This window comes from Mauremys reevesii, unplaced genomic scaffold (genome assembly GCF_016161935.1).
Source record: "Mauremys reevesii isolate NIE-2019 unplaced genomic scaffold, ASM1616193v1 Contig47, whole genome shotgun sequence".
Lineage (NCBI taxonomy): Eukaryota > Metazoa > Chordata > Testudines > Geoemydidae > Mauremys > Mauremys reevesii.
The window spans coordinates 302,984-374,826 of NW_024100859.1; the positions used below are offsets into that span (position 1 = coordinate 302,984).

Here is a 71,843-nt window from a genome sequence, read left to right on the forward strand (position 1 = left end):
CTGGCTCTGGGGTCCCATTTGCTGTACCTACAAGCTCTGGTTTAGACCCTGTTCCTGTCATCGAATAAACCTCTGTGTTACCGGCTGGCTGAGAGTCACGTCTGACTGCAAAGTGGGGGTGCAGGACCCTGTGGCCCCCCCAGGACCCCTCCTGGGTGGACTCCCTGTGGGAAGCGCACGGAGGGGCAGAGGATGCTGAATGCTTCAAGGAGAGACTCAGGAGGTGAAGCCGTGTGAGCTTCTTGCCCTGCAGACAGTCAGCTCCGAGGGAGAGGAGGCTCCCCAAAGTCCTGCCTGGCTTGGTGGGGAGCAGTTCCAAAGCATCTCCCGGGGACTCCGTGACACCCAGCACCCACCATAGGGGAGGCGAGTGGGCTTTCTGGACCTGAGAGAGTCCCTAGGAGCATGTGCAGTGACTGTGGTGCAGAGTGAGTGTGCGGGGGGGGGTGAAGAGGAGGTGTCCCTCCCCTGGAGCTTGCTGCTGCTGGTAATGGGGTTGGGGGGAGTCCTCTCTGGTCCTAGCCCTGGGGCAGCCTGTCTGCATCCCAAGTTCCTTATCCCCAGCCCTGCCCCACCCCAGAGCCTGTGCCCCCAGCACCCCAACCCTGAGCACCCTCCTGCATTGTGAACCCCTCATCCCCAGCCCCACCCCAGAGCCCTCACCTGAGGGGGAAAACCTGCAACTTAAATTTGGTGGTCAGTTTGGTGGTCAGTTTGGAGTATCATTGTGTTTAGCACAATACTTGATTATTTTACACTCCTTTAAAGTATATAACTAGTCATATACAGGTGTTACAAAGTGGGAATGTTCTTAATGTTCTTCTCTGAATACTGTGTGGGTGCCTCAGTTTCCCCTATGCATTTCTCTGGGATGAGGGGGTGTGATTGTTGTAGAGCCCTAGAGGGCCAGTGTGATGGTATCTGCACAGAGAATGGCTGCAACCCTGTCTCCAGGCAACTGATGGCCTGGGCCGCTCTCCTGCAAGCTGCCAACTGAAGGTGTTGGAAAACAGAGAGATCAGGTGACCTCCTAATGCCTGGAAAAGAGACAAAGGCCAGAGGAGGGAGTGTCAGTGCCTGTGCGGACTTCCGGGAAGCGCATGGTGTGGAAGGGAATGCTGGGATGCTTTGGAACTACTCCATACAAAGCCAGTCAGGACTCTGGGGGAGCTTCCTCTCTCTGAGCAGACTGTCTCCAGGGCAAGAAGCTTACACCTTCCTGGGTCTGACCTCGGAGCATTCAGCCCTTCCACACCATGCACTTTCCACAGCGAGTCTGCCCAGGCAGGTCCTGGGGCAACCAGAGGTCCCTGCGCCCCAACTCTGCAGTCAGATGTGACTCTCAGCCAGCTGGTAAAACAGAAGATTTATTAGACGACAGGAACACAGTCTAAAACAGAGCTTGTAGGTACAGAAAACAGGACCCTTCAGTCAGGTCTATCTTGGAGGGTGCGGAGCCTAGACCCAAGTTCTGGGCCTCTCCCCATTTCCCCAGCCAGCTCCAAACTGACACTCCCTCCTCTAGCCTTTGTGTCTCTTCCGGACAAGGAGGCCACCTGATCTCTTTGTCCCCAACACCTTCAGTTGGCACCTTGCAGGGGAAACTGAGGCACCCACACAGTATTCAGAGAAAACATTAAGAACGTTCCCACTTTGTCACAACAGGTGCAACAAAATTTAATACCATATATTGAAGTAGGCAAGTGCTGCTTCTGACTTTCCACCTTTAATTCACCCTTGTAATCTTGTGGTGCCGACGCGTTGTAGCTTCATTTTATATCGGCTTACAGGACGAGAGCGGGGGGTGGGGGGACCACCATTTTGGGTACCACCAAAAATTATAGAATATAATTCAATGTCCATATTCAGGGTGGCTCCAGTCAGTGACTGGGGATCTCAATCCTTGTGGCTTAAGGTTTCCCCCTCTTGAAACCCAAAGCAGATCTGAGATGAAGCAGGATCATGTTCCAGGTTCTTATACATTTTCAGCAGCCTTTGGGCCTGAGAAAACAGTAGGCTTAACTCCTTCTCCCAGACATCCTGGCAATTAGCACAGGGTAATTTATCCATTAAACAGTTCAGATACAGGTTACCACAACCTTCAGAGAGACACACAGACAATAATCCTATTTCAGTCAAGTATCATCCTAAATGTTAATATTCCTTTTTTGATCTATAGCAATAGACAAAACATGTTTGCTTACATCACAAGACCTGAGCAAACATCTACCCTTCTACCTCTAACAATGCCGACTTGCATTTCAAAGCTCTAGTCATTTACAGATCTTCCTAACCAGTCCTCAAGGTTCACCCATGGGTCAGGTCAGTTTGTGAGTTAATTAACTCTTTCTGGCCCTGTCACCTTTTAATGAAATATTATATCACACTTATAATGTCACACCCCCAACACAAAATTGATGCAGGAAGGGATGACACAAACATCACTGACTTCATCCCAAGAGCTCCCCATCCTGAGTTCTGTCTCATTACAGCTTGTACTGGGTTAGAAGCCATATCAAAGTATAACAGAAATGGTTTACCCAACTCATGTTCAATAACATGATTGAATCTCTTTACACACTCAAGGTAAAACTTGGTTAGCACCATAGTGGATTGGATCTGCTTTTGCAGCATGGTTCCTGTATGTTTTATGTGCTCTTGCCAAGAGCTAAAGAAAACAGCTGCTTTATCCATACAGGCTCTGGCAAATGTTTGGAACCCAATTAACATCAAGTCAATGTAGCTATTAATGTTGTCCATATTACAGGAATCTTGGCATTTAGCCATGCAAGCCATATGGCAGTGTGCCTCAGCTTCCCTTTTCAAACAGCACATTGGGTCTGGAATGTCTTTTCTCCTATGAAAAGTTCCAAGACTGTTTACAGGCACTAACAGTGAAACATCAGTATAACAAGGCCTTTTAACATAAAGTATGTTTTTATGCATTACTCTTAACATGTTCAAGGGATTTCCCATAAGATTAGGCACATTGCACATTTTTACCGTTCTTGGTAATAGCAACACATTAGTTACAAACATTACCATCAGCAATAACAAATCCATTGCAAGTGTCCATCTACAATCATTTTTGCTATGCCACACCTTTGGCTCAATACCATTGGAGTTTGGGCCTTTTAGGGTTACCCTGTAGTTTCCCAATACAAAATTAAGTTTTCTTCCTCCTTGTCCTGCAGGATTAAACCCTGATTTCTCTTGCTCAACAGAATTCACTGGCTGATGGGGTGGGCTCTCTTTGCTAACAGCTATTAGCAAGTCTTTCTTCTCCCTGCCAGCCAGGTAATTTGCATTAACACAGACACTAGCTTTTAGAAGCAGCAAAGAATCCTGTGGCACCTTATAGACTAACAGACGTTTTGCAGCATGAGCTTTCGTGGGTGAATACCCATTTCTTCGGATGCAAGTAGTGGAAATTTCCAGGGGCAGATTTATATAGGCAAGCAAGAAGCAAGCTAGAGATAACGAGGTTAGTTCAATCAGGGAGGATGAGGCCCTGTTCTAGGTGTGGCCAGGGAGGTTGAAGTGTTCTCCTACAGGTTTTTGTATATTGCCATTCCTAATATCTGATTTGTGTCCATTTATCCTTTTCCTCAGAGACTGTCCAGTTTGGCCGATGTACATAGCAGAGGGGCATTGCTGGCATATGATGGCGTATATTACATTGGTGGACGTGCAGGTGAATCAGCCACACCATCACCGGTTCATTCACCTGCACGTCCACCAATGTAATATACGCCATCATATGCCAGCAATGCCCCTCTGCTATGTACATCGGCCAAACTGGACAGTCTCTGAGGAAAAGGATAAATGGACACAAATCAGATATTAGGAATGGCAATATACAAAAACCTGTAGGAGAACACTTCAACCTCCCTGGCCACACAATAGCAGATCTTAAGGTGGCCATCCCGCAGCAAAAAAACTTCAGGACCAGACTTCAAAGAGAAACTGCTGAGCTCCAGTTCATCTGCAAATTTGACACCATCAGCTCAGGATTAAACAAAGACTGTGAATGGTTTGCCAACTACAGAACCAGTTTCTCCTCCCTTGGTTTTCACTCAACTGCTAGAACAGGGCCTCATCCTCCCTGATTGAACTAACCTCGTTATCTCTAGCTTGCTTCTTCCTTGCCTATATAAACCTGCCCCTGGAAATTTCCACTACTTGCATCCGACGAAGTGGGTATTCACCCACGAAAGCTCATGCTGCAAAACATCTGTTAGTCTATAAGGTGCCACAGGATTCTTTGCTGCTTCTACAGAACCAGACTAACACGGCTACCCCTCTGATACTAGCTTTTAGATTTTCAGTTGCTACCAATTCCAAGGCTGGACTCTGTTTTACAGAGATACCACACAAATCCAAAGGGTCTGAGGGTGAGAGTCTGCTTGCTCTCCTCTGCATCCTCAAGCATTTAGCAATAAAACTGTTTTGCTTTGAAACACCAGTAACCAAATCTGTCCTCAGACCCTGAAGCACAAACTGCTCACTCACAGAATCAGCATGGAAACATTCCTGTTCCAACACCATTGTCTTCCCAACAAGCTGGCCAAACCCAGCCACTTGGTTATGGGGCTGCTCAACTTTCTTAACAGTTCTTACTCCATCGGAGACCTTTTCAAAGCTACCCACACTGGATCTTTCAAAAGGAAAGTCAGTGGATCCATTCACAAGAGAACATTTCTGGCTGTTAGGAACTGAAACTTCCTTGATTAAATCACTTTCACACCCTTGAGTTGTACCAAACTGCTTGCACAGATTACCTTGAGGATTTCTCTTCTTAACAGCTTCTTTAAGCAACAATTCAGCCCTCACAGAAATTCTGCTCGTACCCTCTTTACCCAGGGCTTGCTCTAAAGAAGCATTTCCCTGAGCCACAACAGACTCTTTCTGGGTTTTACTCACATCCATTATCACCTTTGGCCCATCAGGCGGATTCCTACACAATCTCCTTTTAGGCAAACTCATAGACTTAAAAGTTTATTAAAGAATATTTAAAAATAAACTATACAAAGCGTTTGAAGCGTCAGTTATTGTGTCATTGGGGGTAGGATACAGGTTGTAGGGGGATATTAGCATTTGGGTATTGGACGGCATATACATATACACATACACAGTCTGTCATGTCCCCAATGCGGGATATACGGTGGGTGAGTTCAAGGTACAGCCAGCAAACAGTGAGGGTACATCACTCATACAAACAGGTTATAGGTAATCGTGGGCACGAATAAATGAGCGGACTGGGTAATGATGATAGGATGACCCTCACAGGGCAGAGTTCAGTTTGGTTGGTTCAGGGCTCAGGGGATAAAGTCCAACAGGGGAAGTTTGCAGGTCTCTTCTCCCTTATGGATGCGCGAAGTCACGCCGGCTCACTCTTGGTATTGACGGTGGCCAGTGATGTGCTCTGTGTAAATGTCTCTGGACCACCGAATAGTGTCCGAGACCATTAGGCATCTCATGAGCCGCGCGTAGCGACGGCCCACCCCACAGGTCCGCAGTACGTGTTCATTAAGGGGGTCCCAGGCGCCCAGGGCCCCAACGATCAGGGCGTCGGTGTGGACCTCGTAGCCCTTTGCTCCCAGGGTGTCAGCCAGGGGAGCGTACTTTTCGAGCTTGCGGGCTCGGGCTTGGCGGAAGGCCATGGTCCTATTCTCGAACGGGATCGTCACGTCGACGAGGATGATCCTTTTCCTGTCCTCGTCCGTGACGACGATGTCCGGACGCAGCAGGCTGTCGGTGCCGGGGATGGCGCGGTTGACGGCGATCTCTCCCAGGTGCGGGGCGATGGCCTTCACCAGGCGGTTCTGGATGGCGTTGTGGCGCAGCTGCCAGGCTCTGGCGTGGGGCTTGCAGCTGCACAGGACATGGGGCAAGGTCTCCATGGCGTACCCACACTTCCAGCAGCGTTTGTCCGGGTTCCCGTGGCGGACGGCTCCGTTGAGGGCATTCTTCTTCCCTTTGCCACACACAAGCTCAGGAATCTTTTCCTTCTTGCTACAAGTTGTCAAACTGTTAGTGGGCAACACAATTAAATCACCTTCATGCTCTTCTTGTGCTCTGGCTAGGTTGCTGCATCCTTTTCCAACCACACATTAGCAACAGGCAAAATACAAGCACCAGAATTGTTTGGTCTCTGGGATTTTCCTAAGACACTAACTGGATGTAACTTAGTCACAGGGCCATTCTTCCTAGCAGACGCAAACTTAGGACCGTTCCCTTCCTGGGCTTTAGTTGAATCCAGAACCGACTCTGAGACAACTGCACTATTCTGAACCCTCCCAGGCTGAAAGGCACCTTCTGTCTGCTCCACAGACACAGAAGAGCCGGAGGCACATTCTCCTTGACCAGACACACAGCTTGGGATCTCATTTCCCTTGTCCCAGCACACAGGGCTGTTCATGGACAACTGCTCGGAGACTGGGGTAGCTCCCTCCATAGGCAAGTCAATATCCCTGACAGACACAGACACAGGCACGTTCCCTTCACTGTCACATTTCTCCACACAGGAAACAGGTAAGGGACAGGGACACTCATTTTCCACTATCCCTGTCTTCCCACACTGCTGACTAGACAAAGCCATCAGCTCACACGGCTGCCTAGGCTCCTCCAAACTTTTCTCACCAGGCACATTGCCACTCCCAATGGATAAAACTTCTGCTCTTTTCACTACACTGAGCTACTTCCAGCAAATCAGAGTTACCCATTTCAGGTTCACTTTTACAAGCTGTACTAGCCACCAATCCATCACCCATCACAAATCTATGCTTTTTTTCCCTCAGTTAGGGCTTCAACTTGACCATTTACTTTAATCTGCTCCTGAGAAACATTTTCCTGACCAATGAGATCTTTCTGCTCTTGATCTAACTCCAGATTCACTCCTGAGACATTAGACAGACATTTAGAAACTTCATTTACAGGCAAACAGCTCTTCTCCTCAGACAAACCTTTGGAGCAACCCTCCCCAGGCAAATCATTGCCCACAATAGACACAGGTTTAAGATCATTCCTCTCCTGTGACTGGTTACCTGGACTGAACAAAGCTTTAACATTTTCCCCAATCAAAAGATCCTTAGGCAATAACTTCCTTACCCCAGGAAGTTACCCCAGTTAATTAACTCTTTCTGGCCCTGTCACCTTTTAATGAAATATTATATTACACTCATAACGTCACAGAGACATGCAAACAGCTGGCCTTCAGTGTGACCCAGGGTCCTGTGACTGAGGTCAGGAGCTTTCAAGCAAGTAAGATCTATAGATTGGATAAGGCCAGGCTGTTGTCCATTAGCAGCACCCCATCTCATTTGCACGTACAATGCTCAGTGCAGAGACATGCCCCTGGGGTTTCAGGTTGTGATGTATCCCACAGCATGGCAGCTGGTTTGTCTGACACCTCACAAAGCTAGAGAGATGAAAAGCAAAAGGGTCTCAACTCAAGGCTTTGCTCTGCACAGGTTATTAGCAACTGTAAAACATACCATAGCTACTAGTGGGGGGTTGTGTTACTAGAGGTATGTTCAGATTTTGACAAACAGAGGCGAGCAACACAGACAATCACAAGAACAAGCTCCTTTTTGCTGTTGGAAGGGGGTGCGAACTGGCTTGTTTGCACTGATTGTGCAAACTGAAACTAAAACCATGGCTACACTTACAGGGCCGCTGGAGCCTTTTGAGGAGAATATAGTGCAATGGCAGGTATATACTGAGCATTTTGAGCTTTTTGTTATTGCAAATGACATTACAGAAGTGAAGAAGGTGCCAATATTCTTAAGTGTTGTAGGGGCTAAGACCTACTCCCTGCTACGCAGCTTACTACACCCTGTTAAGCCTGAGACTAAAATTTACAGTGACATTGTGGAAATCCTGGGGTCCCATTTTTCTCCAAAACCACTGGTAATTGCTGAAAGATCTAGGTTCCATAAAAGAGACCAGAAAGAAGATGAAACAGTTGTACAATTTGTAGCAACTTTGAGAAAGCTAGCAGAACACTGTGAATTTAAGGAGATGTTAAATGATGCCCTGCGTGTCAGGTTAGTGTGTGGCCTGCACAGTGAAGCTATACGGAAGCGCCTACTGACAGAGGCTCAGCTTACATTACAGAAGGCTGTTGATATTGCTGTCTCCCTGGAACTGGCTACAAGGGAGGTGCAATACATCGGTGCATCCCTTAGGGTGCATAAGGTGTCACGAGAACCTACCCATAAATCTGTGGGGAGTCAGGAATGTTACCGCTGTGGTAAGCCGGGTCACCATGCAGCAGAATGCTGGTGTAAGGACCTGGTGTGTCGACACTGTGGCAAAAAGGGACACATTGAGTGTGCCTATAAACAAAAGAAAAAGAGGCATGTGGTCTGGCCGACAAAAAGAGGAACCCTGCATACCCTAGAGCAGACCCAGGATGATCAAGGTGACACCTCATCACAAGAGGAAGTGCCACTGCATGTTTTGTCTTTGGCAGCGGGCTCACATGAATACTGGATAACCCCATTGTTGGACAGCAAAGCTGTAAGCATGGAGCTGGACACTGGTGCAGCCATTTCACTGGTTTCCAAGACTGTGTTTAAAGAAAAGCTACAGCATCTTCCACTTAAGGCAACGAAAACTGTTCTGAAGACGTATATGGGAGAAGCTGTGCCCATGTTGGGCACTATTGATGTTAAGGTTGTTGCCGGCCCAAAGGGCCCGAGGCAGCAACAGTGGTTCGTTGCCCGGTGTGCTTCGCTCCAATAAACACACCAAGGTGGCGAAGCAGACAAAGTTTATTTGAGATCTCAAAGCTGTGCAAGGAGACAGAGGTGTCTCAAATCAAGCACACAGCTACAAGCCGCTTTTTCTTTCTTTATACATAACTTCAGCTAAGCATTCCCATTACCCCCCCACTACCCTCCCTCCCTCTACTCCCCCTCCCTCCTATTTCCCATATAGCAGATACATTATGCAGTGGCAATTATATTAAGCAGGTTAAATCATACTTGGCAGCAAACAATTCATCTCGTTAGTGACTTTTCAAGACTGTTATCTTGTCTTACTCCCTTTGATTTGTTATCCTGCCCCCATTAGCCAGGTGCAAGCAGGCCTCATTATTACCTCCTGGTACCAGTGTTGCACTGATAACTAGCTGCTACACATTCCATTCTCGGTTGCTGGCCTGTAAGGTCGATTAGAGTATAAACATGGAGGTGCTCTGGGCAAGCATAAAATAACTTTGGTTCATTCAGGCCTAGTACAGATGCCTGATGACACCAACAAGGTGGAGCTCAATGGACAGGCTGCTAAATTGCCACAGTTTGTGGTGAGAGGTAACTACCCAGCTTTAATGGGTAGGTCTTGGCTTGGGAAGATTCAGCTGAACTGGGCAGAAGTGCACCGAGTGACTAAAGAAGAAACCAGTCTAACCCCTATACTAAGGAAACATGCTGCTGTTTTTGGAGAGGATTTGGGAAGTATGAAGGGAATCATTGTGACATTGAACATTAAACCTGACAGTCAACCAAAATATCTGAAAGCCAGAACTGTGCCATATGCCATCAGGCCGAAAGTCGAAGCGGACCTGGAGTGCCTGGTCACCAGTGGAGTCCTAATACCAGTTACCCATAGCCCATGGGCTACTCCTATGGTTCCAATAGTGAAGAAAGATGGCTCTCTCCGGATCTGCGGTGATTTTAAAGTCGCTGTCAACCCGGTGTTGTGTGCAGAGCAATACCCGCTTCCCCGCATCAGTGACCTCTTCGCGTGCCTGGCTGGGAGACAAAAGTTCAGTAAAATCAATCTGAGTCAAGCATATTTACAGAAACTCCACCAGAGAGGTCCTTTGGGGCCATCTGCCTGTCCCAAGTCAGGGTAAAGGAGGAGGGTTGGGCGTGGGGCTAGCAACTCCACCCTGTAAAAATCAGCTTGCTACAGAAACTCCAACAATAGAGTTAACAGAGACTTTTAGCCTAGAAAAAGAAGGGTCTTCAACTCGAAGATGCATGACGCTGGGTGGTGAAAGCCGCGAGGAAGCCACTAAGCCGATCACCCTTCTTGCAGCCAGGAGGATTACCATCGGCACATGGAACGTGAGGACCATGTACGAGTCAGGAAAGACGGCGCAGGTTGCAGCAGAGATGAGGAGCAACAACCTGACCCTACTAGGCATTAGCGAGACAAGATGGACGCAAGCTGGACAGAGACGACTGTTGACAGGCCAGACACCATCAGTAACATCAACCTCTTGGAGAGGACCCATCAACTCCCAGCAGAGGAAGAAATTAGAAAGAGAAGGTGGGGCTGGATAGGCAAGCAGCCAACCAACATCACCAGACAGGCACTGCAGTGGAACCCCCAAGGCAAGCGGAAAAGAGGCCGCCCAAGAAATACCTGGCGACGCGACCTTCAGGTTGATAGCAAAAAAATGGGCTATACCTGGAACCAGCTAGAGCGAATGGCCCAGGATAGAAGACTATGGAGATCTGTGGTTGGCGGCCCATACCCCGGTTGGGGTGACGGGCATGAATGATGAATGATATTTACAGATGAACGTTGATGAAAAGTCCCAAGAACTGTTGACTATTGTGACTCATCAGGGGCTTTATCGATACTGTCACCTACCCTTCATAGAATCATAGAATCTCAGGGTTGGAAGGGACCTCAGGAGGTCATCTAGTCCAACCCCCTGCTCAAAGCAGGACCAAACCCAACTAAATCATCCCAGCCAGGGCTTTGTCAAGCCTGACCTTAAAAACCTCTAAGGAAGGAGATTCCACCACCTCCATAGGTAACCCATTCCAGTGCTTCACCACCCTCCTAATGAAAATGTTTTTCCTAATGTCCAACCTAAACCTCCCCCTCTGCAACTTGAGACCATTACTCCTTATTCTGTCATCTGCCACCACTGAGAACAGTCTAGATCCATCCTCTTTGGAACCCCCTTTCAGGTAGTTGAAAGCAGCTATCAAATCCCCCCTCATTCTTCTCTTCTGCAAGCTAAACAATCTCAGTTCCCTCAGCCTCTCCTCATAAGTCATGTGCTCCAGCCCCCTAATCATTTTTGTTGCCCTCCGCTGGACTCTCTCCAATTTATCCACATCCTTCTTGTAGTGTGGGGCCCAAAACTGGACACAGTACTCCAAATGAGGCCTCACCAGTGCTGAATAGAGGGGAATGATCACATCCCTCGATCTGCTGGAAATGCCCCTACTTATACAACCCAAAATGCCATTAGCCTTCTTGGCAACAAGGGCACACTGTTGACTCATATTCAGCTTTTCGTCCACCGTAACCCCTAGGTCCTTTTCTGCAGAACTGCTGCCCAGCCATTCAGTCCCTAGTCTGTAGCAGTGCATGGGATTCTGCCGTCCTAAGTGCAGGACTCTGCACTTGTCCTTGTTGAACCTCATCATATTTCTTTTGGCCCAAACCTCTAATTTGTCTAGGTCCCTCTGTATCCTATCCCTACCCTCCAGCGTATCAACCACTCCTCCCAGTTTAGTGTCATCTGCAAACTTGCTAAGGGTGCAGTCCACACCATCCTCCAGATCGTTAATGAAGATATTGAACAAAACCGGCCCCAGCACCGACCCTTGGGGCACTCCACTTGATACCGGCTGCCAACTAGACATGGAACCATTGATTACTACCCATTGAGCCCAACCATCTAGCCAGTTTTCTATCCACCTTACCGTCCATTCAGTCTGCTTCCGCCCTGTTCCAGAGAGCTATGGACCAGATCTTGTGTGGCTTGCCAGGAGTCCAGTGCTATCTGGATTACATCCTGGTCACTGGAAGGAATGAGGAAGATCACTTAAAGAATTTAGAGGCTACCCTACAAAGACTGGAAGAGTATGGCCTACGAGTTCGCAAAGACAAGTATGAATTCTTCCAGCCCTCTGTTGAATATTTGGGACACATCATTGATGTTACAGGTCTTCATAAGGCCCCTGCAAAAGTTAAGGCTATTGTGGAGGCTCCCCCTCCTCGAAATGTAAGCCAGCTGCGCTCGTTTCTAGGACTACTGAACTATTATGGAAAGTTCATCTCACAGTTAGCCACACTGCTAAAACCACTTCATGAGCTCCTTGGGCGGAACAAGGCCTGGAAGTGGACTGAAGCCTGTGATGTTGCATTTAACAAAGCTAAGGATGCATTGCTAAATTCTGAAGTTCTAACGCACTTTGATCCATGCTTACCCCTACAGTTGGCCTGCAATGCCTACCCTTATTGAGTGGGAGCAGTCGTGTCACACATTATGCCTTCGGGAGAAGAGAGAGACCTATTGCTTTTGCTTCACGCACTCTAAGCAAATCAGAAACTAACTATGCCCAAATCGAACGTGAGGCATTGGGAATCATTTTCGGAATTTGGAATTTTCATCAGTACCTGTTTGGATGGAAGTTTACTCTGCTCACAGACCTCTGACTTCAATTTTTGGACCCCACACAGGCATTCCCCACAGCTGCTAGTCGTATGTAACATTGGGCATAGTTGCTTTCTGCGCACACATATGAAATCAAATATCGGAAATCCCCTCTGCACGGCAATGCAGATGGTATCTCAAGGCTGCCTTTGCCAGTCAAACATCAAGATATTGCCCAGAAGGAAATCTTTTACTTTGAACAGGTAGAGAATACACCCATCACCACTACTCAGGTAAAGAAGGCAACTCACGTTGACCCGGTATTGTCCCAAGTTATGGATCTGATGATGCATGTAACATCTCAACAAACCTCTCCGGTCTCACCCGACCTTGCTACCTACATGTTCAGGAGGAGGGAGTTATCAATCCAGTCTGGTTGTCTGTTGTGGGGGAGACGTGTCATTATCCCACCACCACTGAGATCACAGATGTTAGAACAGCTCCATTCCGGTCACCGTGAAATAGTGTGCATGAAGGAAATTGCACAAAGCTATTTTTGGTGCCTGGATTGGACAGTGCTATTGAAGAGAAGGCAAGAGCTTGTATGTCATGTCAGGGTGTGAGGAATACACCCAGTGGGCACCCCTAAATCCATTGGACTGGCCTGAAAAACCATGGCAGAGTATTCACATTGACTTCGCTGGCCCCCTTGAAGGAATTATGTTCTTGGTGGTGGTAGATGCCCATTCTAAATGTCCAGAAGTCTCTATAATGCAGTCCACTACTGCAGAGAGTACTATCCAAAAACTATAGAATCATAGAATATCAGGGTTGGAAGGGACCTCAGGAGGTCATCTAGTCCCACCCCCTGCTCAAAGCAGGACCAATTCCCAACTCTTTAGTCATTTTGGTCTGCCAGAACAACTTGTGAGCGACAATGGACTGCAGTTTGTCTCTCAGGAGTATGGAAATTTTATGAAGGCAAATGGGAAACACCACATCACTTCAGCACCATATCATCCATCCACCAACGGATTAGCTGAAAGATTTGTGCAGACAATGAAACAAGCCTTGAAATCGGCAAAGGGACAACACTCCATTCAAATGTGTCTGGACACCTTCTTACTATCCTACAGAAACACACCTCATGCTATGACCAAGGCATCCCCGGCCTTTCTACCCGACAAATTGTGCAACATCAGCAGCAAGAACAAGTCATCAGGTGTGCAGCCAGAGCAAAAGACCGAACCTTTAGCCTGGGACAGCCGGTTTTGGCTTAGAATTATACTTCTGGAGCTAAATGGGTCCCTGCCACTGTCATCGCTCAAACAGGACCTGTTTCCTACACAGTCCAGACTGCAGAGGATCTCACCTGGCAGCGACATGTAGATCAGCTGTTGCCAGGTCAGACCAGTCCTCAGGACACATCATCAGTTGAGTTGCCTGACTTCTGGCAAGACACCAAATCAAGAATCACCTGTTCCTGACTTTTCCCATCCATTACTGCCGGTGGCTGAGATACCCCCTGCCCAGAATGAGTTGATACCACCTCCTCACCCATTCGCCCTACGAACCCTGAGCCCGTGCCCAAGATACTTTCGGGTGCAACAACACCAGAACTCCGCCATAATCCACCCAGAGACAGAAGGCCTCCTCGTCGGCTGGATCTTTAGCTAGGGCGAACCCATGGTTATGGGGCAAAATAATCCCCGGGGTTTAGCTTGGAATGGAGCCAGTCTACCCTCCTTCTCTAATCTAGTGTGTGTTTTATTTAGGAGACGTTCTCATTAAGGGGGGAGGAATATGTTGTGTATTTGGTTGTTGTAGAAATAGAATCTTGTGGCTATGGCAGTTGATGTAGATTATTAGGGGATAGCCCAGCCAGTTTGGCTGGCTGTGGGTTAGTTCTGTGTGTGGCAATAAATGGCTGCTTTCAAGGTTTACAGATCTCTGTGGCTCCAGTGATTTCTTCCTAAAACTGCTGCCTGCCCCCCCAAGGATGCAAGACAGAGTCTCACCAGCTTTAGCCAACACTGTAAAATCTTCTCCTTCAGAAAGCCCCTTGCACCATAAGAACAGCACCCACAGCACTAACCCCCCATCCTGCCCCCAAACCCCCCACACAGAAAAGGAAATTAATAAAAATCTAACCCACTCCCTCCCCCACACCCGGGCAGATGTTTTACCCCAAAAAGAGAGAAATGTCACAGACACCATGAAACCCAGCAGGGACTTTGCTATTGCTCATGTGTGGAAGGCGCTCAGATCCTGGGGTGATGGGCAGCAGCACAGAACCATGACATCAATACACAGAGTAACACTCGCAACCTCCGGCCCTTTTTTATGCTACTGTGGCTTTAAAAATTAAAAATATTTTAAAGGGAGGCCTGTGAATGTTCCAATTTCAGCCACATGATGGCGCCGCCCCCTCCCAGCTGATGTCTAGCGGCACAGCGCTCATAAGGGAGGGGACTAACTAGGTTCCGGTTTGGGCAGCGCTCAGACAGAAGGTCTGTGAGCGTCAGTCCCTGTAAATACAGCATGTGACTGACAGGACACGGCATCAGGCCAGGGATAAGGCAGGTGCAGGGCACGTTCAGCCCCTATCCCTGGCTCGGAGCAGAGCGGAGCCGCTTCTCATCCAGCTGAAGCCGGTCGCTGCTCTGTGGGGCGTGGCGGCTGCCTGAGAGAGCCTGGCTGGAGTAGCTGCGATGGCGGCCCACTCCCTGCCCAGGCTTGGCTGCCAGGGACAGGTGCAGAGCATGCCGGGGCGAGTCCAGCTCGCTCAGCCCCTGTCCCAGGCAGCCGGACCCGGTGGGGGTGGCCTGCTGCTGCAGCTTCCCTGCCCAGGCTCTCTCAGGTACCTGCCGCACTGCGCAGAGCAGCAATCTGCAGCATCCCGTGTGAGCAGTGACCAGATGTCCCGATTTTATAGGGACAGTCCCAGGATTTGAGGCTCTCTGTATGGGTGCCTATTACCCCTCACCCCCCTCCCGATTTTTCACACTTGCTATCTGGTCACCCTAGGCGTGAGAAGTGGCTGGTCCCACCCCTTCTGCTCCCTGCCCTGGCCGGCTGCTAGGGACAGGGGCCGAGCATGCTGGGGGGCAGGCACAGCGGGAGGACAGAAGCCCTCCCCCTCCCCCCCCCCGACAGACCAAGCAGTAATCTGGGGGAGAGGGGCACTTGAACCCACATGTCCCCTGTATGTGTCCCCTCTGGGTGGTCAGTCAGATATCAGGGCCTAGGGTCAGGACTGGGATACAGGCAGCGAAGGGAGGCAGGATACGTCTGGGAAGAAGCAGGAACTATCACAGCCGTGGGCAAAGGCTCTGAACAGCCCCCACACTGCTGCTGGGCTGAAGATCCAGTCTGCTGCCTCTTCCAGCCAATCAGGTGGCGTCGCCCATCAAGCAGCTTACTGCAGCCCAGCTGTGCTCCTTAAGTTGGCAGAAGACTGGCTCCCCTGCAGGCCCTGATTCCTGCCAGTGTGAAGACCTCTGCAGCGGGGGTAGCAATGCTGGGAGGATGGGAGTGGGGGAAGAGGGGGTTGTTATGAATTGCTGGGTAGGTGATAGTGGTAGCAAAGCCTAAACTCTTGAATGCAGATAAAGCAAAGGAGAAGAGGAGTGAGGGGCTGGGGAATCTGTTTGTTTGTTTTCGTACTTAAACAATAATCGTCTCTCCCCACTATAACCAAAGACACAGGCTGCACACTCGACAAAGAATTCTGTTAAGCTGCATGTCTGTTGGAGATATTTATAGCTTGTTCTGGAAACACATGCTGATCATGTTACTGGCATAGCCCAGAGTTGACATGCAGCTCTGTGGAAGGGGGAGCAGGGGATGAGAACATTGCAGGGGAGCTTAGCGAAGTCACGACTCACTGGTGAGGCGCCTCCTGCTGGTCATCCTGGAAATTAGCTCTTTCTAGCATATGGCGTGCCGCTGGCTCCGTGTCCCTCCTGGACCCCAGAGCCTCTTTACTTTGAGGGTCTGCCCCCTAGCAGTACCCCCTCACTCTGGGTCTCCCTTCCCAGGGGAACCCCCAACCCTCTATCCCCACCTTGCCTCAGTGGCTACTGCCAGTCATTGTCTAGCCCCCGCTCCCTCAGCCAGATGCAGCCTGTAATGGCCACTCATCATCGGCGGGGGGCGGGGGTTGGACCAGCTGCCTCTGCCTGACCTTGGGCTACACCTTTGCAACCCCAGTACCTGCTTTAGGCCCTGCAGCCGGGGGGTTTACCAGGCTGGAGCTCCCCAGCACCTCTGGCCTTCCCCCAGCCCTGCTCTACTTTAGGTACCTTGGTCTCAGGCAGCTGGGCCCTCTCTCTCTACAGCGAGAGAGAGACTCCTCCTAGCTCCTGGCTGACAGCCCTTTTATAGGGCCAGATGTGGCCCGACTGGGGTGTGGCCTCAGCTGTGGCTGCTTCCCCAGTCAGCCTTTGCCAGCCACAACCCTCTCTAGGGCTGCTTCTAACCCCTTCAGGGTCGGAGTGGGGTGACCACTCTGCTACAGGGAGACTGGGGATATCTTCCCCTAGGAAGTGGCATGAAAATATCTGTTAGCTGGAGCAAACGATCCATTCCAAAAAGCCAAAAAAGAGTGGGGGGCTCTTTACAAGCATTTTATGAGCCCTAGTGACAAGTCAGATGTGGGAGAGAGGATTTAGTAAGAGAGGAGATGGTTCAATCTGAGCCAGGGAAATAATTCCTGCACACGCACCCTTCAATGTGGTGCCCCCACAAGAGACACTTCAAGCCTAAAGGAACAGAGAGAAGAGGGGAAAAGGGAACACTAGGTGGGTGGGTGAAAAAGGTGCTCCTTGCCTGGGGCTGTGGTAAATGAGCAAGCGTTGATTATTGTCAGATTCGGGTTAGAATTATGGCTCTTTCCTCCAGCAGGTAGTTCTTGAACTAGCTGAGATCTGGCTAGAAAAACGGATCACAGACAGAGTCCAGTTGTCAGATGAAGTTTCCTCTTCTCTCCAGCAGAGACAGTGTCCCTAGAACGGACTATGATACTTTGTTAAATTCTAAGGAACACCATGACTTGAGGTTCTTCAGACTTAGGCCTGGTCTACACTAGGACCTTAAATCGAATTTAGCAGCGTTAATTCGAACTAACCGCTCAACCGTCCACACCAGGAAGCCATTTAATTCGAACTAGGGGGCTCCTTAGTTTGAATTTGGTACTCCACCCCGACAGGTGGAGTAACGCTAAATTCGCACTTGCTAGCTCGAATTAGGCTAGGTGTGGATGCAAATCGACCTTAGTAGCTCCGGGAGCTATCCCACACTGCACCACTCTGTTGACCCTCTGGACAGCAGTCCGAGCTTGGATTCTCTGAGCAGCCACACAGGAAATGACCCGGGAAAATTTGAATTCCTTTTCCTGTCTGGACAGTTAGAATCTCATTTCTTGCTTTGACATCGGGGCGAGCTCCGCGGCACCTGCAACGATGCAGAGCTCTCCAGCAGAGGAGTCAGCCCAATGGAAGAATAGAAAGAGATCCCCAGCATGGACAGACCGGGAAGTCCAGGATCTGATCGCTGTGTGGGGCGAGGAGTCTGTGCTGTCGGAGCTGCGCTCCAACAAGCGTAATGCAAAGACCTTCGAGAAGGTCTCCCAAGCCATGACACAGAAAGGATACAGCCGGGATGCAATGCAGTGCCGCGTGAAAGTCAAGGACCTGAGGCAAGGCTATCAAAAAGTCAGAGCGGCAAACGGACGCTCGGGCACAACCCCAGACATGCCGCTTCTACGAGGCACTGCATGCCATTCTCGGTGGGTCTGCCACCACTGTCCCACCAGTGACCGTGGACTCAGTGGATGGCATAGTGAACCAGGACAGTTCCTACTCGATATTCGCCGATGGGGAAGACGAGGAAGGGTCCGTGGAGGAAGGCGCAGGCGACAGCGAACACAATGCCGCTTTCCCTGACAGCCAGGATCTCTTCCTCACCCTCACAGAGATCACCTACCAACCTTCCCCGGCCGTTAACCCGGACTCTGAGTCAGGGGAAGGATCAGGCGGTAAGTTGTATAAACAAGAAAACATTTATTTGTACGAAAACATGTATACAAAAAATAGAAATTCTATATCTAAATACTATATCTAAAAGTTTTTAACGGGAAACTATACGAACAGTAGGTCCACACAGATTGGGATGGAACAATAGTCCTCCAGGGACAATTCCACAAATGCGTCATAAAGTTCCTCAAATACCCTCCGCAGGAGGTTTCTAGGAAGAGGTGCCTTATTTGGTCCTCCGGTGAAGCACACTCTTCCACGCCACGACATCCGTAGGTACAGGGGAACCATCGCCTCAATCAGCATGGCCACGTAGGGTCCCGGTCGGTGAAGTGCTTCCCTTAACATCCTGTCTTTCTGTAGTTGAGAGACCCGCCTCAGGGTAATCTCGTTCATGAAGTGCTGCATCTAATTAGGGCAATTAGCGAATAGTTACTGTTCTTAATGGTTTACTTATACTTTGCATAACAAAGCCCCTCGCTTAGCAGCCACGTGCTGTAGGCCACAGAGGAAAAGCATACATTGATCTTTCCCCTGCAGTGTCGGGAGTGGCTGGAAAAGGGTCATAGTATCTGATTTCCAGATTGCCTTTAGCAGGAGGGCACAGCTATCCGTTAACTGATAAGCATAATCTACTGTAAGGCTTACCAGGACTGTCTGCTAGACGGATTCAGCTATCTCTCCCGACTTGTCCGCTCTCCTGTGCAATGCCGCAGCCAATCAGAGCGTAGCCCAAAATGTCGTGCTTGTCTTGAGACCACGTGAGACTTGTTGCCCGGTACGGTCTTGTTCATAGAAATTGACTAGACGGTGTTCACTGTTCGCAAAAATGTATCTGTTCAAGGAAATCACTAACTTTCCCCATCACACAGCTTCGGCTCTTTCCCGGACTGCCCCGGCATCCCCCTCGCAGAGACTGGCAATGATTAGACGGCGAAAGAAGAAGACTAGGGACGAGATGTTCGCTGAACTGATGGCCTGCTCCCGAGCAGAGGCTGCAGAGCAGAAACACTGGAGGGAGACCCTATGTGAGCAGCATCGCACACTCATGGAACGTGAGGATAGGTGGCGGCAGGAAGACCAGCAGACCACCCAAACGCTGCTTGGTCTCATGAGGGAGCAAACGGACACACTCCGTCGCCTTGTTGATGTCCTGCAGGACCGCAGGCTGGAGGACAGAGCCCCCCTGCAGTGTATCTGCAATCGCCCTCCCCCGCCAAGAAGTCCTGCCCCCCCCTCACCCAAAATTACAAGACGGAGGGGCGGTAGGGGCTGTGAGAACTGTCACTGAACCAGAACAGAGCGACCATGTACCCCGCACTTCTCACGGTAGAAATTTGTAGAAGTGCTTCCCTTATAGGCTCAGCCAGTCCCAAATCCAAGTTTCATCCCCCCACTGTTTATTAGATTAATAAAAGATGTTTGCTGTTAATCACTGTTTCGGTCATGTCTTTCCTGTCAGAGGATTTTTCGGTGTATGGGGTGGACAGGGGTTTCATACTTGCACGGTATAGCCTACAGTACCAGGGTACAGACTTGGGGAAAGGATCAACTGCAGGGCACACACACACTGCAGTCAGTAGGCACCAGGGTCATTCTGTGTTGTGTATGCTGCCCCTGGTCATTCCGTAATGTGTATGCTTGTCCAGGGTCCTAGCGCCTGCCACGCCATTAATGTAAAGGCAGGCTGCCCTTTCCATGCACTTCCAACGGATCAACGAGCCTATCCGCTGCCCTGAGCCCCAACAAGAGCCCTCATCCACGGACAGATACTCACCCTTCTCCCACACCCATCACCCCTTCCTACGCACAAACCCGCAGCCCACTGCCGTCATCCAAACCCCTATGCAAAGAAGGCACCACTCGCCCCTTCCTGCAAACCCTCCCCTTCATGCAGAACCACTTTCAGCCGTCCCCCACCCCAGAGACCTATGTAGGAGCAGGAGGATGTCAGTCCTCTATGGAGGAAGCGGTCTGTACGTCAGTGCACACCGTGCCAGGCACAGTATGCGTCCATGTTTCAACACCAGAACAGAAATGCAAAGTAAAACAAAGATTTATTAATAATGAGTGTAACAATTACTTTGCTTTAAAACGTGCTTTGGAAGTGGGGGAAACTTGGAGAACGCGGCATGTAGCCGCAGATCGAAATCGACACAAACAGACACAGGCCCAGGGTCAGTTTCTCTTGAAAGCAAGTGGAGAGTCATAGGTTACCCTGATCTCCGAGGAAACTTGCTTTCAAAGCCTCCCGGATACACAGCGCTTCCCGCTGGGATATTCTCTCGGCACGGGTGTCTGGCTGAGCGTAAACTGCAGCCAGGCGATTTGCCTCAACCTCCCATCCGGACAAAAAGGTCTCGCCCTTGCTCTCACACAGATTGTGCAGCACACAGCAAGCAGCAATAACTACGGGGATATTCTTTTCGCTGATGTCCGAGCGAGTCAGTAAGCTCCTCCATCTCCCCTTGAGACGTCTGAAAGCACACTCCACCACCATTCTGCACTTGCTCAGCCGGTAGTTGAAGAGTGCCTCTCTGTCCAAGGCACCTGTATAGGGCTTCATGAGCCAGGGCATTAGCAGGTAGGCTGGGTCCCCGAGGATCACTGTAGGCATCTGCACATCCCCAACCGTTATTTTGTGGTCCGGGAAGAAAATACCTGCCTGGAGGAGTTTAAAGAGACCAGAGTTCCTGAACACACGCGCGTCATGAACCTTGCCCGCCCACCCGACGTTGATGTTGGTAAAACGTCCCCTATGGTCCACCAGTCCTTGCAGCACCATGGAAAAGTAGCCCTTTCTGTTAATGTACTCGCTGGTCTGGTGGGCTGGTGCCAGGATAGGGATGTGAGTCCCATCTATAGCCCCACCGCAGTTTGGGAATCCCATCGCGGCGAAGCCGTCTATGATGACCTGAACGTTTCCCAGGTTCACTACCTTTGAGAGCAGTTGCTCAACGATTGCGTGGGCTACTTGAATCACAGCAACCCCCACGGTAGATTTGCCCACGCCAAAGTGGTTCGCTACTGACCGGTAGCTGTCTGGCGTTGCAAGTTTCCAGAGGGCTATGGCCACTCGCTTCTGCACAGTCAGGGCTGCTCGCATCCGGGTGTCCTGGCGCTTCAGGGCAGGGGACAGCAAGTCACAGAGTTCAAGGAAAGTGCCCTTACGCATCCTGAAGTTTCGCAGCCACTGTGATTCGTCCCAGACCTGCAGCACTATGCGGTCCCACCACTCCGTGCTGGTTTCCCGGGCCCAGAATTGCCGTTCCACACCATGAACTTGACCCATTGCCACCATGATCTCCACGGCGTGGCGTACCCTGCTTTCTGAGAGGTCTGCGCCACTCTGTGACTTCCTGTCCCCACCGTGCTGCCGGAGCCTCCTCGCCCGATTTCTCAGCAGCTGGCTGTTGCAGAGGTGGACGATAAGGTGCGAGGAGTTGACAACGGCCATAAGTGCAGCGATGATCGCAGCGGGCTCCATGCTCGCAGTGCTGTGGCGTACGCGCTGAAACTGACAAGAGAAGGGCGCGAACAGATTTCCCGCCGGCGCTTTCAGGGAGGGAGGGCGGCTGTGAGTGACGGTTGAATGATGACAGTTACCCAAAACCACCCTCGACACATTTTTCCCCCAGCAGGCATTGGGGGCTCTACCCAGCATTCCAATGGGCAGCGGGGACTGCGGGAACTGTGGGATAGGTTCCCACAGTGCCCCGCTTCCAAAGTCTACGCTGGCCCCGTTACTGTGGACTCAGAAATTCGAATTAGTGTATTTACTGTGGATACACAAATTCGACTTTGTAAGGTCGAATCCACAAATTCGACTTAATTGGATTCGAAATAGTCTTGTAGTGTAGACAAGGCCCCAGATAGGGTGGAGATTAAGAAAAGCAAAGAAAAGAGAATGGACAACAAAGCACAGGTGACAAAAATCCCACCTCCCTCCCTCTGGATTTTATATATGTACAGTTCATAGAAATTAACGAGCCTTCCAGAGTTTACTAGTTTTACCTTGTAACCCAAATAATCCTCATTTATAAACTAACCAACCTTGAGCAACACTTTCTACTTTCAACGGTCTCAGAACATAACAAGAGTTAATTTCCAGACAAGGTTCCCAGAATGCATTGGGTTTTCCTTAGCATCATTTTGGCTAAAATAGTTTAGCCTTTCCCAGTCTTACAAGGTGATAGGCCTTGAATCTGTGGCAGCCTCTCTGTTGGAAGAAGATCATGTTGGTTGTTCCTAGTGTCATGACACCAATTTCCTGGCCTTACTCCTGTATCTCAAGTGCCCACTCAACAGGCCCAGCCACTGTGCTTGCCTCACACACAGGAAAAGAGAACAAAGGAGGCAGGAATGTGGTGCATAAGGAAGAGAATAAGCTTCAAATGCAAGATCGCTGTGGGTCTTTATAGCCTCAGATACTGTCACTTCACTGTGTCCCGAGCACACCTCTCCCCCACGTACAGCAGACGTACGTCAGGCTATGACAAGGCACTGCCCTGAGCTCAACGTTCCTCCCAGAGGGTCACTTGAGGGACAGGGGAAGCTGGGTACCAGAGAGCCCCTAGTACTGCAGCTCACCCCACACACCCAGGCAGGGAGTAACCAGGAACAGGCTGCGCTTGCCAGGTTGTCTCCTGGGTTCTCATTTTCTGAGAGCTGATCTGAGAAACCAACTCTGGCAAACAAGGTGTTTTCCCGTAAAAGGAGTTCACTGACCAAGCAACTCCTAAAGCCCATGGGCGTGACCCCATATAGAACGTTAAATAAAAACAGTTTGTGTCAGATCGAATCCGAAACTGGATTATAAATAGATGAAACCATATAAAAGTTCAGCTTTTCTGTGAAAGCCCCACAGCTCCGGTGGACGGCGTCCAGGCTGCAGGGACCAGCAGACTCTGCAGGAAGATACACGTTGGGTCTCTGAGCTGAATTAGCAGCCCTAAGGTACAGTGTTGTGTGTGTGTGTGTGTGTGTTTGAAACTTGGGTACATTTGAAAGGGGTTTGTAATAGCAATTACTGCCCTGAAAATTCTCATCGGTTGTTTGTTAATAGCAATTGGTGTTTTTACAGCCCCAAAGTTCTGGGCACTTCACACTGTGGCCAAGATTGTCAAAAGTGACTCGTGGGGCTGGGGGCCCAGCTCGACCCAGCTCAGGGGAGCCCGACTCTCACCATGTGCTGAGCTCCCACCCCTGGAAATCAGGCCCCTTTGAGTGTCTCCAGTTGGGCACCTGAAAACTGAGGCACCCGCAGTCACTAGCCACTTCTGAAAATCTTGGGCTACAAATAGAAGAACTTGGTCCCCACCTCAGATAGATCCAGTTTAGAACGATGTGAGAAATACGGGTACCCACCGTAGGGAGGGAGGGGGCAGGGAAGGAGGAAGGTTACAGCCTTAGGGTCAGTTGGTGACTCAGTAACAGACACCTGCACATCCTGGGGACTTGATCTGAACTTTTTATTATTTATCTTTTATCAGAATTGAGGCCTCACAGTGTTTACATGCTGCACAGACACATTGGGAGCACACACACACACACACACACACACACACACACACACACACACACACAGAGTCCCTGCCACAAGCAGCTTAGTCTTATTTAAAAAAAAAAAAATTAAGCCCCAAGTCAGGGATGCAGGCAGGGCTGGCGTTATGCAGGGCTGTGATGGTGAGGACAAGAAGTTAGAACCAATGCAGTGAAGCAGGGAAGAGCCAGTGGAGAGATAGAAAGAGGGAGTCGTCTGGTCAGAATGGCAGGCTGGGAAGGTTATTTCAGCAGCAGCATTTGTATTGGGGAGCAGTCACAGGCGCTGTCTGTCCTAGTTCCCGGCTGGGGCTCGACCCCCGCTTGGCCCGAGGCTCCACGCCCACTCCAACCCTTCCCCAAGCCCCCACCTCTTTCTGCCCCCGTTCTGCCCCCTCCTCCACCTCTTCTCACCCCTGCTCCTCCCCGGCTCCTCAGCATCTCCTGCATGCCGGGGAACAGCTGATTACAGAAGGCGCTGGGGGAAGGAGCAGATCACTGGGGCTGCTGATGGGCAGGAGGTGCTGGGAGGGAAGGGAGAGGTGCTGACCCACGGGGCTGCCACTCGGTGCTGAGCACCCACTACTTTTAGCTGTGGGTGCTCCAATCCCGGAGCACACATGGAGTCAGTGGCTATGAAAGCAGTGGTGCGGGTATTGGGGAGGCCAGAGAGGGGGAGGCTGCAGTCAGAGATGATCTGGGAGAACAAGAGGTTTAGCGGTCAGGCTGCAGAGGAAAGGTTGGATCTTGCAGACATTGTGGAGGCGGGAGCAGCAGGATTTGCACCTGGTCTGGGGGTGAGACCCAGAGGAGCTGTCTGAGGAGAGGTGAAACGTAGGACTGGGCAGTGAGAGAACGCAGAGAGCCAGAGCCACAGGGAGAGAGAGCGCGAGATGAAACGAAGGCAGCACGTTACAGGGAGATGACGCGTTTAACAGGCTGGACTCTGCTCAGTGGCTCTGATGTCCTGTCGCCCGGCACTTTGTGAAGTGAATGACACCAGTGCACACTGGGGTGTGAAGCACTTTCATTCCACTGGCCAGTGCTTTCCAGCCCCTTTGCAGTCTGGAGTGACAAGGTGCAGGGCAGTGGGGCCCGGCCCACAGAGCCTGGATTGGACGTGGGAAGAGGCCAGCAGTCAGGGAGGGGAACGGAGGAGGAGAGGATGCGCTTGGAGAGGAAGCAGAGGGAGGTGACTTTAGCAGCAGCGTTTGTGACAGACTGACGGGGAAGGAGGTGAATCAGGGAAGCTGCAGGTTTCCATACAGTAGTGAGGAGATGGACAAAGGACCAGGTGCAAAGGTGCCTTATAATGTACAGTCCCTCGGATAAAACCCCCACCCCAGAGAGCCTCTGAGCCCCTCTCCAAGAGCCCAGCACAGAGGGTGTCAGGGGTGTTCTGGGGTGCGCCAGGGGTTGGGGGAGACATGACAGGGGTGTTCTTACATCTCTGCAATGGCCCAGAGGAACCACTGAAGCAGGGCACAAGTTACGGCAGCCCTGAGGGGACGAGCCACCCCCCTGCACCAGCCACAGTGCCAGGGGTGGGATGAATCTGGCCACAGTCTGTAGCTGACAGGGTGGCAAAGAGGGTTAATTTGTACTGGTGTTATACAGGGAACAGTGACAAGACCCAGCAGGAGCCTGGATGTGAAGCACTCTGATACCGCGGTGACACGTTCTAGGGATCCCCAGAGCAGTCAGGGGGTCTGTCACCACCTGCCCTGTGACCGTGCGGCTCTGGCTCAGAGCCCTGGCACCAGTAGCCAGCTACAGGCATAAAGGTCTGACCCTGGCTTCCAGCAGCCTCGTTACCCCTGCAGGGTGACCCCACCAGCCCTTCCAGTCCCAAGCGTCCCCAAACCCGCCTACCCCGAGTTCTTCACCCCCAGACCTGGGGCCTTTTCCCCTCTGGTTCCTCACCCCAAAGGCCTGAAACCAGCCCCCAGTTCTCAGTCACTTTGGGACACACCCCACACCGTTCGCACACTAGAGACCCATCCTTTGTCTCTCCCGGGGTTGTACAATGCGAGGGGCTGGGTCAGTCTTGTCTGGCTGGGGAGGCAGCTCCTCCCTGCCCGGCCGGCCACCGCCCTGCTGGGAGGGGGAGGGGAAGCTTTAGGAACCAGCTCTCTGCAAACACGATACACAAATCCCTAACCACAGTCTGGATCCATCTCTCACTGGGATCAGTAAATTCAGAACATCACAAGCTTTCAGAAAAGACCTCACTCAATGTTACTAGACACAATAGCACTATGCACAATCCTTTGATTCCATTGCTTATTCTTTGGGGTTCAGACCCCCTGTTCTGCCCTTGGGGTGTCGGGACCCTGTGACACCTGGTAAAGGGGCAGCAGATGAACCTAGATTTTAGTGGGGCAGTAGCTGCACTGTAGTTAAAGTTGAGACTCCCTTATTATTTAAAAGCTGATTTTTCTAAGCTGTCAAACTCCCTCTGTTTGTCTGTACTCGGGTTGCACCTGGCTGCCTTTTTATAAGACTCAGCTGGTGGCTGGGCTCAAAGCCTTCCCTGCAATCAACCACTCAAGCCCCACCTGGAACAAAGCACTCTCAATTCACACTATTCGAATAAACAAGCACACGGTCAAACAAATGGTCACAGCAGACAGACACTTGAATATTCACCCCTGACCTGAAGATGATCTCTTTGTAGTTCAAAAGCTCGTCTCTCTCACCAACAGAAGTTGGTCCAGTAAAATACATCACCTCTCCCATCTTGTCTCTCTGCACTCTAGTGTCAGTCAATGTGCTGGCAACTGAAGTCTCCCATTATCACCGTTTTATCAGACTTTGTAATCTGTTGATATCCCCCAACACTGCAGTGACTCTCCTTTTCCTGATCGGGGCTCGGGAGTGTGACCCTTCTAGCTTATTGGTGATCTTGTGATTTGGGCCTCTTCAAACAGAATTTTTATCTCAGGAGCTTCTATATTTCTGCTCTCAGTGGGATGGGTTTATGGCTGAGTGTATTCTGAGAAACTCAGCAATTCAGGGTGATGGTTTCACTTTCAGGTTTGCTCATTTCCTTCTCTGAGGAGATTCTGTGTGAAGCCCTTGGAGAAAGCACTGAAGTTTTCTGAACTCTCCTGCCTGTCAGAGCCAGGGAATCTGTCCACCAGGTAGGACCGCGGCAAATATCTTATCAGAACTGAATTATATTGGTTTGTACAAACGTCAGAATTCTTTGTTTCATCCTTTTCTGGCCTCCAGGAATGTGTCTGAGTCTGTCAGCCTGGGACTGGCCTGTTTTATAGGGGTCTCAGGGGTGGGAGCCAGCTGCTGGGGTCTGAATTGTGAACAGAAATCGGTGGGATAAGTGCTGGGTGCTGCTAAATTGCCTTTTCTCTCCACTGTCAAAACTATATTATTTAACTGAGCCGGAGCGTGTGTATTTAGTGTCCGATGGCTGGAAGCTTCTGGGTGTGGAAGGGCCTGGATTTCTGTGGCCAGCAGTATGATTAAAAATCCATTTCACTTGCTGCTATTTCTGTGTCTGCTGAACATTCTCATGCCCTTGGGGGTTTGGACTGAGCCAGGTTCATTAGGACTTTGTGTCCTGATTAGAGAAGTGAGTTGTGTGTCTGTCTCCTCCTCTGCGTTAAGAATATTGTTTACTCCAGCCCATTGGCTTTGCTGTGTCTTCAGTTAAATGTTTGTTCAGTTTTCCCCTACCTGGTTTCTTTTTATGAATGAGGATGGCTCCATTTTTGCTGAGTTTTAGCTCAGAGATTCTTTCTTTGTACAAATTTTTTTGATTTATCCTGAATTTAATGTTCCAAAGCTATTAAAATAAGCTGCCCTCTAGCTGCAGCCACAATCCTCTTCCACCTGACCAGGGCTCACTCCCCCACTACTAGTCTGGAATCAACTTCTGTCTCCAGGCTGGAACCTCATCCCTAGTCTCCATTAGATTGGAAATGCCCCATCTTCTGCTGGAAAGAATCCTCACAACCTGCACCCACTGGATTAACCCCAAACACCTTCCTTCCCAAACATCTTGTAACTGTTAAGTCCATCTTCTGATTGGCTAAATACTATTTTAATTCCCCTCATATGACCCTCCCACATAGAATTCATGGTCTGGAGGATCTCTTGCTCTTGTAACACATGTAAGTTATGCTCTTTTTAGACTTTGTTCAGTACGTTTGTTCTGTGACACGTTACAAAGGTGCTTTTTAAATACAAAAATAAATAAATCACCTTCCCAGGAGGGAGATATTGTGCAGCTGCCTCAGTAGAAGTACAAATATTTTCTGAATAGGGAATAAACCTTCTTCTTTGAGTGATTGCTCATATGCATTCCAGTTAGGTGTGCACTCCGCATGCACGTTCGTCGGAAGATTTTTACCCTAGCAACACTCGGTGGGTCGGCTGGGCACCCCCTGGTGTGGCGCCGCTATAGCGCCAGATATATACCCCTGCTGACCCATCTGCTCCTCAGTTCCTTCTTACCACCCGTGTTGGTCGCTGGAACAGTGGAGCGCGGCTTAGCTGACCTCCACTTCCCTAGCTATTAGTAGTTTCTCTCGTTAATTCTTGTATATAGTTCAGATTTATATGGTTGTAGTTAACTTTTATTCGTTTGTAGTATAGCTAGCGTATATAGTTCACAGGGGTTCGGGGCTTATCCCCTTCCCCGCACCCGGTGCCGGGTACGATGCCAGGTGCACAGGGTTTCACAATGCTCGGCCGGCCACAAGCTGCTGCCGACAAGAGATCCTCTCCTAAGTGCCTCGAGGAATCTCACCTAACAGATAAGTGCCGCATTGGTAAGGCCTTTAAGCCGAGAACAAAGGGGAGCGGGGCTTTCGTCTCAAGCGGCTCCTGAGGGAGGCAGCTCTTACTCCTCCGCTCTCGGCACCGAGCGCTGGTCAGTCTTCAAGAAGCGCTCCTTTGGCACTGGATCGCCAGTACCGCCAAGGCCTATCGGCACTGGACGTCGCTGGCTCCGACGTCCACTCAGCACGGATCCCTCTCCTGAACGATGAAGAGGCACAAGACTCCTGCTGCGTCCGAGCCGCCTGCTCCGCAGCCCAAGCGCTATACTAAGTCGGACCGCCCGGCACCGATATCTGCCGCGGAACCGACAATATCGGCACCGTCAACTCCGGCCATGCAAGAGCCGTCGAGTCCGGTGCTGAAAAGCTCCCCGGTACGAGCCGTGGTTGAGCTCGCTATTAAGCTGCCAAGGCCTCTCGGCACTGGACGTCGCTGGCTCCGACGTCCACTCAGCACGGATCCCTCTCCTGAACGATGAAGAGGCACAAGACTCCTGCTGCGTCCGAGCCGCCTGCTCCGCAGCCCGAGCGCTATACTAAGTCGGACTGCCCAGCACCGATATCTGCCGCGGCACGGACAATATCGGCACCGTCGACTCCAGCCACGCAAGAGCCGTCGAGTCCAGTGCCTGAACGCTCCCTGATGTGAGCCGTGGTCAAGCTCACTATTCCCTCCACGCCGGAGACATTTCCACAGCGAGGGAGTTGATGGCAATGACGGCGCCTGCGCTGCCTCAACCCCCGACACCGCCGGTGCGGGTTATATCATCGATCGGCAAGCCCGCCTTGATCGGACCACCCTGCGTCGGCACCGCAGAACGGCAATGTTCACGATCGTGGTCCCGCAGATGTTCTTGTCCCATCGCCAAGCCTAGTGCCGACACCGCTCATGGTCTCCGCACCGTTCTCCATTCGGTACCGGTCGTACTCACGGCACCGATCGGCGTCCCACCGACCTGGTACACTCGGCGCCAATCCAGCTCCCGGCACCGATCCAGGCACTGAACTCCCGTAGCCACTCCCGACGTCGAGCCTTGAGATCTCGGTCGACCTCCCAGCACCACTCCGGTCGCAGGTCCCGTTCTTGCTCCCGGTACCGGTATGCCTCCTGGTACCGATCTCCGGTGCCGCGTCGAGCGACGTCAGCTAGAGAGAGAAACTCTGCCCAGGGCTTTTTAGCTCCTCCATGGCCATCCATTCGGATGTGCACACCAGAGTCTTCCAGGTACCCCAGGCCCGGGGCCCTGACCCCCATCAGTGGTCACCCTGTACATATTGGGCGTGCCATCAGGCCAAAGGCCTACCTGTGCTCCCATCTCGCTCTGTTCCGTCAGAGCATTGGGTGCCAGAGTCAACAGTTAGCCGCCCCCCTCTGACAGGTACAGAGGAAGCCCCGGTTCATTCACCGGATTCCCACATCCCACCGGATCAGGAGGTCGTCCAGGAGCGTGCGCCCACACAAGACCCGCTTGTCCCCGGCCTTTCTGCTCCCTCCTCCCCAGATGAGGCGGTGGCAGGAGCAGGAGCGTACTCCTCGGGCCCTCCTCTAATTGTCTTGGGGGCCCATCAGGACCTCCTGAGATGGGTGGCTCTCAATATGAATCTCCAAGTGGGGGACGTCTCGGGGATACAGGATCCGGTCGTAGACATTCTGCCGACTGACGCCCCCACTAGAGTGGCCTTACCGTTTATTCCGACGATCAAGACCAATGCGGATACCATCTGGCAGCCTCAAGCCACTATCCCGCCTGTGGGCACGGGACTCAAATGCATGTACATGGTATCCTCCTGGAGCGATGGGCACATGTATGTACATCTTCCCCCTGCTCCCTTGTCCTCTAGTCCGTCAATGAGACGGAACGCCATGGCCAGCAGGCGCCAACCCCTAAATCCAAGGAGGCTGGACGAATGGTCTTCCTGGGCCGTAAGATGTACTCGGCAGGCGCCCTGCAACTTCGCGTAGCAAACCAGCAAGCCCTGCTTAGCTGCTACCATGGGCGACGGTAGGAGAATTTATGCAGTCGGTTGCTCAGAACTCCCGTCAGGAGTTTGATGCCCTCCTGGAAAAAGGGACAAAGGTGGCAAGAGCTTCCCTCCAGGTCTCGTGGATGTAGCTGACTCCGCAGGCACGACTCTGGCCTCGGGTGTTGCCACGAGACACATTTCATGGCTTCAGTTATCAAGCCTTCCCTCGCAGCTGCTGCACACTATACAGGACTTGCCCTTCAATGGCAAAGGCCTGTTCTCCAAAAAAAAAAAAAAAACGCCTCACCCTGGGCTGCAAGGCCCAAAGGACAGCAAGGTCACTATGTGCTCCCTCTCGGCATGCACATGTCAATAACTCAGCGCCAACCTTTCCGCCCAGCCTCACCGCCCTTACCCTGCGCCTAGACAAAGAAAGGGCTTTGTCAGCAGGCGTCGCTGAAGCAGTCCTAGGCGTCAGTCAGGACCCTAAAGGTTCCAAAGGGGGCAGACGATTCTACTCCCATTAATTCCTAATCCCCAAGGTGAAGGGAGGTCTCAGACCTATCCTAGACCTGCGGGAGCTCAACAAGTTCATGATATACCTGAACTTCCACATGGTATCCATGGGGGCTGTCATCCCATCCTTGGATCCCGGAGCCTGGTATGCCGCCCACGATATGATGAGCGTGTATTTTCACATCATTTACCCTCCACACAGAAGGTGCCTCCGGTTTGTGGTCAACCATCATTTTTTCCAGTTTACGGTCCTCCTGGTTGACCTCTATACAGCCCCAAGTGTATTCACAGTGTCTGGCTGTAGTCACCGCCTCTCTCCGCCACCGTCGGATACACATTCTCCGTATCTAGACGATTGGCTCATTCGAGAGACCACCAGGGCCCGAGTTACCACTCATGTGGGCGTCGACAAGGACCTATTCCGGCGTTTAGGCCTGATGATCCGTATAGAGAAATCCACTCTGATTCCCACACAGGGAATAGACATGATTGGGGCCATCCTGGACTCCAGTCTCGCACAGCCTGCTTACCTATGCCTCGATTTCACGCGATGGTAACCATTGTACAAGGTCTACGGACCTTCCCGACAACTTTGGCTTACACTTGCCTAGGTTTCCTGGGTCACTTGGCTGCCTGCACGTGCGTAACCAAACATGCCAGGGTTCGCCTGCGCACACTTCAATCGTGACTCACCTCGGTGTACCACCCGGGCAGAGACAGCATGGTCATGCTCGCCTCGATTTCCCCCAAGCATCCTTGGCTCCCTCGACTGGGGGTCAAGGCCCTCCCTGATGTGTGCAGGGATGCTGTTCCATCCACCTCACCCCTCAGTGTCCCTCCTGATGGACGCCCCATCCCTCGGCTGGGGGGCTTACTTGGCTCATTTTCGCACATCAATGTCCGGGAGCTGTGAGCAGTCTGCCTTGTGTACCAGGTGTTTCAGCAGCACCTGCAAGGCCGTTGTGTCTCAATGTTCACAGACAACACTACGGCCACGTGCTACATGAACAAGCACGAAGGAGCATGGTCCTCCCCTCCTTGCAGGGAGCTATCCGGCTCCGGGACTCCTGCACAGCCCAATCGATGGACCTGGTAGCGTCCTTCTCCCAGGGGTCCGGAACACTCTGGCGGATCGCCTCAGCAAATCCTTCCTGTCTCTCAAGTGGTCGATTCCTCCGGACGTTATCCATTCCGTTTCCGGAAGTGGGGTTTTCCCCGCATAGTCCTCTTCGCTCTCACGAGAACAGAACGAGAGTGAAGTTCTGCTCATTCCAAGGCCTCTTCCCAGGCTCAATCTTGGATGCTTTTTCTGATGCCATGGACGAGCCGTCTGCCATACGCTTGTCCGCCATTCCCGCTGGTTCCCAGGGTCCTGCTAAAACTCCACAGGGGCAGAGCGCACCTGATCATTATCGCTCCGGCACGATCCAGGCAGCACTGGTACACCATGTTGCTAGACCTCTCGTTAGCCAACCCGATTCCCCTGCTTCTTGCCCAGACCTCATAACATAGGTTCACGGCAAGCTTCACCACCCAGACCTGCAATCCCTGCACCTCACAGCATGCCTGCTGCGGGTCTAAACCGATCTGTGTTCCATTGTTCTGCCTCAGTTCTACAGGATTCTCCTTGGTGGTAGGAAACCGTCCACTCGGTTAACGTATCTGGCCAACTGGAAGCATTTCTCCTGCTGCTACGAAACGCACAATGTTTCTCCACCGAGGTTCCGATCCATTCCATCTTGGACAACCTCTGATCTTTCAAACAGCAGCGCCTGGCGCGGTCATCATTGAGGGTACACTTGGCAGCCATCTCTACCTTCCACCCAGGGGAGAGTGGCCGCTCCATATTCTCACACTCTGTGGTTTCTAGGTTCCTCAAGGGCTTGGGGCATTTATACCCCCAGGTTCGCCGCCCCGCCAAAACCTGGGTCTTCAACCTGGTTTAACCAGACTTATGCTTGCCCCATTTGAGCCACTGACAACATGCTCGCTGAGATACCTGTCCTGAAAGACAGTTTTTTCCTTTTAGCCTTTGCATCGGCCAGACGAGTCTCCGAGCTTCAGGCTCTCACGGTGGACCCACGGTATACTGTGTTTCGCAATGACAAGGTGCAGTTGTGACCATGTCCGGCCTTCCTTCCTAAGGTGCTGTCGACCTTTCATATCAACCGGGCTATCTTCCTTCCGGTCTTCTTTCCGAAGCCACATTCATCGCGAAGGGAGTACATTTGCCCTCCCTAGATGTCCATAGGGCACTCGCTTTTTATATCAAGCGGACAAAGCCCTTTCGTACACCCCAACTGTTCGTTGTACTGGCAGACCGGATGAAGGGCCTACCTGTCTCCTCCCAGAGGTTTTCCTCTTGCACCTCCTGTGACTTGGCCCATGTTCCATCGAGCCAACTTACTGCTCATTTCACCAGGGCTCAGGCTTCTTCTGCTACCTTCCTGACTCACATACCCTTCCAGGGGCTATGTCGTGCACCTTTGCCTCATTGGTCCAACAGTCCAGAGATGATGCAGCCTTTGGCTCAGCAGTTGCATTCTGCAACATCTCACTCTGACCCCACCGCCTACGTAAGGCTTGGGAATCACCTAACTGGAATGCATATGAGCAATCACTCGAAGAAGAGAAGACGGTTACTCACCGTTGTAACCGTTGTTCTTCGAGATGTGTTGCTCATATCTATTCCAGACCCGCCCTCCTTCCCCACTGTCGGAGTAGCCAGCAAGAAGGAACTGAGGAGCGGACGGGTCGGCAGGGGTATATATCTGGTGCTACAGCGGCGCCACTGCAGGGGGCGCCCAGCCAACCCACCGAGTGTTGCTAGGGTAAAAATCTTCCGACGAATGTGCATGCGGCATGCACACACCTAACTGGAATGGATATGAGCAACACATCTTGAAGAACAACAGTTACAATGGTGAGTAACCGTCTTTTCTGTTTCCCAGCCAGGATTAGCTTTTGATCCAAGTGGTTAGCCAGATTTGGGTTCTTGTATGTTCTAGCTAGGAAGGGAGATTGATGATAGAGCCTGTGACACTCTGTACCTCATGTGACACCCTGTACCCCATGTTCACCACTTTTATATGATTATGATATATTTTGTACAAAGTATACCTTATGCAGTATCTTTTGAAAACTCATAATCTGCTGAATATCATTGTCTTGTTACAATGTGTGTAACAACACTGCACATAAAACTATGAGATTTTACTTTATGGTTATTACTGAAATATATTGTATTTCTGGGTAATGCCAAAAAGCCAGTTTCTCAGAGACAAAGGCACACTTGTATGCCAACAAGGTGCTAAAGAGCCATTACCTATATAATTGGACATTCACCAGCAGAGGGGAAGGTATTTGCAATTCAGCTGAAGGACAGCTTCAGCTCATGTATGCATTGGAACTGCCTGACCCCTTTACCTAGCAAGGATTTTTCCAGCACAAAGGGTTGGAGGATAGGAAGGGGCGGGGGGATGTCCCCAGGCACTCCTCCTCTCCACCTCTCTTCTTTCTGCTCATGGCAACAATGAATATCTAAGGACACTGAATCAAGGGGAGCGGTCCAGGCTGGAAGAAATGTATTACAACCTGTGAAATGTATGACAGCTAATGGTCAGACAGCCTATTTTGCTTTTAGAACTATCAGCCTTGGTAAGGTTTAGGAATTAGTTTGTGGTTTTATCTTTTTATTTCTTTTGTAACCAGTTCTGACCTTTATGCCTCATCACTTACAGTCACTTAAGCTCTATCTTTTTCTAATGAATAAATTTATTGTGTTGTTTTATCTAAACCAGTGGGTGTGTTTGAAGTGTTTGGGAAACTTCTACTTGAGTTAACAGAGGCTGGTGCACAAACATTACCCATCGTTGGAATGTCAGACTGTCCATGCGCTTATACTGCTCAGTAGAATTCTGAGGACACAGGACACACATTTCTGGGGGGCAAGGCTGGGGCTGGTGGTATGCAGGTGTCGCCCTGTATATAATTCATGAATGGCTGGGCATAGCACTCATGTAGTCAGCTTGGGGTGACTTTGCAGGCTAGTGGCTGTGCGTGAGCAGAGGCCTGGGGGGGTTGTTGCTGAGTCAAGCACCCTAGTTGTGGTGCTAAGGGGACACAGCAGCCCAGCAGTTCAGATTGCACCTAGGGAATGTCACAGAGCCAGGTATATTCTTTGATGCCGTCTTATTTATACCCAGCACTATGTGCCCCAAAATCTCTCTCTCTTCGCTTTCTCTCAGGACCACATTACCAGCACTTCTGTCACTGTCTGCTTGGCTTTTGGGATGCTTCTGCCTGTCTGTCTGTCTTGGGCCACGTGGGTCAGCTTCTGCTCAAGCTTTTCCATGTGCCTGTGTTTTGGGCGCTACTGCTGCTGTTTCAGCCACCGATTACATGGCTTTTTTACATTTACCCTGAATACAAAGTGGTGGTTACACCTGACCCATAGCAACAAGGTAGAACCCAACACGTAACAGTATCCAGCAGAAACTCACAGGGGACAAAAGCCAAATAGGGCGATTATGAATCGGAGGAGGTCACATTGTCTGTGTAACTGTGCTGCTGGTGTTTTTTAGGGCTGGATTGGCCTCTCGCCATGGCTTACCCTGGAGCTTCAACAATTGAGATGCCAGCCATGGGCCGCCCTCTCCGGCTGGGGATGCTGTACGACTGCCGCAGCGACACTCTCATACCAGGTACGCTTAGAGCTGCACCAAACACACTTGTATTTGTTCGTTGTAGTTTATGGACTTCTTGCCAACTTACCTACCCTGCGGGACCCTTTCAACATAACACCTGGCTCACTCTTTGCCTCTTTACAATGTCATCAGTTGTGAGACTGGAAAGTGGCTGGTTAGATCTAAAACCAAGACGTTTAGTGATAAATGAATGAAACGTTTAAAGAGTCCTTAGAAAAAAGCATTTTCCAGAAACTTATTAGACAATAAGTTCAACTGCTTAGATAAAACCTACACGTTAATTTGAGAGAAGCACTAAGAGCAGCTTGAGAAATGTTCAAACAAGCTGTTCATTTCGTCTTAGGTAACAGGCAACCTCCTTCAAGCAGCAAAGCAAGATGGTCAGGTGGTCCCAGTTCTTGCTCACTGGTGTGGGGAAATATAACATTTCCGTAACCTCTTCCCCAGTGTTCCTGTGCTCTCTATTCTGGCATAATGGGTACTAAGTCTGACAGGAAAGATGGTCGAGGAGGGAGCTGCTCAGGATCTCAGGAGACACATGTGACCTTGGGCTAGTCACTTAATCTTTCTGGGCCTCAGGTCTCCATCTCTAAAACTGGAATAATGATACTTCTCCACCTTACAGGGGTGTTGTGAGAATAAATACATTAAAGAGTGTGAGGTCATAGAAGTGCCTAGGTCGTCGACCCCTTTCCTGCCTAGTTTAGTTTGGATTTTATTATATTATAAAACTACTCTTATCTTATATTATCATCATATTATTATTCTCTATTTCTAACTCCCGCACCCCTCCAAACCAATAGGCAGTTCTCCTGAACAAGACCAACAAAACAAATTTGGAGTTTCTTAGCCAAGCCAATTTAGGCCAAAGATGAACCAAAGAAGTTGGGATTATTTTTTTATACAAGAACTTCAGGTAAAATGTTCAGAAATTGTAATTTTTTTCTGTTTGGTAACAAACTTCCCAGAAAAAAATTGCCCTGGGATGAGATGTTGCATGGGAAATGTATTTAATATCTGCAGTGCAGTAAGGCTTAGAGACTCCAGGGAAGGACCAGGACTTATTTGTGTTAGACGCTCTACAAGCAGGCAGTGAATAGAGACTCCCTGCCCTGGAGAGCTCACATTCTATGAATGTGATATAACACAACATGAACATAAGAACGGCCGTACTGGGTCAGACCAAAGGTCCATCCAGCCCAGTATCCTGTCTACCAACAGTGGCCAATGCCAGGTGCCCCAGAGGGAGTGAACCTAACAGGCAATGATCAAGTGATCCCTCTCCTGCCATCCATCTCCATCCTCTGACGAACAGAGGCTAGGGACACCATTCCTTACCCATCCTGGCTAATAGCCATGACTTAATTGTCATCACGCAACTTGGTGGGATAAATCTCATGATTCAAATATTGGTATAGAGAGGTATGGCTTGTTGAGGAAGGACAGGCAGGGGAAAAAAGGGAGGTGGGTTTGCATTATACATCAAGAATATATACACTTGTTCTGAGGTCCAGAAGGAGGTGAGATGCAGACCAGTTGAAAGTCTCTGGGGGAAGATAAGAAGGGAAATAAACGGGTGATGTCATGATAGGGGTCTGCTGTATACCACTAAATAAGGAGGAGAAGGAGGTGGATGAGGCATTTCTAAAACAAATAACAAACATTCAAAACACAAGACCTGGTAGTAATGGAGAATTTTGCTACCCAGACATGTGCTGGAAAAGTGCTATGGCAAAACATAAAATATCAAATAAGTTCTTGGCATGTATTGGGGACAACTTTTTGTTTGAGAAGGTGGATGAAGTCACAAGGGGAACAGCCATTTTAGATTTGATTCTGACTAACATAGGAAGAAGAATAGCAAGAGGCCAATATGGCTTCATCAAGAACTTTAATGACCTGAAAATCAAAAAGTAATCCTACAAAACATGTAAACATGGACAGTTTGCTAAGCATGTAGGAACACAACCAGAAAGGCTAAGGTACAAAATAAGTTACACCAGGAAGTGTCATAATAGGTAATAAGAAGAGGTTCTTTTAATACATTAGGAGCGAGAGGATGATGAAGGAAAGTGTAAGTTCACAATGTAACAGGGAAGGAGAGCTGATAACTGATGACATCAAGAAGACTGAGATGTTTAATGCCTATTTTACTTCAGTCTTCACTGAAAAGGTTAATGATGACCAGATACTCAATACAATTAACGTTAACAACAAGGGGGAAGGAACGCAAACCAAAACAGGGAAAAGAAGAGGTTAAAGAAATATTTCAATAAGGTAGATGTATTGAGGTCAGCAGGGCCTGATGACATTCATCCTAGGATACTTAAGGAACTAGCCGAAGCAATCTTGGGACTGTTAGCAATCAGAAGAGAACTCATGGAGGACGAGTGAGGTACCGGAGGACTGGAGAAGGGCAAGCACAGTGCTGTTCTTAAAAAGGGGAACAAAGAGGACCTGGGAATTATAGACTAACTTTGATTTTCAAAAAAGGCTGGATAGCCATTTCTTTTGGATAGTTTAGACACAACAAATCCTACATCTTGGCAGGGGGTTAGACTAGATGATCCTTAGTCTCTTCTAACCCTTTAGTGTGTGTGTTTGTCCTTGAGATGAGCTTGTTGCTTGACTGAAGTCTATAGTGTGGTCTGTTTGTTTGGGGACCGTGTGCTGAGCCTAGTGGCCTGCTAGGCAAGGCTCAGATCTTCTTAACGAGGTTTTGATTCCCAAGCCTTTTAGCCCCCATCAACCCTTAACCAGGGGCGGGGCTACTCAGGGAGAACAGGGTTAAATAGTCGACTCCTAAGTGACCCGAGGAGATAGCAACCAGGAGCAGCTAACAGGCGAGTTTTGCGAGGGAGTTGAGTGGGAGGGAGGGGCACTAGATACCCTTCATTAACATTTTTTAAATTAAAAGGCAATAAACGTTCACTGATAAAAACAAAACAACAATAAAGGAACGAGGTGCAGGAGTAAAAAGAGAATGCAGGTGGAAGTCCAGCAACAGAGTGGGGCTACCCAGTTTATTACACCCAATGCACCATGTCTGATTACCTGCCCTATGGGCGGGTGGCGTATGTGTGCATTCAGGGCAAGGAGCTCCTGGCCCTCAGAGACCATGTACGGGCTTTGGAGACCAGAGTGGCTGAACTGGAGGAGCTAAGGGAGCCAGAGAGGTACATAGATGAGACTTTCTGGTAAACAGTAGACCTGTCCCACCTCCAGTCTGACAGCCTCTGTGCTGTTGAGGCGAATGAAAGCCTCAGGAAAGGAAGTCAAGTATCAGAGGGGTAGCCGTGTTAGTCTGGATCTGTAAAAAGTGACAGAGTCCTGTGGCACCTTGTAGACTAACAGACGTATTGAGTGTAAGCTTTCATGGGTGAATACCCACTACGTCTGTTAGTCTATAAGGTGCCACAGGACTCTTTGTCGCTTTCTTCAGGGAAGGAAAGCATCTAACTGGAGCAGAGGGAAACAATCCCATAGTTGGGACTCTCCTACCACATGATGTTGTGGTATCCTCTCGCACTGAGGATACCTCTCCGGGGTAGGGAATTCCAGCTATTAGGAAGAGACAGGTAATAGTAATGGGGATTCGATCATTAGAAATATAGATAGCTGGGTTTGCGATGACATGGAGAACCGCATAGTGACTTGCCTGCTTGGTGTGAAGGTTGTGGATCTCTTGAGGTATCCAGATAAGGTTATGAGTAGTGCTGGGGAGGAGCCGTTGGTCTTGGTACATGTAGGTACCAATGACATAGGGAAAGATAGGAGAGAGGTCCTGAAAGCCAAATTTAGGCTGCTAGGTAAGACACTGAAGTCCAGGACCTCCACAGTAGCACATGCAGGGCCAAGTGAACAGGCAGAACTTCAGGGACTCAATGCATGGATGAGATGATGGTGTAGAGATGAGGGGTTTAGATTTATTAGGAAATGGGGAACCTTTTGGAAAAGGGGGAGCCTATACAGGAAGGATGGGCTTCACCTAAACTAAAATGGAACCAGATTGTTGGCACTTAAAATTAAAAAGGTCGGAGATCAGTTTCTAAAAGGGCTGGGGAAGCCGACACATGGTTCGGACAGAAACATCCTGTCAGGGTTCCCTCCCCACTCTGAACTCTGGGGTACAAATATGGGGACCCACAAGAAAGACCCCCTAAGCTTATATTCCACCAGCTTAGGTTAAAAACTTCCCCAAGGCACAAATTCCTTTCCTTGTCCTTGGATGGTATTGCTGCCACCACCAAGTGATTTAAACAAACTTTCAGAGATGGGCCACTTGGAGCCTTATCTCCGCCCAAATATCCCCCCAAGCCCCTTCACCCCCTTTCCTGGGTAGGCTTGAGAATAATATACTAACCAATAGGTTACAAAGTGAGCACAGATCAAACCCCTGGGTCTTTAGGACACTGAAAATCAATCAGGTTCTTAAAAAGAATTTTATTTAAATAAAAAAGGTAAAAGAATCACACCTGGAAAATGATGGAAAAGGATGGAAGGTAACTTCACAGGGCAAATAAAAAGATTTAAACCACAGAGAATTCCTCTCTAGGCTTAGCGTCAAAGTTACAAAAAACAGGAATAAAACTCCCTCTTAGCACAGGGAAAATTCACAAGCTAAAAGAAAAGATAACCTAATGCATTTCTTTTCCTTTACTTACAGTTTTTGTAATTCTAGATGCTTATTTCAGGTAGGGTTTTAGGCAGTGGTTTTTCCTGCCCTGGTCCCTCTCTGTCCCAGAGAGAACAACAAAGAGAGCACAAAGAAAACCTCCCCCCACAGATTTGAAAGTATTTTCTTTCCTTATTGGTCCTTTTGGTCAGGTGCCAACCAGGTTATTTGAGCTTCTTAACCCCTTACAGGTAACGGAGGGATTTAAGGCTACCCTTAGCTGTATGCTTATGACACAACCCTTAGGAAAGAATCTATTAATAGAGATTCTCTATGTCCTAGTGATGAGGGGGGGGGATGGAAGATTATAAAATATGGGTAGAATCTGATGAGGAACAGCTAAAAAGTGACTTTTTAAAACACGATTACATACCAATGCTAGAAGTCTAAATAATAAGATGGATGAACTAGAGTGCCTAGTATTAAATGAGAATATGGATATAATAGGCATCACAGAAATGAGGATAATGAGTGAAATGAGGATAATCAATGGGACACAGTAATACCAGGGTACAAAATATATTGGAAGGACAGAACACTATATTTGAAAGAAAGCATCGAGTCAAATGAAGTAAAAATCTTAAACCAAACCAAACTGTACCATAGAATCTCTATGGACAGAAATTCCATGTTTGAATAATAAGAATAAAGCAGTAGGGATATATTACCGACCACTTGACCAGAATGGTGATAGTGACTGTGAAATGCTCAGGGAGATTAGAGAGGCTATTAAAATAAAAAACTCAATAATAATGGGGGGATTTCAACTATCCCCATATTGACTGGGTCCATGTCACCTCGGGACAGGATGCAGAGGTAAAGTTTCTTGACACCTTAAATGACTGCTTCTTGGAGCAGCTGGTCCTGGAACCCCCCAGAGGAGAAGCAATTCTTGATTTAGTCCTAAGTGGAGCACAGGACCTGGTCCAAGAGGTCAATATAGCTGGACTTCTTGGTAACAGTGACCATAATATAATAAAATTTAACATCTTTGGGGGGGGAGGGGAACACCACAGCGGCCAGCACTGTAGCATTTAATTTCAGAAAGAGGATGTCAAGGCTGAATCCCCAGTCTGGCACTTCAAGTGCAGAAGGTGGGGGCCCGCAAGGATTCTAAAAATTAATACTGGCCACTCCAGGCTGCTATTAAACTCCCAAGATTACAGCTTCTCTCTGACTTTGGATGGGTAAATGCTGCCACCACCCAAGTGCAAAAACCCCTTTGAGAACTCAGGAAGGTGCACTTGGGAATTCCTCCCTGTGGGGTACCCTCAAGCCTTTTCACTCCCCTCCGGGGAACAGCTGAGAAGAGAAAACAAAGGAAATCAGCTGTTGCCACCAGCTAATTAAACAATATGCACAAACCTCTTAGGGCACAAAAATCCAATCCTGTTCTAAAAAAGGTACATTTTATTAAAAAGCAAAGAAAGAAAATACATCGGGGAACTCAGGCTATTGCTAGATTTTAAAAGAGCAAATACAAGAATTAAGGACCAAAAATATCTTTCTTAAGGTCCAGCTTAAAGGTTACAAGCAAAAGAAAAGCAGCGGGGTTAGCACAGAGGAGTCCACAAGCCATAAAGAAATAAAAGGGATAAACCTAATCGTGTCTTCCTAGACATTTCCTGATCTACTTACATATCTGGGGTTTTAATTGAGTAGCTTTTAGGTATGAACCTGATGATTTTTTCATACCTGGCCGCAAGCTTCTTACAGCAGAGTTCTGCCCTGTTCCCTCGCTCCCGGAGAGCAACCGCAGACAGACAAAAGTTTCAATTTTTAAAAGTTCTAGCCTTCCCATTGGCTCTCCTGGCCTAGTCCCCACTCACGTCTTTTAATCCTTTACAGGTAAAGCAAGTAGAGAACAGCTACTAAAAGGGATTTTATAGCTAACTGGCTGCCTGGGTCCATAAAAGGGAGCTATCCCCCCCTTCCATTTATCACAGGGAACTACACAAAAATGAGAAGGTTAGTTAAACAGACATGAAAAGGCACAGCACCAAAAGTGAAATCCCTGCAAGCTGCGTGAAAAGTTTTTAAAGACACCATAATAGAGGCGCAACTTAAATGTACACCCCTGTCATAGGTTTCACTCCCACTCTGAACTTTAGGGTACAGATGTAGGGACCTTCATGAGAACCCCTAAGCTGAGTTACCAGCTTAGATCTCGTTTTGCTACCACCCCCCACATATATTTGAGTCATTTGGGAAACTCTGTCTTCCCCCCGAAAATCTTTCTCTCCCAAGTACTATAACCCTTCCCTGGGTAGCCTTGAGAGACTCCTCTGCCAATTCCCTGGTGAACACCAATCCAAACCCTTGGATCTTAAAACAAGGAGGAATTACTCATTCCTTTTCTAATACTCACTACTCTGATAAAAGGCTGATTCCTTGTTCTTTTCCACTCTGGCCAAAACTGAAACTGACTGAGACAAAGGGAATTTCCTTCCTTCCTTTTGAAACATCTTGTCCCCCCATTGGTTCCTCTGGTCAGGTGTCAGCTAGGCTAGGTGAACTTCTTAACACTTTAGAGGTAAAAGAGGGATTAACTCTTAACTGTCTGTTTATGACAGCCCCAAATTAAAAAACATAGTAAGAGAACCAAAAAAGTGCCACCATGGCTAAACAACAAAGAAGAGAAGCGGTTAGAGGCAAAAAGGCATCGTTTAAAAAGTGGAAGTTAAATCCTAGTGAGGAAAATAGAAAGGCACTTAAACACTGGCAAACAAAATGTAAAAATACAATTAGGAAGGCCAAAAAAGAATTTGAGGCACAGTTAGCCAAAGACTCAAAAAGTAACAGTGTTGCGTCGCGGTGCCTCTCAGGCGGGCATGGACCGAGCCCATCAATCAATGTGATTGGTAGCCAAAGTCATTTATTTCTCTCCAGCATGCTCTTATATACAATTATAACAGGCAATCAAGCAATTGCTAATTGGTTAATAAAATACACACAGCCACAGCTGTAACTTCATAGGGTAATTGTCATTCTGTACAACTTTCTAATTTATTATCCTGTTTACTGCCCACTTGCAGATAAGAGCCAGCCCAAGGCCAACATCTCAGGCACAGCTCACAGCCTAATTAGCCCGTCCTCAAAGTCTAAACAACTCAGCTTCTCACATTCCGTTCCCACATCTCCCCCCTCTTTTCAAAATCAAAAGGAGGAAAAAGGGTGAAGGCATTAGCAAAACATTCCCAACTCATAATATCAATACTACAATCTACACAAACCAAAGCTAAAAAGCAAATAAAAACACCAACTGCCTAACTAAACCGTAACAATATCTTCCGCAGTGCCCTACTTTTACCTATTACTTCCCTCCTCCAGGTAACGCAAGTGGCCCAAGGGGCCAGGAGGGTTCTGCCAATCTGCGTGCCACACAACAGCAACGGCGGCCACACAAATAGCAAAAATACAAAAGGCAAACAGCAAAAATACACAGCATCCCTCTGTTCTTGTGACCACACTACTGTAACTTTCCACCAAAGGAGGATAGGGAAAATGCAACCCCACATCCGCATCTCCCCCTCTATTCCAAAACACACAAAAAAAGGGCATGCAAAGCAAAGCAAAAAAATTAATAACAATAACCAATAAACAAAACAAAAACAAAAACAAATAGTACTTCCTTAATCTATAGGGCTCATCTATAACCATGCAATTCATAACATACAACACCAACAACATCAGACAAAACAAACATAAATTAACAAAAATAAAACAAATAAATGGTAAAAATTCGGCAGGGTTCCCCCATTCTCTATTGTACACCAACCTGTGACAAATTTCTATTACCAATTCATCCCTCAGATGTCAGGTGATCAAGCTGACACTGAGGGGGGGGGGGGGTCACAGCAAAAAAACACAACATAAACCACATAAACATCTTAACACCACATCAATTCTGGCCAGAAAGACACACCACAAACAAACAAAACATAAATTTAAACTCCATAATAAATGCATGGTACATTAAATACTATACAGCTAACATCAATTCTCTTAAATATCTAAAAAACAAAAACAAATATAACCCCTACTGAGCAATCAATCATTACTTAAAATACACAGATACCCTTATTAATTTCAGGCAAGACAGGGAAATTACTTCATCAATTAAATCATTTACAATAATACAATTGCATCCTGGCTTACTTCTAAATTCAAAGCTATTCACAGCTTAAAATTTTTTACTTATAAATTCTACCATAAAACACTGAAAAAAAGAAACATCACCACTTATATGCCCTTAAGCCTAATACAATTTCAATTACATAACACTATATACATTCTTTAGCTAATACAACAAAATTATTCATAACCAAACAATTACAAACTAATTTCTTGCCTAAATTTATTTACAAACATTTCAAAAACACCAAAAACTTTACTCTTCAGCATCTTTACAAAATTCAACTGCTGTTCCCTCTAGCAATCACAGAGTTAACTTTTTACTCTGCCTTAAATTACTCGCTTGTATTTCAACAACCACCTGTCTCAACTAAATCACCATTCTAAATATCCTCTTGAATATTTAAAATCCCCATGTTCATGCTCAATTACCTTTTCTATCAACTACTCCCTCAAGGTTTCCAACCAGTTTTCCAAGCTTGTTGTCTATTGCCTGGCCGCCTGGGCCCGATCCTTTTTTCCTTATCAAGGTTTCTGTCTATTGCCTGGCTGCCTGGGCCCGATCCTTTTTTCCTTATCAAGGTTTCTGTCTATTGCCTGGCCGCCTGGGCCCGATCCTTTTTTCCTCTTGCTAAACCGTTCCTTTCATGAACACTAACCTATCCCACTATCAATTTAGCTATGAGGGTGTACCTTATAACTAGCCCCTACCCTTCTGATCTCTTCTATAAACAATTATCTGTACTTTCCCACTGTGGGGGCTACATTCTCATGCATATAACTTTAATTACAACATCTGCATTCAGCCTATCTATATAATATTGGCTACATCTAATATCAAACAATCATACAACTGCCAATAATCAGCACATAATACAAAATTTACAAAAATCTAATAAAGCTAACAAAAACACTTAACATAAAAATACTAAAATCACATAAATTCAAAACCATCCTCCTAAATTACCTAGATTTATGCCTAATAATACCATAAACTCCCCCCCTTTGAGAATACTCAACAAACCTTTTGGCTGAGTTTTCTCAAACTTTAAAAACAAAAACAATTAAGCTCTAGAAAATCGGGGTTAGTAATGGGAGGGGGTAATACCATTTACAATCCAATTAGGGAGGGCAATACATGCTAAAAAAAAATTCCACAACACAGGACGCAGCCTGTAGAATAAACCCCAAAATCCAATCAATACCACATTTTTCAGCAGGAGTCCCAAATTTCTTCCGCCTGTGTACAATTCTTCGTTTCTTCACCAGGGCCAGTTCTCAATGTCCTTTTAGTCAGGAATTTCTGGACTTTGGCAATGTCAATAATGTGAGCGTTTTTTCTTCTTTTCCACCACCGTTGTGGTTCAGCTTCTACGGGGAAAATTACCAAAACATTATTCTGTAGTGGTTTTGCTTCTTGGAGTTGGTTTTGCTTCTTTTAAAAAGAAATCCAATAACACAATGGGGGCTGCAGCGGACAAGGGAGAGGTTAGTCAGCACGTCACCTTGTCCTTTTTTCCTGCTGTTTAGAAGCACAATGAAGCTAAATAAAAAAAAATAAACCAATCATCAGTAGTAAAATCCTCCTGATGTAAAGGGGTCTTTTTGCAGTAAAAATCATGGGTCCAAGCAGTCAGTCTCCTGGTTGCAAAATGGCAGGGCTGCTCGGATCTTTGGGCAGCTCTTCCATACCTGTGAAAGGAGACAGCTAACACATTCCGTAGTGCCTGGCAGGGTTTTGCAGCTCTCATTAGCTTTTTTGGGCCCAGTCAAGCCCCGGCTTTTCCTTGGCTGTCCACCAAGTCTTAGCTGAACGGCGTGTGTCCTTGACTGGGGCGAGAAAAGAATGAGCTTTCTTGGGTTAAATCATTCTGTTCTCTCTCCTTCCCTGCTTGGCTTCTTTTAATCTGTGCAGCCTGTGTCAAAACACCCAGCTGTTGCTGCTCATACCGGAGAAGCATAACGGTTTTCCCGGCACTGTCCCAGGCTTAGACCAGCCAGCGTAGGACGCCTTCTCCAGGCTCCTGCCAAAACAACTTACTTGCTTGTAGGTCCGAACGACCTCCGGGGCCACGGCACGAGCCTCTGCCTGCACCGTGCACTCCAAAGTCTTCCCGTCCAGGGCTCGCTTCCAGCGGAGCACCTCCTCACGAGCCTCTACCTGCTCACGAGCCTCTGCCTGCGCCATGCACTCCAAAGTTTTCCCGTCCAGGGCTCGCTTCCAGCGGAGCACCTCCTCACGAGCCTCTGCCTGCTCCCCCTCTTTCCACAATGATCCAGCTGGAAGACCTTGCATTTGATTTAACTTATTATAAATGGCCTGCAGCTGTTGACCCCGGCGCTCCATTGTCTTATAAAAAGCATTAAACTGGGTAAACTGAATAGGTGTAGTCAAATTGGGATAGACCTGTGATGGCACGTGTCTCACCCGAGCCTCCTTTGTTTCCCCGCATTCGTGACACCCCCAGGTCCCGTGGACACGGCATGGCTTGGGAGGGGGCGCATACGGCAAAGCTGTTTTCACAGGCTTGGGCGTATCGGGGGGTAGCGGGACCGTAGCAGGATTAGTTATATCGGGGCCGAGGGCCACATTGGAGGGTAATGGAACCATAACAGGGGCAACATTATCCAGGTCAGAAGCCAAAGGTATCACTGTGTCCTCGCCACCGAAAAACTCCCTGTCTCCAACCGGCAACACAGAAGGCATTTCGGGTGTTGGGCGGAAAAGCTTAGGAAGGGCCGCCTGCACTCCTGCCTCGGCCGTGAGAGTTTTTACTATCTTCTTTGTCTTATTCCATACTGGACTCAGGGAAAAGGCTTCCTTATCGCCCTGAGCCACCGACTTCCAAAGCTTGGAGCCTAGCCGCTCCCACACAGTTTTATTAAAAATTGTACCCGGCTTAACAAAAAGTTCCCTTCTCTGTCCCCACCGCAGCAGGCGGGATAACGTATCAGAGGGGAGCTTTTCTCCCTGCCGCTTCATAATGTGCAATAAAGGCTTCTGTGTTATCTTTTCTTCCGCTGATACAGCAGTTCCCATGTTAGCTGCTCTGCCCTTCCTCCGCGGCTTATAGCCGCCGCTTTCCTCCGCGACTTATAGCCGCCCTTCTCCGCCGCGGCTTATAGCCGCTCTCCTCAGGGCTCAGGTGCGCCTCTCTTTTCGGACGCCCGGGGGCTTCTCCAGCACTCCCCGCCGCAGCTCCTCCGCCTGGAACAGGCCACCGACTCTAGGCCTCCGACACTATCATCATTCGATTCGAATCACGTCGGGGTCACCATTTGTTGCGTCGCGGTGCCTCTCAGGCGGGCATGGACCGAGCCCATCAATCAATGTGATTGGTAGCCAAAGTCATTTATTTCTCTCCAGCATGCTCTTATATACAATTATAACAGACAATCAAGCAATTGCTAATTGGTTAATAAAATACACACAGCCACAGCTGTAACTTCATAGGGTAATTGTCATTCTGTACAACTTTCTAATTTATTATCCTGTTTACTGCCCACTTGCAGATAAGAGCCAGCCCAAGGCCAACATCTCAGGCACAGCTCACAGCCTAATTAGCCCATCCTCAAAGTCTAAACAACTCAGCTTCTCACATTCCGTTCCCACATAACAGCAACTTTTTTTTAGTACATCAGAAGCAGGAAGCTGGCTAAACAACCAGTGGGGCCACTGGACAATTGAGGTGCTAAAGGAGCATTCAAGGATGATAAGGCCATTGCAGAGAAACTAAATGAATTCCTTGCATCAGTCTTCACAGCTGAGGATGTGAGGGAGATTCCCAAACCTGAGCCATTGTTTTAAGGTGACAGATCTGAGGAACTGTCCCAAATTGACATATCATTAGAGGAGGTTTTGGAACAAATTGATAAATTAAACAGGCTCAGGAATAAGTCACCAGGACCAGATGGTATCACCCAAGAGTTCTGAAGGAACTCAAATGTGAAATTGCAGAACTACTAATGGTAGTATAGAACCTACCATTTAAATGAGCTTCTGTACCAGATGACTGGAGGGTAGCTATTGTAATGCTAATTTTTAAAAAAGGCTCCAGAGGTGACCCCAGCAAAAGCAGGCCTGTAAGCCTAACTTCCGTACTGGGCAAATTGTTTGAAACTACAGTAAAGAACAAAATTATCATAGATGAACGTGATTTGTTGGTGAAGAGTCAACATGTTTTTTGTAAAGGGAAATCATGCCTCACCAATCTACTAGAATTCTTTGAGCGGGTCAACAAGCATGTCATCAAAGTGATCCAGTGTATATAATGTACTTAGATTTTAAAAAGTCTTTGACAAGGTCCCTCATCAAAGGCTCTTAAGTGAAGTAAGCTGCCATGGGATAAGAGGGAAGGTTCTCTCCTGGATCAGTAACTTGTAAAAAGATGGGAAACAAAGGGTGAGAATAAATGGTCAGTTTTCAGAGTGGAGAGAGGTAAATAGTGGTGCCCCCCCAGGGATCTGCACTGGGCCCAGTCCTATTCAACATATTCATAAATGATCTGGAAAAAGCAGTAAACAGTGAGGTGGCAAAATTTGCAGATCATACAAAACTACTCCAGATTGTTAAGCCCAAATCAGACTGTGAAGAGCTACAAAGGGATCTCACAAAACTGGGTGACTGGGCAACAAAATGGCAGATGAAATTCAATATCAATAAATGTAAAGTACTGCACACTGCAAAAACATAATTTCAACTATACATATAAAATGATGGGGTCTCAATTAGCTGTTACCACTCAAGAAAGAGATCTTGGAGTCATTGTGGGTAGTTCTCTGAAAATATCCACTCAATGTGCAGTGGCAGTCAAAAAAGCCAACAGAACGTTGGGAATCATTAAGAAAGGGATAGATAATAAGACAGAAAATAACATATTGCCTCTATATAAATTCATGATATGCCCATATTTTGAATACAGTGTGCAGATGTGGTCACCCCATCTCAAAACAGATATACTGGACTTGAAAAAGGTTCAGAAAAGGGCAACAAAAATGATTAGGGGTATGGAATGGCTTTCATATGAGGAGAGATTAAGAAGACTAGGACTTCTCAGCTTGGAAAAGAGACAACTAAGGGGGGGATATGCTTGGGGAGAGGGATAGCTCAGTGGTTTGAGCATTGGCCTGTTAAACCCAGGGTTATGAATTCAACCATTGAGGGGACCACTTAGGGATCTGGGGCAAAATCAGTACTTGATCCTGCTAGTGAAGGCAGGGGACAGGACTCAATGACCCTTCATGGTCCCTTCCAGTTCTATGAGATAGGTATATCTCCCTTTAAAAATAATCTATAAAATCATGACTCATGTGGAGAAAGTAAATAAGGAAGTGCTATTTTCACCTTCTCATAACACAAGAACTAGGGGTCACCATATGAAAATAATAGGCAGCAGGCTTAAAACAAACAAAAGGAAGTATTTTTTCACACAACACACAGTCAACCGGTGGAACTCCTTGCCAGAGGATATTGTGAAGGCCCAGACTACAACAGAGTTCAAAAAAGAACTAGATAAGTTCATGGAGGATAGGTCCATCAGTGGCTATTAGCCAGGATGAGCAGAGATGGTGTCCCCAGCCTCTGTTTGACAGAAGCTGGGAATGAGCGACAGGGGTTGGATCACTTGATGATTCCCTGTTCTGTTCATTCCCTCTGGGGCACTTGGCATTGGCCAGTGTCAGAAGACAGGATACTGGGCTAGATGGACCTCTGGTCTGACCCAATATGTTCTTATTATTCTGTAAACTGGTGTGGCGCCGAACCTGGCATTGCAAATCTCTTGCTAATCCTGATACAATATTATACTTGCACATGGAGACCATGGTGATCAGTACCTTAAATTATTACTGTTTGTGTGGCAGTAGCCCCCATGGGCACTAATCCAGGATCATGGCCTCATTACTAGTCAGTGTCTGTATGCACAGTATAAAATGGCAGCTCCTGCCCCAAAGAGCTTAAAGTCTAGCTTGTGATGGAGTGAGACAGATGGGAATGGAGGAGGAGAGACTGATGTAAGAGCGAAGCTAGCGCATTGTCAGACAGAGAGCCAGCTGGATAGATGGAGATTGAAGTGGAGGGTCAGATGACAGGGCACATTGATTTGAGCCCTCAGTGCTGTGTTCTTGTTCTCCTGGTGTCTCTTTAATAGGAGGCAACTTTATTAAATGAAATTGCAACAATTTCTTATCCTCTGCATTGATGACTGACTATGTGCTTGGGTGGAATTTTCAGGTATCACTTTATGGGGCATTGAGGCCCTTAAGAGAGATGTGGAGACAATGCCAAAGCACAATACTGAATTCCAGATCATTGCATCTGACACCATTGAAGATAAGGCCTCAGCCCTCAGTCTGTCTGGATCCCTGAAGGCCAGTCTCCTGGGGGGGATGGTGGAAGTAGGTGGATCTGCAGCATTTTTAAATGATACAAAGAAATCAAAAAATCACGCTCGAGTTGCTCTCCACTACTCGGTGACAAACAGGTTTGAGCACCTGACTATGAGCCAGTTGGGGACCGAGAACGTCTCTTACCCTGCTGTGTTTGACCAAGGCACAGCCACCCATGTGGTCACAGCTGTGCTGTACGGGGCGCAGGCTTTCTTCGTGTTTGATCGGGAAGTTTCTTCATCAGAGAGTGTGCAAGAGATAGAGGGGGAAATGAAACTGATGATAGAAAAGATCCCAAAGATGTCCGGAGGAGCAGAGGTGTCTGGGGAAAAGGGGAACAAGGCAGAAGAAAAAGCTGAAAAATTCAGTTGCAAATTTTATGGCGATTTTGCCCTGGAGAACAATCCGGTTACTTACCAAGATGCCATGGAAGTTTACTCCACTCTCCCTAAGCGGCTTGGAGTCGCTGGTGAGAACGCTGTACCGGTGCGAGTCTGGCTGTACCCGCTGAGCAAGCTGGATTCCAGAGCCGCTCAGCTAGTGCGTGAGATCAGCTCGGTGCTGATTTATGATGCTCAAAGTGCCATGGAGCACCTGACCGAGTGCGACGTCCGATGCAATGACATGGTGAAGGACAGAACGGCTACAACCTTCCCTGAGATCCAGAGGAAAATCCAGCAATTCAGAGATCTGTGTAAACAACACAGACAGACCTTCCAAAAAGAGCTAGCTAGAACCCTGCCCTCTATCCGTGGAGGCGGAGCAGAGGAAGGGGCCCTGGTGGAGATTTTAACCACCAAGGAGCAATCGCCATATAGTACCCAGAGACTCAATGAATTTCTGGAGAATAAACAGGAAGAAATGGATTTTATCAATTCCTACCTGGCTGAGCTAGAGGAGGTGGAAGTCATATCCTCCAGGAGTGAGCTACAGCGTATAGTTCTCAGCCACAGGCATAATTGTGTTGTCTGTCTGGCACTCACTTCATTGCACAATGAGGAATCGTATTTATCAGAATTGAACCTTTGGCTGCGGAGACAATTTATGAAGAACATTCATGTTCCAGCATTAGCCAGTTCTGTCTGTGAGACACCAAAATCCAAACAGTGGTTTGAGGATGAAGAGATAAGAAGAAAAGCACGACAAGCCGTAAAGTCCTTCTCTTACTTTGCTCGTGTCAATAAATCTAACGGGAAGATTCGGTTCATTGTGGCCTCTGTTCCAGACAAGGACAATCCAGGAGCTTCCATTTACCTGTATGAAGATGGAGATGTGGTCAGTACCAACTTTGAGTTTCCATCAAAACCTCTCCCTTTACTGTGTGATGGAATCAGACATGACCGTGTGCAGCTCACGTTTAACCCAGCAGCCTATGGCAGGGCTGAGATATCCGGCTATCGGGCAGAGTACAGAATTGTAGGGCAGGAGAACTGGGCGGCTGTGACTGTAAATAACACACAAGAAACATTCACAGTGACAGGGCTCCGTGCAAACACCGAGTACCAGTTCCGATACGCTGCAGTGAGCAAACCAGGGCTCAGCGAGAGCAGCAACGTGAGTGATCCTGTGAAGACCCTTTCCCCTACCAGCCCCCCTGGGAAGCCTGTAGCAACTGCTGTAGATTCATCTGCCGTAACTCTGACCTGGCAGAGTCCAAGTGTCACTGGAGATGGAGTCAGTATAAGCGAGTATAAGGTGGAATATAAAGAAGAGGCAGGAGATACGAGTCAGGAGGGGAAAGGCAAATGGCTGGAACGAAGGACAGGAGACAGAACTGAATCTTGTAACGTTGATGGCCTGAGGCCTGAGACGCCCTACAGATTCCGGGTGTCGGCTGTGTGTGCGGACGGAGCTGTGGGTGCCCCAAGTGAGGAGACTCTGATTTCAACACTAAAGTCAGGTAAACACTTAAATATGTTTCCATATTCTTCCTTCAGGTATAGGACCTGGAGGCAGCTGATTCAGGTAAAACTACACTTCTCATTGGAGAGAGACTGAGAGCTCAGTTGCGGAGTGTAGAAGTAACTTCAGAATCAACCTATTTTTATGGTGGTTTATTATTTGCATTGCAGTGGTGTCCTCATGACCCAGTCAGTCTTGGGGGTCCATGGTGCTAGGCACAGTACACAGACATAGTAGCAGACAGTCCCTGTTCTGAAGAGTTTACAATCTACATAAACAGGACAGACATAAGCTGGGAGAGAGGGAGTATTATTATCCCCATTTTACAGATGGAGAATTGAGCCCCAGAGAAATTAAGGTTCAGATCTACAAAGACACTTAGGTGCCTAAACCCCAGATTTAGGCACCACGGCAACCCACTAAACCCTTGCTTGGCTACTGCTGAAACCTGTAGGTGTTTAAATTTTCAGGGTAAAACTTCCCTACACACCTGAGTTTCTGTTCCTGGGCATGTGCCCTCTGGCCTTACTCTGCCTAAGCCCCAGCATGAGCCACAAACCAGTGTATAAACTCCTGTCTTTCCTTGAAGGGCCCAACCTGGCAGGCATGATCTCAGCAGGATAACTGGATTGGGCCCCATTCCAATTCCAGCTGAAGGAGGAGGTGGTGATGCTCACATGTGATTTTTAAGCACAGTGGCTAAAGCACTCACTGGGATTCAATTCCCCCTTCTGCTTGAGGCTGGGAGCAGGGATTCGAACTGGGGTCTCCCACACTTTACTCAGAAGAAAGTGTGAACCACTGAGCTATGGGATGTTCTGATGGGTATGTTGGTGGGTCTCTCAAACTCTCCTGTTGAAGGGTGTGACGGAGTCACAGGCCTGATGCTCTGGAACTCCTCTGTATGAAGCCAGCCAGGACTCCAGGTAACGTGACTCCCCTCAGGGCTGTCCAGCGCAAGGAGCCTGCTCGGCTTCGGCCTTCCTGGTCTGACCTCGGCACATTCAGCATCCCTGTTCACACTGCACACTACCCCTTGGTGTGGGAGCCAGAGAGCCCCGCACCCCAGCTCCGCAGTCAGCAGTGCCCCTCAGCCAGCAACGCAAAGCAGAAGGGTTTACTGGTCAGCAGGAACACAGCGTAGAACAGAACTGGTTAGCACAGAAGTCAGTGACTTTCAGCAGAGTCCATCTTGGGGGGATCCTGGGCCAGATGTCCTGGACTCCCCCTCTTACAGCCCTCCCCAGCAGACTGCCCTGGATCCCCCTGCCTGGCCTCCAACATGCCCGTTGCTCCTCCTCTGGTCTTTGTCCTGCTCCTCGGGCAAAAGGTGTCACGTGGGCGCATCCGCCTCCTGGATCTCAGGTTACGAAGGGGGTCAGCCCTCACCTACGTGCAGACAGCTGGGCAGCCTCACCTGCCCTGAGGGCTTGTGACGGGCTGGATCACAGAACCCCCCTGGGATCTGCCACCTGATGTGCCCAGACTATTTCTGCTCCTGCTCTCCCTGCCAGCTCAGGACTCCAGCACCCTGTCCTGCTGAGCCAGACACTCCCGTCTGCTCCCGCACAGACCCAGGGTCTGAATTACTTGCCCCAAAGCTGCAGGCTTAACTGAAAGCAGCTAACAGAAGTGTTCCTGTTTTTAACGCTCCCAATGGGGTCTAAACCCAAATAAATCCGGTTTACCCTGTATAAAGATTTTACAGGGTAAACTCATAAGATATTTGCCCTCTATAACACTGATAGAGAGATATGCACAGCTGTTTATCCCCCCAGATATTAATACATATTCTGAGTTAATTGATTTTATTGAATACAGCAAGTAGGATTTAAGTGGTTCCAAGTATTAACAGACAGAACAAAGTTAGTCACCAAACAAAATAAAATTAAAATGTGCAAATCTATGTCTAATCAAACTGAATAGAGATAATCTCACCCTCAGAGATGCTTCAGTAATTTTTTTTCCCAGACTGGACACCTTCCAGGCCTGGGCACAATTCTTTCCCCTGGTACAGCTCTTGTTCCAGCTCAGGTGGTAGCTGGGGGATTCTTCACGATGGTTCCCGCTTCGTTCTGTTCCACCCCTTTATATATCTTTTGCATAAGGTGGGAATCCTTTGTCCCTCTGGGTTCCCATCCCTCCTCTCAATGGAAAAGCACCAGGTTAAAGATGGATTCCAGTTCAGGTGACATGATCACATCTCACTGTAAGACCCCCCCAAGCCTTCATTCCTCTCAGCCTGACTCACAGGAAGGCCTGCAAACAGAGCCATCTACCGTCAATTGTCCTGGTTGATGGGAGCCATCAAGATTCCAAACCACCATTAATGGCCCACACTTTGCATAACTACAATAGGCCCTCAGAGTTATATTTCATATTTCTAGTCCCATATACAAGAGTGGTACATTTAAACAAATAGGATGATCATGCTCAGTAGATTATAAGCTTTATAATGATACCTTCCAAGAGACCTTTTGCATGAAGCATATTCCAGGTACATTATATTCACCCATTAGCATATTTTTATAAAATCATATAGACTGTAACGTCATAGGCCTCAGCAAAAATCACACACCCTTATCCCCACCACCTAGGCATTGGTGCAGTACTCAGGGAAACTGAGGCACACACAGTATTAGAATAGGACAGTAAGACTCACATGCAACATGACAAGATGAATAAAACCCCACTTCATCACAAAGGGATTCATCTTTGGATAAACAATTAAAGAGTCATTGGAACAGGGGGACTGGACCCTGGTTCTCCCACTGCCTCGGTGAATTCAGACTCACAAGGAACTAGTGGGGGAGGGATAGCTCAGTGGTTTGAGCATTGGCCTGCTAAACCCAGGGTTGTGAGTTCAATCCTTGAGGGGGGCCACTTAGGGATCTGGGGCAAAATCAGTACTTGGTCCTGCTAGTGAAGGCAGGGGGCTGGACTCGATGACCTTTCAAGGTCCCTTCCAGTTCTAGGAGATAGGATATCTCCATTAATTTATTTTAATTTACGCAGGTGTCTAAGCCAACTGACTCGAGGAGAGTGGTTCCCAGCTGTGAATTGTTAGTAGATATAAGTGTCTCCCTGCAGCCTGGAGTGTGCTGCCCATCTCCATGAGAGGGGCGGGGCATAGCAAAAAAACCTTTTGTTGGGATCTCCCATTGGCTAGCTCAGGTGGCTCCCTGCCTACATACAGGTTTTTTGGATCTCATTCTTAGGTGCCGTTCTCTCCCCATGCATTGTACAGAGAATCTAGATGCCTAGCTCAGGCTTTGTGGATCCAAGTGATTTTCTAGGTGTCTAAACGTTAGGCACCGCAACACTTAGCATCACAAGGTCTAAGTCCCTTTGTGGATCTGAGCCTAAGTGACTTGCCCAGTGTCACACAGGCCGTCTGTGGCAGAGCTGGGAATTGTACCCAGAACTCTGTCACAGCCCGGTGGCTTATCCTCAGCACCATCCTTTCTTTCAGAAGAGTGAGTGAGTGTGAGATAAAACCTGCCAGGGGGGACACACCTGTGGGAGGACATTTCTTCATTCTGGAAAGATGAAAGTTTAAAGTGGGACTAAAATAAGTGGTAGGTTTGTTCTCTGGCCATCAGAGATTTTCACCAGCTCTGAACAATATTCTCCTTCCCCTTTTATCTCCTCTAACTCCTTTCACCTTCTCCCTCCGCCCGTTTTCCCCTGGCCTTTCAGGGAAATGCCGTAAATCACTGGAAGAGAGTTCTGAGTGGGAGGAGGGGACACAGGGAAAGGGTTGAAGGGGAGAGGCTGTCTGGACACACACATCCAGATTCTCCCCCTGGCCCCTCTGAAGGGCTGTTTAGCTGGTTATGCTGGTGATGAGAAATGCAACGCGTCTGTGAATGTTCTGAAAATACAATGCACTATGGGGGATCTTCCAAACTGAACTTTAGCTTTGAGGTTTTTTCTCACCCTTTTCATTAACTTTGTCCAATAACTAGTGTCAAAGACCGAGATTTTCAAAAGAGCGTTAAGTACCTTCCATTTTGGGTGCCAGCTTGAAGCGACCTGATTTTCATGAAGTGCTGAGCACTCACCCTCTGATAAATGGCCCCCCTTAATGTGTGTGAAGTTGGGGACCCACAATGACTAGTGACTTTTGAGAATCTTGGCAAAGACCTGGTGGCTTCTGTTATTAAAGAATTAGAGAATTGGGTGTTAATTTGTCTAGATGTTAACTTTTATTAAACTCCATTAAAACTTTGCTCAACTTAAAGCGATGATGTTGAAATTACCCTTTCCCCCGCAATAAGCTGCAGATTCCCATGTGAACAGGTTGTTTTCATGTTGCATATTCATAGATATATTTCTTTTCCTTTTCTAAGATTTGCATGTAAGACAGACTGAGCCAGTTCCAAGAGCTACCAAGGCTGCTGAAGATGCAATTTCAGACAATAGAACATTTGCTGGACTCTCCAAAAAGGAGGTTAAAGAATTGCAGGCCACTATTGCAGCAGGAATTTTCACAGATGTGATAGTTAAACTTCAGAACATAAAATCATTGACAATCACCATGCTTCATGTTGCCATCACGGGTGAGTCAGGTTCAGGAAAATCGAGCTTTTTAAATGCCTTACGGGGTCTCAGTGATGATGATGAAGGTGCTGCTGAAACTGGGGTGCTTGAAACAGGAAGGGAGCCAACACCATATCAACATCCTAAACACCCAAATGTAACAATATGGGACCTACCAGGATTTGGGACAGCTAGGTTTCCCATAGATACATATATGAAGTCGTTAAATTTCAACCGCTATGACTTATTCATCATCATGTTCTCAGCACGCTTCACATCCTGCCACCAAATCCTCGCCAATGAGATTCGGGGGATGGGAAAGAAGTATTACTATGTGCGCTCCAAAGTGGATACAGACCTGTGTTATGCTAGGCGCCGCAAATCCTACAGTGAGCAGAGAGCCCTGCAGGAGATCAGGGATGACTACATAAAACGGATGAAAGGAGAAGGGGAGACTTCCCCCCAGGTTTTCCTTATCAGCCGCTGGAAACCAGACAAATATGATTTCCCCCTCCTACTGGAAACACTGGAGAAGGAAATAGATCAATCTAGCCCTTGTGTCATGTGCTGATGCCCTTATTCCTACCCAGATCTCCCCTCAGCTTCTGGTCCAGCCGTCTTTGTGATACAATTGCAGTGTTAGAGCCAGGACTTTGGCTTGGACAATGGCTCACTACCCTGGCTAGGAAGGCTGACAGCTCTGTTGCTGAGCTAATATCTGTTGTAAAAAAAGTTCCCAATGGCCAATGCGAAAACAAGACTTTGTATTGTGTCTACACACGGCACACTGACAACTGTCAATCTTCTGGATATTCTACCCGTGTTCGGTTCCCCAGCAGCTGGATGAGATTCTGGAACCACATCTTACACGTTGAAGAGATTTTTGAATGACGTAACAGGAGTTGCCCAATGCTCTGTCTCAATCCAAAAGCTGAATAGTTCAAATAACAATAACAAAGGTTCCAATGCACCTGCACAGAAAGCAAGAGACACGTGTCTCAAAAGCTCTCAGAGGATGAAACTAATTCCTAATGTTTGTAGTTGAAATGTCTTTTAACTATCAGATACATTAGCAAGTTCCCAACTCTTGTGATTCACTATGTACACATACATACAGGCATAGTTAAGGCAAATGGCTTCTCTTTAACCAGTGTAAGGGGTCTAGTGTAATAGAGCCAAGACACCGATCTGTTGTCTGCTTCCACTTTTCTTCTCTCTCTCCAGGTTTCCTTTGCTGTTAGTAGTCTGGTTAGATGCATCTTTTTTGTCTACTGTGAGCCTGGAGTCATTTTGAGACCCACTTTCTAAAAAAAAAAAAGCATTCAGTTGTCAGTACCTTGCCTGGGTCACTTTTATTTTTGAAGGGAATACAACATCCCTTCTCGACATCCCACAAGGTGTTCAGGAACTCCTGGAAATACATTCCAGTTTGGATTCCTTGCTGGGTCCACCTTCCCCTTTGAAACTTATTCCTACAAATCAGACATACTTTATCACTCGATATTTTATCACTCGATTGAACTGAGTGCAATTATCTTGGTGATATTCTTCCCACTACATGTATCTGAGATGATTTTCAAAGTTGGATACATTCCTTATAAGCTTCTCCTTGTGTCTCTATTGTAACTAATGGCAGCGTCTCCTCCTGTTTTGAATTACAAAGAGGCACCCAACAACGTCCTGTGCTGATTGGTTCTTTGCTCCAACTCTCCCTTTAGGCACTACAGTAGTAAACAGCATTAACAATTAAGTAATTAAAGCTTTTCTCTTTCTCCGCATTCAATTTTGCTATTGACCACTTCCCCCAAACTATTTGCATAAATGCCAGCTTCAAAGCTATTCAGACTGGAAATGCTTCCCACCTAGTGCCTCTATATGAAAGTGACGGATTAGTTCCCCTATCTGATCCCACAAATACTGTTTGATAAAGGAGTGCTACGACTGAAGAATACGGTCTCAAGTCAGATTTCAAAATCAAGCTAATGGGTGAAATCCAGGGCTCCATTGCCATCAATGGCAAAACTCTGACTTCATTGGAGCAGGATTTCACCCAGCAAATCACACAACATGATTTTTGCAAAACCAGGCAAGGAAAAGGAATGAAAAACCGGGGCTGTCCTTTTCCAGTTGAAACCATAGGTCTGATATAGCTCAAACTAGCTCTTACTCTGGACATGAAAGATTTACCTAAACTTGACTGTTCCCCTTTTGAATAAAATGACTATAGACTTAACAATTTGGATCAATTTATAATCCACTGGATGAGTAAATCGAAACACTCAGCCATCATCTTTCCAGCTATTGGTTGTTCGTTTGAATTCCAAAGTGCTCATACCTACTAATGAACCCTAAATAGGTAATAAGAGACATTTCCTTATAAAAATGGCATAGCCACATGGTTACAATTTTATATATAGTTGCATTTTGGAATAAATATTTTTTAGGGAGGAGAGTGTGTAGGTTTTTTTGTCTTTGAAGGATTTCATCCATATTGAAATGTGATTTATATATAAATAAGTGGGTGTCCTATGCGATTACATATGATTTTTCCTGTTGATGAAATAGAACTTTTTATGAGTTCATGTAATTAAACTAATAATGGTTAATAATTTAGTCCAGTCAATTCAAACATTTTTTTATAATCCCCTCCTTCTGTATCTGTTCAGAAAAATGAACTGCATTATAATCTCCAAATTTATCATCTGTAACGCAAGTCATCATTTAGCTATAGTTCTTTTTTTAAATGATAGAAATGTTTGAATGAAAAAATAAAAATGAAATGGGGAGGAGGGATAGCTCAGTGCTTTGAGCATTGGCCTGCTAAACCCAGGGTTTTGAGTTCAATCCTTGAGGGGGCCACTTAGGAATCTGAGCCAAAAATTGGTCCTGCTAGTGAAGGCAGGGGGCTGGACTTGATGACCTTTCAAGGTCCCTTCCAGTTCTAGGAGATTGGTATATCTCCAATGATTACCTTTATTACCTTCACATGTTAGTGCCAGATCCTGAGTGCTGGGATGGGCAGCTGCTTGTGATACACACTGATCCTGGGAACTGGTTTATTCCTATTCATCTGTGTGGGCATTCTTCACAACAAGATAAATCCAGACAGAAAGAGGAAAGGATGGAGCGAGAGAAAGGGAGAAAGGGCCACTTTCAGGGCAGGATCAAGGCTATCTGGGACCCTAGGCCCAATAAAGAATATTATGGGTAGGTGCAAGAAAACCAGACAGAGACTGAATTGGTCCAAACAAAAAGGCCTGTTATGGCTCAAGGACGGGTATGGCTACACTTGCAGCTGTACAGCGCTGGGAGTTAAACCTGCCTTTATACAACTGAGTAGGGAAAGCGCTGCAGTGTGTCCACACTGACAGCTGCCAGTGCACTGTCGTGGCCACATTTGCAGCGGTGTTGGGATCGGTGCATTATGGGCAGCTATCCCAGCATTCAAGTGGCTGCAACGTGCTTTTCAAAAGAGGGGGGTGGGGTGGAGTGTGACAGGGAGCATGGGGGAGAGAGAGAGTGGATTTTTGGAGCCGACACTGTGTCAGCTCCCTGCCTTGCAAATTCCGACCCCTTCCCCCACCCTCTCTCACTCACTGAAAGCAAACAACAGCTGTTTGTTTTTTTCCTCACAGACCAGATAAGCAGCCTCTCTGAAACGGACCCGGCCCACGCACGTGCTGCTTCTCTCCTCAAGCCCCCTTGCTCCCCCTCTCTTCAAGCAAACCCTAGCTGTGGGCGTTCCAAAGGGAGCCCCCTGCCTGCCTCTGCTCAGTCACAGCAAACAGTAGCTGTGTTTGTTTTTTTGATAAGCAGCTTCGGGAGCCCGGAGTTCACAACAAAACAAAGAGAGTAATCTTTACTTAAAAGGATTATGGGAAGCTTCCGGAGGTCAGTTACAGCGTACTAAGATTATTCCCTGTTTACACTGGCACCCCAGTGCTGCAGCAGCAGCGCTATACTCTTTATTCCTCTTGTGGAGGTGGAGTACAAGCAGCGCTGTAACCGCAGAGATACAGCGCTGTATGTGCCTTGCCAGTGTGGACGGGGAGTGAGTTACAGAGCTGTAAAGCCACCACCAGCGCTGTAACTCTCAAGTGTAGCCAAGGCCTGTGTTGAGATGGACTGAATAATAAGCAAATGTGGGAGTGGAAGTTACCTGTGCCAAGTTTGGCCTTACAGAAGTGAGTTTAATTGGTGGACAAAATAATAAGGGGTTGAATTATGCCTCCCACTTTCCACTCCCCTTTTTGGGGAGTTCTTAAAAAGACACTTTTGAAAACTCTCATCTCATCTTCCTCGACCCTAAGACAGAAGGCACAGACTAGACCAAAGGATTTTCTTTCCGAGAGGAAAGCCATCGAGCCTTGCACTTGTTTAAGGACAAGTTTAACACAGTTCTTCACTTGTGAGTCCTGAAAGTCACCATATCATCATGCCCATCCAATCCTCAGCCCAGCAGCGGGGATACCTGATTGTCAGCACCGCAGCGGCTCCAGAGGCACATAATATGCTGTTCTGTCTACCTTCTCTTTTCATGTTAATTTCCACCTAACTAATCTTCCTCCTATCCTCCCTCTCACTCCTTTGGCTTTTCACCAGATACTGAAATGAACTGTACTGCACACATCCCACAGTGAGATGAGATGGCCCATACAGCCCTGCCCCATCTGAGAAAGGAGTTAACTGGATGACATTCCTGACCAGAAAGTGAACCAGTGTCCAGAGCAACAGGTGCTGTGGCCAACCTGCTGGCCTAAAGCATCCACTCTGACAGACCAGCTGCCATGTGTTCCAAGAATACCAGCCCACTGTTTCTATCCCATCTCTCCTCCAACTTGTGTCTGTCTGTGTGTTAAAAACAGGATAAATGAATGTCCTTCAAGCACCAGGACAGAGTAAAATTAACCCTTGCCTTTCATTGAAGAAAGATTGTTGGTGAAAATAAGAGACTCTGATATTTTTCCTTCAAAAAGGGAGAGACTGTAGTAGGTTTTGTTTGTTTGTTTTGCATAATTACTGGTACTCAATTTTAGTTTTGCTTGTTTTGATTTCTTGTTCTTTCTTGTGTTCTGAGCAATAAACTTTCAACTTTAGAATGAATATTTGGGTGTTTGTCAAGAAACGGAGTAAATCAGGGAACCCTGAATTTTTGTAACACTGGTTTAATGTTGGACAGCGAGAGAGTTTATAACACCTTCAACTCCTTTGGCCCTTGAAATCAATATAACCCACCTCTCTTCTAACACTGATGCAGGAGGGTCAAACACTGGCTGATTCGTAGGCACTGGGTTATAACCATCTTGCCTGGACAGTGCATCTGCCACTGGATTTTCTCTACTTTTAAGATATACAATTCCCATGTCATGTTCTTGGATAGTGATGCTCCAGTGTGGTAGTTTGGAGTTGGTCCCTTTTTGTTCGCTGTAGCCATACTGATGGAGAATGGTCTGTCGGGAGCCAACATTTCCTGTTAAACAGAGAAGTCTTTAAGTGTTTGACAGCCCTGGAAATTGCATCACTTTCTTTTTCTATAACCGATCAATTCTGTTCAGAGGGTGTCAGTTTTTTACCTAAGAAAGCAAGGGGATGCCTTTTGTTACTTTACCTTTAAGATGGGGTATTGACTCTGCACTTGCCCTGAAGGGGTCAATGGAGGCCAGGTGGCCAATTAATCTATTAGGCTGAAGGCGGAGAGGAAAGCCTTAATTAGAAGCTCACCTGTGCAAGGACAGGCGAGGCCTATAGAAGCCGGGAAGCTCCCTGGGAGGAGGGAGGAGTGCTTGGAGGCTGCAGAGATGTGTAGGCTGCAGTTGCTCCCTGGGAGGAGGGAGCAGTGAAGCTGGCAGACCCAGAGAAGGAAGGGAGAGCCAGAACGTTAGGAAAGGACTCCAAGAAATGCAGGAAGGTCTGGGTTGCAACAGCCATTGCAACAGCACTCTGAACTTTAGGGTGCAGATATGCGGACCTGCATGGACACTTCTAAGCTTAATTATCAGCTTAGATCTGGTATCGCTGCCACGATCCCCCAAGTACTACTTTTTTTTTCTTGGGTAGTCTTGAGAGACTTCACCAATTTCCTGGTGAACAGAGATCCAAACCCCTTGGATCTTAAAACAAGGAGAAATTAACCATCCCCCCTCCTTTCTCCCACCAACTCCTGGTGGATCCAGATCCAACCCCCTTGGATCTACAAACAAGGAAAAATCAATCAGGTATTAAGAAAAAGGCTTTAAATTAAAGAAAAGAAAGGTAAAAGAAAACCCTCTGGGAGAGATTAGCATACCAGCTACTCTCACAGACAACAGATTCAAAACACAGAGGATGTTCCCCGGGCACAAATTTAGTTACACAAAAAAATACCCAAATACACAATTTTGATAATTCCCTTAATGATATCAAGACAAGTTACAAAGAAAATAAACATGAACCTATTTATTCCTTTCTAAAACTGACTGCTCTGATAAGAGGCTGGTTCCTTGATCTTTTTCACTCCAGCTGAAACTGAGACTCTAAAACAAAGGAAAACTTCCCTCCTTCCTTTTGAAACATCTTGTTCCCCCATTGGTTCCTCTGGTCAGGTATCAGAGGGGTAGCCGTGTTAGTCTGGTTCTGTAGAAGCAGCAAAGAATCCTGTGGCACCTTATAGACTAACAGACGTTTTGCAGCAAGAGCTTTCATGGGTGAATACCCACTTCTTCAGATGCAAGCAGTGGTATTCACCCACGAAAGCTCATGCTGCAAAACGTCTGTTAGTCTATAAGGTGCCTCTGGTCAGGTGTCAGCTAGGCTAGGTGAACTTCTTAACCCTTTACAGGTAAAAGAGGCATTAACCCTTAACTGTCTGTTTATGACAACTACTAACTAGAGGGTCCCTGAGCCAGAACCCAGAGTAGAGGGTGGACCCGGGTTCCCCAACCAGCCACTGGAGAAGTGGCAGTATCAGGGCAGTGCATAGGAAGACTGCCTCAGTCTGTTTGGGAGAAGAGACCACCCAGAAGGGGAAACCACGATAGTGACCTAACTGGACGGCTGACTCATGAAGAGGCCGCAGCAGCTCCTGGGGCAAGAAAGGAGCTGCAGACAAAGAGACAGAAATGGAGGAATGGTGTGTAACTATGGGGAGAGGTGTCGACCTGGTGAGCTATTCTCCAGAATAGCCAGTAGGAAGTGCCAGACCTGTGGTAAGTAGAGCACCACGTCACACCCTTGTTTGCATCAGCACCATTCCTAGACCTGTGTTTGATGCATTAATACACATAAGAACAAAAGAACATAAGAAAGACTGTACTGGGTCAGACCAAAGGTCCATCTAGCTCAGTGTCCTGTCTTCTGACAGTGGCCAATGCCAGGTGCCCCAGAGGGAGTGAACAGAACAGGGAATCATCAAGTGATCCATCCCCTGTCGCACATTCCCAGCTTCTGGCAAACAGAGGCTAGGGACACCATCCCTGCCCATCCTGGCTAACAGTCATTGATGGACCTATCCTCCATGAATTTATCTAGTTCTTTTTTGAAACCTGGTCTTGGCCTTCACAACATCCTCTGGCAAAGAGTTCCACAGGTTGACTGTGCGTTGTGTGAAGAAATACTTCCTTTTATTTGTTTTAAACCTGCTGCCTATTAATTTCATTTGGTGACTCCTAGTTTTTGTGTTATGAGAAGTAGTAAACAACACTGCCTTATCTACTTTCTCTATACCAATCATGATTTTATAGACCGCAATCATATCTCCCCTTAGCCGTCTCTTTTACAAGTTTAAAAGTCCCAGTCTTAGGTAATAAGATAATTGGAGATATACCAATTGCCTAGAACTGGAAGGGAGCTTGAAAGGTCATTGAGTCTAGCCCCCTGACTTCACTAGCAGGACCAATTTTTGCCCCAGATCCCCAAGTGGCCCCCTCAAGGATTGAACTCACAACCCTGGGTTTAGCAGGCCAATGCTCAAACCACTGAGCTATCCCTCCTCCCACAAGAAGAGTCTTATTAATAAGAAGAGTCTTATTAATCTCTCCTCGTAAAGAAGCCATTCCAGACCCCTAATCATTTTTGTTGCCCTTTTCTGAACCTTTTCCAATTCCAATACATCTTTTTTGAGATGGGGCGACCACATCTGGGGCAACATGACCACGGACTCGCAGGGGCGAAAGAAAATGCAGGCCTGTTATTTACCAGGCTGCACGTGGCAACAGACTATATTGGTAAGGGATGCAAGGGGAGTGTGGGTCACGATGCAAACTGCAGACACACACACACACACACTAAACTTAATCAATTTAAAAGTTTTATTGGGGATAATTACAAGGGGTAAGGGAGCAGCGTATGATTAGCTAATAGAGTTAATGAAACTTAAAACACACAATGACTAAAATATCTACTAACAATATTTATAAACAAAGATGCAGCATTTAGTAATAACTGATACTTACAAATACAAACCAACGCATAACGACCGGCAAACGTAGAAGCTCTGTTTGAAACACGTGAGCTGAGAGAGAGGCTTCGAGGTGATCAGGCTCGGTTATGGGCATACACAGGATACACGGGTACACAGGATTAGTTTTTCTTTCTCCTCTCCCTGCCTGCACATGGCAGGCAGGCCATAAAGTACCCACAATGACATCATAGAAGTGTCATAGGGGACGGGGCCCAAAACCTGTTTGTGTTTGTTTCTGATTGGCACAAGCGAAGTTAACACCATGTAGGGGAGCAGGTGCCTAAAAGTCTGGCTTCGCCCCCAAAAGGTGAGGAAATGCATATTGTCTTAGAATGTGTTTAACACTGAATGACAAACAAAGAGGCCAGGGCAATACTGGTATGGCAAGTTCTACAGGATGCAGACAGGAACTCATCTCAACAAAGAAGAGTCTTATTAATAAGAAGAGTCTTATTAATCTCTCCTCGTAAAGAAGCCATTCCATACCCCTAATAATTTTTGTTGCCCTTTTCTGAACCTTTTCCAATTCCAATACATCTTTTTTGAGATGGGGCGACCACATCTGGGGCAACATGATCTTTTCTGTCCTATATCTATCCCTTTCTTAATTATTCCCAGCATTCTGTTCGCTTTTTTGACTGCCGCTGCACATTAAGTGGATGTTTTCAGAGAACTATCCACTGAATCCAAGATCTCTTTCTTTAGAGGTAACAGCTAATTTAGACCCCATCATTTTATATGTATTGTTGGGATTATGTTTTCCAATGTGCATCACTTTGCATTTATCAACATTACATTTCATCTGCCATTTTGTTGCCTAGTCACCCAGTCACCCAGTTTTGAGAGAGCCTTTTGTAGTTCTTCACAGTCTGCCTGGGTCTTAATTGTCTTTAATAATTTTGCATCATCTGCAAATTTTGCCACCTCACTGTTTACCCCTTTTTCCAGATCATTTATGAATGTGTTAAATAGGACTGGTCCCACAACAGACCCCTGGGGGACACCACTATTTACCTCTCTCCATTCTGAAAAATGTCCATTTATACCTACACTTTGTTTCCTATCTTTTAACCAGTTACCAACCCATGAGAGCACATTCCTATTAGGAATAGGACCAATCCTATTCAATTTATTCATAAATGATCTGGAGCAAGGGGTAAACAGTGAGGTGGCAAAGTTTGCAGATGACACTAAACTACTCAAGATAGTTAAGACCAAAGCAGATTGTGAAGAACTTCAAAAAGATCTCACAAAACTAAGTGATTGGGCAACAAAATGGCAAATGAAATTTAATGTGGATAAATGTAAAGTAATGCACATTGGAAAAAATAACCCCAACTATACATACAACATGATGGGGGCTAATTTAGCTACAACGAGTCAGGAAAAAGATCTTGGAGTTATCGTGGATAGTTCTCTGAAGATGTCCACGCAGTGTGCAGAGGCGGTCAAAAAAGCAAACAGGATGTTAGGAATCATTAAAAAGGGGATAGAGAATAAGACTGAGAATATATTATTGCCCTTATATAAATCCATGGTACGCCCACATCTCGAATACTGTGTACAGATGTGGTCTCCTCACCTCAAAAAAGATATTCTAGCACTAGAAAAGGTTCAGAAAAGAGCAACTCAAATGATTAGGGGTTTAGAGAGGGTCCCATATGAGGAAAGATTAAAGAGGCTAGGACTCTTCAGTTTGGAAAAGAGGAGACTAAGGGGGGACATGATAGAGGTATATAAAATCATGAGTGATGTTGAGAAAGTGGATAAGGAAAAGTTATTTACTTATTCCCATAATACAAGAACTAGGGGTCACCAAATGAAATTAATAGGCAGCAGGTTTAAAACAAATAAAAGGAAGTTCTTCTTCACGCAGCGCACAGTCAACTTGTGGAACTCCTTACCTGAGGAGGTTGTGAAGGCTAGGACTATAACAATGTTTAAAAGGGGACTGGATAAATTCATGGTGGCTAAGTCCATAAATGGCTATTAGCCAGAATGGTGTCCCTAGCCTCTGTTCGTCAGAGGATGGAGATGGATGGCAGGAGAGAGATCACTTGATCATTGCCTGTTAGGTTCACTCCCTCAGGGGCACCTGGCATTGGCCACTGTCGGTAGACAGATACTGGGCTAGATGGACCTTTGGTCTGACCCGGTACGGCCTTTCTTATGTTCTTATGTTCTTATTCCCTCCTATCCCGTGGCAGCTTACTTTGCGTAAGAGCCTTTGATGAAGGACCTTGTCAAAGAGTTTCTGAAAATCTAAGTACACTATATCCACTGGATCCCCTTGGTCCACATGCTTGTTGACCACCTCAAAGAATTCTAGTAGATTGGTGAGGCATGATTTCCCTTTACTAAAACTGTGTTGAGTCGTCCTCAACCAATTATGTTAATCTATGTGTCTGACAATATTGTTCTTTACTGTAGTTTCAACCGGTTTGTCCGGTACTGAAATCAGGCTTACAGGCCTGTAATTGCTGGGATCATCTCTGGAGCCCTTTTTAAAAATTGGTGTCATATTAGCTATCCTCCAGTCATCTGGTACAGAAGCTGATTTAAATGATAGGTTACAGACTACAGTTAGTAGTTCTGCAGTTTCACATTTGAGTTCCTTCAGAACTCTTGGGTGATACCATCTGGTCCGGGTGACTTATTGTTGTTTAATGTAGCAATTTGTTCCAAAACCTCCTCTAATGATACCTCAATCTGAGACAGTTCCTCAGTTCTATCACCTAAAAAGAATGGCTCAGGTGTGGGAATCTCCCTCACATCCTCAGCCGTGAAGCCCAATGCAAACAATTAATTTAGTTTCTCTGCAATGCCCTTATTGTCCTTGAGTGCTCCTTTAGCACCTCGATTGTCCAGTGACCCCACTAGTTGCTTAGCAGCTTCCTGCTTCTGATGTACTTAAAAAAATTGCTATTACTTTTTGAGTCACAGTTCAAACATTTTGTCAAATTCTGGCCAGACCAGGTTTTCCTTACAGAATTTTCTTTACCTCATCAAAATCTCTTTGACAGGCTTCTGTGCACACTATTTTGTTTGGATTCATCTTTTTGCATGTCTGTGATAGCAGACACCATGTCACTGAGAGGTAATAATTAGCCAAGCCTGTAAAAGACTACACATGTTTTTAGTCTGGGGTCTAGGCTAGTTAACAATGGATTCCACTTTCACAGGATCAAAAGAAATTTGGCCATCCCCTGTCTAGTGGCCTAAAAAGGGATGTTGGCTGCTCCTGTTTTGCATGTCGATGCTTTCACAGTGAGACCCATGTCTCTGAGTTTTGTCAGTACAATTCCCAAGTGGTTTTCATGAAATGACCAAGATTTGCTAAATATTGCAATGTCGTCAGTCTAAGCCTGTGCAAAGTCTTGTTCCCCATGTAACACTTGATTAATGAGCTTCTGAAATGTGGATCCTGCACTGATTAACCCAAACTGTAACACTTTGAACTCAAAGTCCCAAATCTCCGCAGTCTCATGGGATTTGCCAATACCCTTTAGTGAGGTCTAGACTCAGTGTGTCTAGGTATTTTGCCTTGCCTAGAGGACTAACATGTAATCCATTCTGGGCATAGGACATGCATCAGGAACTGTGACAGCAGTTCCAGCCTTCTTTGGAACCATGACAACTGGAGAAGCCCATGGACTGTTTGACTCTTTGATTCTTTCCAGCAACCTTTTTCTCTCTTCATGAATTTTTACTCCATTTTTCCAGTGGTTGATATGCCCTGCTACGGGTGGATTGGCCCCCCCACTGTCAATCTTATGGACCATTTTATGACTCACATTTGGCCTGCTGGAAAATACCTGCTGGTAACTCTGCAACACATTCATAACCTCTGCCTTTTCAGCTGGGGTTAACTGTTTACATACCTTAATGTGGTCTAAGGACGTGTCACTTTGGGATTCAGTGGTCAAATCAATGAGACTTGAAGATTTGAGAACCTTCCTCTATACAATATATCATTGTAACAGGGCTTGGAGGGCCAGGCGGCCTAGTGGTTGGAGTTCTTGACTTCTGGCCCCCTCCTTCTCTGGTCAAGATGCCTCAGTCTTTAAGGTGGGGGGAGATAGGGGGTCCCAGGCCCTTCCTCTCCACTGGGTCTCTGCCCAGGGCCCTGTGTAAGTCACCCCTGAGTAGGGGACCTCCCAGTGGGGAGTCTATGTCCACTGCCCTGGGCTACTTCCTACTGCTGTCCCTTCAGGTTGGAGCATGGCCCCTATAGTCCACGTTTCTGTGGTGACTTGTCTCTAGCAATGCCCCCGCCTGGACACTGGGTGGTGTCCTGCTGTGATCCCAGGTTCCTCCAGGTGAGGCAGCCGTAAGTTTGGCAGGGTTGGAACCCCACGAGTTCTCCATGCTTCAGTCGCCCGGGTTCCTCCTCGGTCAGGTGCTCTCAAGCCTCTTCCTCTGTCTCCTGTGGCCAGGAAGGTGGTGCTTGGTTCCGGGTGGCTGCCTTGGCTGGCAGGCTAGTGATCCTTCCCTTCAGGTAGGGAGGCAGCTAGATTCTGCTGCTTGTCTGGCCAGCCCTGAACTGGGCCAGGCTCCCTCCTTTTCTCTCCCCCCCATGCCTGGCACTGGCTGCATGTATAATGGGGGGCAGGACTAATGGGGCCCAAAGGCTCTCCTTAACCCCTGCCGTGCTGGTGGGTGGCTTCTCTGCTGCACCATAATCAAGTTTGCAAAGGCTTCTCTATTTTGACAGGCTTTTAACCTGTTTAGATGCATGGAACGTGGAGCAGCCTCGCTACGGGGCCCGTGTACATTGTAAGTAACATCGTTAACCCTTTCCACAGCCTCATAAGGTCCCTCCCATGAGTTTTGCATGTTCTGCCTTTTTACAGGGAGTATCACCAGCACCAAGTCCCCTACATCAAATGATCGTTCACAGGCATTGGTCATACCAAGCTTTCTGTGCAGCTTGGCTTTAGCCAGGTTATGCAGAATCATTTCTATCCTCTTTTTAAATATTTCCTAAATTTATGTACATACTCAGCCACTGGCTCCCCTTTTGCCTCATTGCCACCCTCCAGGAGTGTCTGCTGAGAGCCAGGGACCTCTGACCTTTCTCCCATACAGGAGCTCACATGGGGCAAACCCTGTGGACTCCTGAGGTACCTCCTTACAAGCAAATAACAGACACGATTACATTACATCCCAGTCACTTGCCCTCTTGCTTGCACATATTTTCAGCATAGATTTTTAGAGTTCGGTTGAACCTTTCAACTCTATCGTTTGCCTCTGGATGATATGGGGTGACCCTCAGCTGTTTTACCCCATACTCATCCTCCACAACTCACTAAATAGCTGGGATGTGAAATATGACCCACAATCTGATAAAATCTCCTCTGGAAAACCTACTCGACTGAATATAGTGAACAGTGTCCTAGCCACATTTTCAGCCTGTATATTAGACAGAGTAGCTGCCTCTGGGTATCTAGCGGCAAACTCCACTACTACCAATATATATTTCTTTCCTCTCTTGGTTGGCCATGGTGTTGGCCCAACAATATGCATGGGCACTCTGACAAATGCTTCCTTGATTATTGGTAATGGGCATACGGGAGCCGTGTGGTGCCCCACTGGCTTTTTTCACTTCTGACATAAGTGATTATAAGTCAAAGCACAAGTCAGATTTGTCAAATGAAATAAAAGCAAAATGTATTCTAAGCTGATCTTAACACTTCCAACGTCCTTACAAACTTAGATGCTTCTCACCACAGGCTGGCTGGTTGCTCTTCACTATTTCCCACACATTGCCCAGAGCCACAGGCTTTTGTAGCAGGCCATGATTAATGGCCCTGTGCACTTGCATCACAGCAACCCCCACAGTGGATTTC

At 47.6% G+C, this 71,843-nt stretch overlaps 1 protein-coding gene across 1 annotated transcript; it reads left to right on the plus strand.

The window, feature by feature from the left end:
- The first annotated feature begins 26,983 nt into the window (after positions 1-26,983).
- On the plus strand, positions 26,984-58,565 carry LOC120394279 (verrucotoxin subunit beta-like). Its single transcript, XM_039518526.1, has 4 exons — positions 26,984-27,071; positions 35,795-35,914; positions 50,959-53,013; positions 57,368-58,565. The coding sequence occupies exons 2-4, from the start codon at positions 35,815-35,817 to the stop codon at positions 58,126-58,128; spliced, it is 2,916 nt and encodes a 971-aa protein (XP_039374460.1). The 5' UTR covers positions 26,984-27,071; positions 35,795-35,814; the 3' UTR covers positions 58,129-58,565.
- The last annotated feature ends 13,278 nt before the right edge of the window (positions 58,566-71,843 follow it).

Bases quoted from the DNA above. Each gene is read 5' to 3' on its own strand.
- LOC120394279 (XM_039518526.1), top strand. From the start codon at position 35,815: ATGGCTTACCCTGGAGCTTCAACAATTGAGATGCCAGCCATGGGCCGC. The intron at 35,915-50,958 runs GTACGCTTAGAG...TGGAATTTTCAG, and splicing joins CAGCGACACTCTCATACCAG to GTATCACTTTATGGGGCATT. The intron at 53,014-57,367 runs GTAAACACTTAA...TCCTTTTCTAAG, and splicing joins GATTTCAACACTAAAGTCAG to ATTTGCATGTAAGACAGACT.